Raw genomic sequence first — 70,018 nt, 5'->3', positions numbered from 1 at the left:
GATGCATGGATGATGGGTGGATGGATGGATGGATGGATGATGGGTGATGGATGGATGATGGGTGGATGGAGGATGGATGGATGGATGATGGGTGGATGATGGGTGATGGATGGATGGATGCATGATGGGTGGATGGATGGATGATGGGTGGATGGATGGATGGATGGAGGATGGATGGATGGATGCATGATGGGTGGATGGATGGATGATGGGTGGATGGATGGATGGATGAATGATGGATGGATGGATGGATGGATGATGGGTGGATGGATGCATGGATGGATGGATGGATGGATGGATGCATTGATGAATGATGGGTGGATGGATGGATGATGGGTGGATGGATGGATGCATGGATGGGTGGATGCATGGATGATGGGTGGATGGATGGATGCATGATGGGTGGATGGATGGATGATGGGTGGATGGATGCATGATGGGTGGATGGATGGATGATGGGTGGATGGATGCATGGATGATGGGTGGATGGATGGATGCATGATGGGTGGATGGATGGATGATGGGTGGATGGATGGATGGATGAATGATGGATGGATGGATGCATGGATGGATGGATGATGGGTGGATGGATGCATGGATGGATGGATGGATGGATGGATGCATTGATGAATGATGGGTGGATGGATGGATGATGGGTGGATGGATGGATGCATGGATGGGTGGATGCATGGATGATGGATGTATGAATACCTAATCCATACAAGTAACTGTAATGTAATGGAAGTAACTGTAATCTCTCCTGTATCATGCGGTTTCATGTTTTCTGCTGCAGCAGCAGGATAACGTCTTCTACCTTTCCTACAGAAACCAACACATGTACGTTTAAAATAACTGAATAATGCGAAGTTCCAGATGTTTCCTGGAATTCCCCGTTTGCAGGTTTTCTGCAGATGTGCTAAAATGCAAACGAGAAATAAAAACGACAAACGTTTTTCTACATGAATTGTAAAACCCTGCAGCTCCAAATGGGTCAGTTGGGCAAAAACTGCACATCCTGGGTGTCGCCCCCCCCCCCCCCCCCCCCCCCCCCCCGATTTAAGCTGCTTTAATGCCATTAACTGGCAGGCGGGGGCTTAGCTGAGGGCACGTCCACTGTAGTCAGATTAACATCAAGACGAGCCGCGACAGACAGCTTATCCTGCAGCTATGTCTGTTCATTGTTGACAATCAGGTTGTTTACATAGACTGTATATAAAAAGATGGGCGGAGCCTCCCGTCACCCGTAGGTTTCTGAAGAGCTGAATTGAAGCTCGGTGGGCGGTTCCTACCATCACCATCTTGGCAGGGGCATGTATGTCGTCTCGCCCGGAAAATACAAATATGGGCAAAGAGGTGGAGCTGAGAGGGGGGCTGTGAGCATCATGGTGGATGATTGACATCAAGCAAACTCCGAGCTAAGAGCTAACCGAGCTAACCTGGAGATAACAGGAGCTAACCAGCTAATGGAGGTAAGCAGGCTAAAGCTAAGTCACGTTGTTAACCGGCTAAAAACCGCAGTTGTTCTACGTTCTTCTGACTTGAAGCGGGAGATCGGTACCTGTCAATCAAAAGGACACGCCCCTAAATATGCCGAACTTCATGTTAATTTCTGCTGTAAACATGTTTATTTCTGCTGTGAAGTTGGTCTTTTTAACATGGGAGTCTGTGGGGATTTGCTCTGTTTTGCAGCCCCTAGTGGATGAAGGGGGAACTGCAGTTTTATGCACTTTTGTATAGGCTTTACTTTGAAACGCCAGGGGTTGCTAATTGGTTATTTATTATCTTTCTGCCCCCCAGACTGAATCCTAGGCCTTAATCTTCCTCCCTGCTCCTCCTCTCCTTTTGACGCCTCCTCATTCTCCTCACCGGTTCCCGCCATCGCGTCCAGCTGTGGCCCTCACAGGGTGCGCTCGCTGGCTCTCACCTGATTGGTCCCTGGCCTCAGGACGACAGCCAGCAACAACACCTGCCCTACATGAGGGACAAAGCTACTCAGGTGACCTTGTCAGTCGTTGGTGTTCCCTTCCATCCTGTGACGGAATTTCTCTGGAATGAGGAATATAAATGTGTTTCTGTTCAGACCCCCCGGGCCTGGGCAGATGAGAGGAGGAGGGGCTCTCACAAACGCTCCGCCTCCTGTGGGAGCACGGACCAGCTCAAGGAGGTGAGTTCCTCTCTTTGTGCTGCTGGTTTCAGACTTGTCACCATGGTAACATTTATGTCTTTGAACCTAACCAGATCGCCAAGCTGCGCCAACAGCTGCAGCGGAGCAAACGCAGCAGTCGCCATCGAAGGGACAAAGAGCGCAAGTCGCCATTCAATGGCAGCCACGCCATCATCCAGTCGCAGGTGACCAATGGACCTGTAAGGGGGGGTCTGCAGTGTCTGTGTCCTGTTGATCTGCAGACATTGCAGACAGGATCTGCAGATGGATACAGACATTACAGATGGACGCAGACATTGCAGACGGGATCTGCAGACGGGATCTGCAGACGGACGCAGACGTTGCAGACGGACGCAAACGTTGCAGACGGGATCTGCAGATGGACGCAGACGTTGCAGACGGGATCTGCAGACGGACGCAGACGTTGCAGACGGGATCTGCAGACGGACGCAGACGTTGCAGACGGGATCTGCAGACGGACGCAGACGTTGCAGACGGGATCTGCAGATGGACGCAGACGTTGCAGATGGACGCAGACGTTGCAGACGGGATCTGCAGACGGACGCAGACGTTGCAGACGGGATCTGCAGACGGACGCAGACGTTGCAGACGGGATCTGCAGACGGACGCAGACGTTGCAGACGGGATCTGCAGACGGACGCAGACGTTGCAGACGGACGCAGACGTTGCAGATGGACGCAGACGTTGCAGACGGGATCTGCAGACGGACGCAGACGTTGCAGACGGACGCAGACGTTGCAGATGGACGCAGACGTTGCAGACGGGATCTGCAGACGGACGCAGACGTTGCAGACGGGATTTGCAGACGGACGCAGACGTTGCAGATGGACGCAGACGTTGCAGACGGGATCTGCAGACGGACGCAGACGTTGCAGACGGGATCTGCAGACGGACGCAGACGTTGCAGACGGGATTTGCAGACGGACGCAGACGTTGCAGACGGGATCTGCAGACGTTGCAGACGGGATCTGCAGACGGACGCAGACGTTGCAGACGGGATCTGCAGACGGACGCAGACGTTGCAGACGGGATTTGCAGACGGACGCAGACGTTGCAGACGGGATCTGCAGACGGACGCAGACGTTGCAGACGGGATCTGCAGACGGACGCAGACGTTGCAGACGGGATTTGCAGACGGACGCAGACGTTGCAGACGGGATCTGCAGACGTTGCAGACGGGATCTGCAGACGGACGCAGACGTTGCAGACGGGATCTGCAGACGGACGCAGACGTTGCAGACGGGATTTGCAGACGGACGCAGACGTTGCAGACGGGATCTGCAGACGGACGCAGACGTTGCAGACGGGATCTGCAGACGGACGCAGACGTTGCAGACGGGATTTGCAGACGGACGCAGACGTTGCAGACGGGATCTGCAGACGGACGCAGACGTTGCAGACGGGATCTGCAGACGGACGCAGACGTTGCAGACGGGATTTGCAGACGGACGCAGACGTTGCAGACGGGATCTGCAGACGTTGCAGACGGGATCTGCAGACGGACGCAGACGTTGCAGACGGGATCTGCAGACGGACGCAGACGTTGCAGACGGGATCTGCAGATGTTGCAACCTCCATCCTGCATTCCTGTGATGCGGAAAAATATTTTATTGTCATGTTCTTATTTACATTTTATTTTTATATTTTTGCTCCTTGGTATTTCTAAAATGTTTCTTTTGTTTCATGTATTTGTTCAGTCGCCGATGCCTAAAACCATCCTGATTCCCATCCCGATATCCAAGTCATCAGCGCCTCGTTTCCGGAACAGCGTGGAGGGTCTGAACCAGGAGATTGAGCGCATCATCATCAGGGACACCCCTGAGAAGGACGAGACCATCGTTGTGAGTTTCAGCTGATTCTCACGTCTTCCTCTGCTGCAGCCGTCTCATCCTGACCTCTTTGTGTGTGTGTGTGTGTGTGTGTGTGTGTGTGTTTCCATGCAGCCTCAGGATGTCCCGGATGGGCACCGTGCACCCCCACCCGTCCCTCCCCAGCGCAGCAGCAGCACCCGCAGCATTGACACACAGACTCCATCGGGAGGCGGCCTGACTGGTAACCATAGCAACTGCAGCAGCCGCCCCGACTCCATCTCTCCCTCCTACCTCACCGTCCTCAACGACGCAGCCGGAGGCAGCCCCTACGAGGACAAAGGTGCCCGCCACACACACACACCTCTCTACACCCATCATCGCGTGACGTGTCACTCACCTCCATGTGTCCCCCCCACCCCCCCCCACCGACAGAGCTCAGCCCGTGCTCACCACTGCCGAAATACGCCGCCTCCCCCAGACCCAACAACAGCTACATGTTCAAGAGGGAACCTCCGGAGGGCTGCGAGAAGGTCAAGGTGTCTGAGGAGTCCATGTGAGTGAAGACCAGTTAAACACCAGCATCATCCCTGTAAATAACGTTGGTACCAGTACGTCCCCATCATGTTTCCAGTTTCCTTCTCATGGAGACACCTTCACATCATGTCTTTATTCACATTTTATTTTCATATAAAACAAGTTTTACCTCGGATAAAAACACACATTTATACAAGATTTATTATTACTCATTTCAAAAACATTTTATAACTTTTTCTTTTAGTAAAATTTAAGATTTTTCAAAAATAATTTAGAAATTTCACATATAAGTAAAATAGTAAACAACATAAATTAAAGTACAAATATTCTGGGATGGACTGCGTCTCGCCTGAAGGTTGCTAGGATACGCTCCAGTTTCCCGCCACCCTGAACTGGACTGAAAATGAGTGAATCAACTAAATGAACTCATTTATAAAATAGTCAAATATTGAAATATTTATTTACATATTGTATGATTTTATTTCAGACTTTAATCGTATATATTTCAAATAAAAATGATCAGAATAAATACAGATTTATAAAATACATTTGATTTTACATCTTCCATGCAGTTTTTTCTATTTGTAAAATATGAAATATTTATTTTAATAAAGTTTAAAATGTTATTTTTAGAACTTAGATCATTTTATTGACATGTTCTATAAATAAATGTTGTTTATATATGTACATATTTTATCTACGTTACATATGTGGTTGTTTACCTGCGCTACAAGTTGCAGATCAGAATTTCTGAAATAAAACGTTTTTAATTTTGTTTCTTTTTTTAAACTTCCTGCTTTGGTCCTATAGACCCGACTGGATCCCGTGGGGGCCGTTTTTGGCCCCCGGACCGTATGTTTGACACAGGGCACTAACATGTTGTGTGTCTGCAGGCCCAAGCCTCTGCAGGAGATCCCCCCCTTCCTGTGTCCCGACCGGAACAAGGTCAACTTCATCCCCAACAGCGGCTCCGCCTTCTGCCTGGTCAGCATCCTGAAGCCCCTACTTCCGGCCCCGGACCTCGGCTTCCGCCCCGGGATGGGGCTCCGCAGCCTGTCTCCGTCCCTCGTGCCTCTGTCCACCCAGCCCTGCCTCCTGGAGGAGCCCGAGAGCTTCTGACCGCCCCCCCCCCCCCACGTCAGCCAACAGCAACGGCCGTCAGCATGTCGGCTCACTTCTCTGATGTCCTCCTCTGGTGGGAAGAGCGCCGTTCGCTGCCTCATCGCTTCTTCTTCTACCCTCACCGCTGATTATGTTGCTGTTGCCGTAGGAACGGGACAGACTGCCTTCATCCCATCCCGCCATGGCGCCTTTCCACAGACATTTCTCTTTTTCTATTTGTACTTAATGCTTGATCTGAATTCTGCCTTCCACGACGGACACGGCTGCTGGTCGTCCGCGGAGGATCACGCCGGCGGACGCTTCGTAGCAAAACTTGAAGGGTCCAGATGAGGAGATGGTTAAAATGTGCCTGAAGTCTGAGACGGCCGTTTCCCCGTAGCGACGCGGCGTCCTCCACCTGGCAACCAGATGGTAGCAGCGAACAGCGCCCCCCGCTGGGCGCTGCGTCTCTACGGGGAAACGAGCCGGGGCTTTGATGTTCGCACCGTGTCCAACCTCCATCTGCTTCCTCCTCCTCCTTACCGCCGGAACCGGCCACAGCATCCCTCTCCTCCTCCATCAGCTCCTTTTCTTCCCTCCTCCCGTCCGGACACGGGGAGGCCGGACACGGGGAGGTCGGACACGGGGAGGTCGGACACGGGGAGGCCGGACACGGGGAGGTCGGACACGGGGAGGTCGGACACGGGGAGGCCGGACACGGGGAGGTCGGACACGGGGAGGCCGGACACGGGGAGGTCGGACACGGGGAGGTCGGACACGGGGAGGCCGGACACGGGGAGGCCGGACACGGGGAGGTCGGACACGGGGAGGCCGGACACGGGGAGGCCGGACACGGGGAGGCCGGACACGGGGAGGTCGGACACGGGGAGGCCGGACACGGGGAGGCCGGACACGGGGAGGCCGGACACGGGGAGGCCGGACACGGGGAGGTCGGACACGGGGAGGTCGGACACGGGGAGGCCGGACACGGGGAGGCCGGACACGGGGAGGCCGGACACGGGGAGGTCGGACACGGGGAGGCCGGACACGGGGAGGCCGGACACGGGGAGGTCGGACACGGGGAGGCCGGACACGGGGGATACGGGGAGGTCGGACACGGGGAGGTCGGACACGGGGGATACGGGGAGGCCGGACACGGGGAGGTCGGACACGGGGAGGTCGGACACGGGGAGGTCGGACACGGGGAGGTCGGACACGGGGAGGTCGGACACGGGGAGGTCGGACACGGAGAGGCCGGACACGGGGGATACGGGGAGGTCGGACACGGGGAGGCCGGACACGGGGAGGCCGGACACGGGGAGGACGGACACGGGGAGGTCGGACACGGAGAGGACGGACACGGGGGATACGGGGAGGTCGGACACGGAGAGGACGGACACGGGGGACACGGGGAGGCCGGACACGGGGGACACGGGGAGGTCGGACACGGGGAGGCCGGACACGGGGGATACGGGGAGGCCGGACACGGGGGACACGGGGAGGCCGGACACGGAGAGGACGGACACGGGGGACACGGGGAGGTCGGACACGGAGAGGCCGGACACGGGGGACACGGGGAGGCCGGACACGGAGAGGACGGACACGGGGGATACGGGGAGGTCGGACACGGGGAGGCCGGACACGGGGAGGCCGGACACGGGGGATACGGGGAGGTCGGACACGGAGAGGACGGACACGGGGGACACGGGGAGGCCGGACACGGAGAGGACGGACACGGGGGATACGGGGATGTCGGACACGGAGAGGACGGACACGGGGGATACGGGGAGGTCGGACACGGAGAGGACGGACACGGGGGACACGGGGAGGCCGGACACGGAGAGGACGGACACGGGGGATACGGGGAGGTCGGACACGGGGAGGCCGGACACGGGGAGGCCGGACACGGGGGATACGGGGAGGTCGGACACGGAGAGGACGGACACGGGGGACACGGGGAGGCCGGACACGGAGAGGACGGACACGGGGGATACGGGGAGGTCGGACACGGGGAGGTCGGACACGGGGAGGCCGGACACGGGGAGGCCGGACACGGGGGATACGGGGAGGTCGGACACGGGGAGGCCGGACACGGGGAGGCCGGACACGGGGGATACGGGGAGGTCGGACACGGGGAGGCCGGACACGGGGAGGCCGGACACGGGGAGGCCGGACACGGGGAGGCCGGACACGGGGAGGTCGGACACGGGGAGGTCGGACACGGGGAGGTCGGATACGGGGGACACGGGGAGGTCGGACACGGGGAGGTCGGATACGGGGAGGTCGGATACGGGGGACACGGGGAGGTCGGACACGGGGAGGTCGGATACGGGGAGGTCGGACACGGGGAGGTCGGATACGGGGAGGTCGGATACGGGGAGGTCGGATACGGGGAGGTCGGACACGGGGAGGTCGGATACGGGGGACACGGGGAGGTCGGACACGGGGGACACGGGGAGGTCGGATACGGGGAGGTCGGACACGGGGAGGTCGGATACGGGGGACACGGGGAGGTCGGACACGGGGAGGTCGGATACGGGGTACACGGGGAGGTCGGACACGGGGAGGTCGGACACGGGGAGGTCGGATACGGGGGACACGGGGAGGTCGGACACGGGGAGGTCGGATACGGGGAGGTCGGACACGGGGAGGTCGGACACGGGGAGGTCGGATACGGGGGACACGGGGAGGTCGGACACGGGGAGGTCGGACACGGGGAGGTCGGATACGGGGGACACGGGGAGGTCGGACACGGGGAGGTCGGACACGGGGAGGTCGGACACGGGGAGGTCGGATACGGGGGACACGGGGAGGTCGGACACGGGGAGGTCGGATACGGGGGACACGGGGAGGTCGGACACGGGGAGGTCGGACACGGGGAGGTCGGACACGGGGAGGTCGGATACGGGGAGGTCGGACACGGGGAGGTCGGACACGGGGAGGTCGGATACGGGGAGGTCGGACACGGGGAGGTCGGACACGGGGAGGTCGGATACGGGGAGGTCGGACACGGGGAGGTCGGATACGGGGGACACGGGGAGGTCGGATACGCCAAAACAATCGTCTGTGATCGATTTAAAGTTGGTGAAACGACCCGTATGGACGCCATGCGGCTGAGTCCAGCCTCTTCATGTCCCCCCCCCCGTCTCCCCCGTCCCCCCTGTAGATGTCCTTACAACCCGACTGTGCCTGCTGCAGTGGGATAGGAATGTACTGGATCTGTAAATGCTGAGGTTTGAATTACTGGCTGACTAAGATATGTATCTGAATATGACCCCCCCGTCCCCCCTCATTCGCTGAGTACTGTGAATTACTACGTCTCATTATTGTGGATAACGATGTATTTATGGGAGTGTAGGCGGAGTGAGAATCTAAGCAGAACAGGTGACGTGGTCCATCTCAGGTGTGCAGGATGGAAGACGAGCAGCTGCTGTCCATGTAGCCTCACAGCGTAGCAGAGTAGACGTAGACGTGTGGATGTCATTCGCTCAGCAGCGGTTAGCTACTAACATGGTTTGGTAAGAATAAAAAGTCTTGGAATTATGAAAAACGAGTTTTGTTCTGAAATTCAGCCATCGGACACGGAAAGCGAGACGCTCTGAGGTTTTTCTGTTTTTATCAGAGTGAATGAAAAGTCCCAGTTTAACCCTTTAAAATCTGAAAAGAAAGAAGGGAGAAAATTCACTTTTATAAAACCTAACAAACTGTAAAAACCAGACTGAAGTTCCCAATGTGTCCACCAGGGGCAGAAGAGTACAGCCGGCCTGGTTATTGGCAGGAAGTGATGCTGAAGAGCTCAGAAACTGTCTGTAATGCCACATGTACAGCATGAAAGGGTTAAATCCTAATCTGATCCGGACACAATGCGTCCATTCAGTGCAAAACAAGTCGCAGGTCAGGATCCAGACCAGATCCTGAACCCGCCACAGTCAGGACAAAAACTGACTCAAACATCATCTGCACAAGTTTGATGTTAAAACAATTTAGTTTTTAAATCTAAACAAATTTTATTTTGGAAACATAAAATATTTATTGTTTTTCCACATAAACCTCTTCAGTCTGGATACGATGTTTGGACCATCATGGAACCAACTTGAAGCTCTGGAACTTCACACAAACCCCTTCTGAAAAAAACATCCAATATTTAGTGAAGCAGAAGCTGGATTCAGTGTCCGGAGTTCGACCTGGAAGCTCATATTTCCATTAGTTTTCCAGATCTTTCCTGCAGCGTTGCTAGAGAGGAAGAAAATGTTTTCCAGATCTTTTCCTCTCCAGAGGAGGAAAATGTGGAAATCTGTGACTTTTCACGTTTCTGCATCATCAGCAACGTTTCCAGTAGCCATGTTGGTCCCATCATGGCTCCATCATGGTCCCATTGTGGCTCCATCATGGTCCCATTGTGGCTCCATCATGGCTCCATCATGGTCCCATTGTGGCTCCATCATGGTCCCATTGTGGCTCCATCATGGTCCCATCGTGGCTCCATCGTGGCTCCATCATGGTCCCATCATGGCTCCATCATGGTCCCATCGTGGCTCCATCATGGTCCCATCATGGCTCCATCATGGTCCCATCGTGGCTCCATCATGGTCCCATCATGGCTCCATCATGGCTCCATCATGGTCCCATCGTGGCTCCATCATGGTCCCATCGTGGCTCCATCATGGTCCCATCATGGTCCCATCGTGGCTCCATCGTGGCTCCATCGTGGCTCCATCATGGTCCCATCATGGTCCCATCGTGGCTCCATCGTGGTCCCATCGTGGCTCCATCGTGGCTCCATCATGGCTCCATCATGGTCCCATCGTGGCTCCATCATGGTCCCATCGTGGCTCCATCATGGCTCCATCATGGTCCCATCATGGCTCCATCGTGGCTCCATCATGGTCCCATCGTGGCTCCATCATGGTCCCATCGTGGCTCCATCATGGCTCCATCATGGTCCCATCATGGCTCCATCGTGGCTCCATCATGGTCCCATCGTGGCTCCATCATGGTCCCATCATGGCTCCATCATGGTCCCATCGTGGCTCCATCATGGTCCCATCGTGGCTCCATCATGGCTCCATCATGGTCCCATCATGGCTCCATCGTGGCTCCATCATGGTCCCATCATGGCTCCATCATGGTCCCATCGTGGCTCCATCATGGTCCCATCGTGGCTCCATCATGGTCCCATCATGGTCCCATCGTGGCTCCATCGTGGTCCCATCGTGGCTCCATCGTGGCTCCATCATGGTCCCATCATGGCTCCATCATGGTCCCATCGTGGCTCCATCATGGCTCCATCATGGTCCCATCGTGGCTCCATCATGGTCCCATCGTGGCTCCATCATGGTCCCATCATGGTCCCATCGTGGCTCCATCGTGGCTCCATCATGGCTCCATCATGGTCCCATCGTGGCTCCATCATGGTCCCATCATGGCTCCATCATGGTCCCATCGTGGCTCCATCATGGTCCCATCATGGTCCCATCGTGGCTCCATCATGGTCCCATCATGGCTCCATCATGGTCCCATCATGGCTCCATCGTGGCTCCATCGTGGCTCCATCATGGTCCCATCATGGCTCCATCATGGTCCCATCGTGGCTCCATCATGGCTCCATCATGGTCCCATCGTGGCTCCATCATGGTCCCATCGTGGTCCCATCGTGGCTCCATCATGGTCCCATCGTGGCTCCATCGTGGCTCCATCATGGCTCCATCATGGTCCCATCGTGGCTCCATCATGGTCCCATCATGGTCCCATCGTGGCTCCATCATGGTCCCATCATGGCTCCATCATGGTCCCATCATGGCTCCATCATGGTCCCATCGTGGCTCCATCATGGTCCCATCGTGGCTCCATCATGGTCCCATCGTGGCTCCATCATGGTCCCATCGTGGCTCCATCATGGTCCCATCATGGCTCCATCGTGGCTCCATCATGGTCCCATCGTGGCTCCATCATGGTCCCATCATGGCTCCATCATGGTCCCATCGTGGCTCCATCATGGCTCCATCATGGTCCCACCATGGTTCCATGTTCCCCATCAGGACAACAGTTGTGTTTGATCACATTTCTATTATTTACTAACTAAATAAGGAAAGATTTACTATTATTGAAGTGGGGAAACGTTTCCAGACAGAAAATCTGTTTTAGAGGCTTTTTGTGGAGTAAAACGGGAAGGCAGGTGTCTGATGTCCAGAGTCATCTGACAACAGAAAGCCTTCTTATTGGCTCCCGGTGGGTCGTCCACGCCATTAAATTGATGCGTCTTTTTGGATTTTTTGGAAAGAAGCTTGATTCAAAGAAAACTCAACACGACTTTTTGCTCGTCCAGTTTATTGGAAATCAAACTGCCAAGTTTTCATCTTTTAACCTCTCTGAGTGAAATAAAAGGCATAGTTAAGTCAAATGAAGCATCTTGACAAATACATTCTTTTAGTGTGGAAATGAGGCGTGATGTGACAGAGGAGCTGCCGACCTGTCAGCTGCAACACACGAGGAACAGAAGCTAAACGGAACGTGAAAAAGGTTCATCTGGCTGCACGGAGCAGGTTTTACAGGCACACACACAAACTGAGGACCCACTCACACATCAGCAGCATCTTCTGCTCAGTGGAAAAGGAACCTGCATCAGGGGAGAGGCTGCCCGGTTGCCATGGCAACAGCTCTCCCTGGTTGATGCGGTTTTCAGAAACTAAACAAAAAGCACATTCTCAAAACACACCCAGATAAAAGTCATTAATTTACAGTGTTATGTCGTAGGTTGGATGTTTACAGTAGACTGCACAACCAAAGCAGGGAAAAGGTTTAGTTACAGTGATATTATTAGAAAATTATAACAGTTTTGATGCATCAGATTTATTATTTGGGAGTCGTATAACCACAAAAATCCACAAACTGAAGCCTTCTCATATTCCTTGGCTTTGGACTTGTGATTACAAAGTTAAAAACAGCCAGTTTGATATGTGGAATAAAGATTCATCAGCGTGTAAATGCAACAACAGATTTTAGTGTCTGTAATTCAGGATAGTACTCTCTGTATTGATCAGCTGCTTTACACTAATATCTAAATGCAGAAACTCAGTGAAACACAAGTTTACAGTCGCTGGTATGTGGGTTTTATACGACCTATGCGCATTGAGCTGATGGGTTGCCTGACACTGGCCTGATGTCCATAACTCACATTTAACACAGACTTCATCACAAAGACGGCGTTTTAGCTCCAGATTGCTAAATAAACCATCTGTGCCATGACCACAGTAAGTTTCCGCTCCATGTTAATGAGTTAGCATGCTACCGGTAGCATTCAGGCGATTTCATCATTGTAATTATGTCAATTTCATAAATTCTAATTATTATTACTATTAATCTTGTTTGTCATAAAACCTGTTTAATCCAGATTTTGTGAATAAATAAAAACACATTTCTTCAAGTGGAATTCATTCTTGAGGTAAGTTCCAGCTAACATGCTAACACGGTTCTACGCATACGCAGAAAACGCACGTTAGAACCGACTGATTAGTGTCCGATCTAATGTAAATAATTTACATTTAAGGTCATGACAAGTTATTCCAATTAGAAACTATATTTTATAGATTAATCCAACACAACATTATTCAGATAAATAAATGGTGAACTTTGGTTCAAACTGGTTTAATCTGGTTCTGCCAGCTGTCGCTTTGCTGGTTGGAGTGTGGAAAAGCATTTATTATAATCACACATAATATTTAACATAACGCCACATTTGCAGGACGGGCCAAAAGAAGAACAAAAATAATCCATAAACTAGCAGCAGGAAAGTTAGCATGCTATTGTTAGCGCTGGGATTTCCTGATTGCATTTCTAGAATTGCTTTGCAACGATAAATATTATTGATCTGTTTGTTAGTGTGGTTACGTTCAATCCGTCTGTGTAATAAGATTTATTCTTCCCTGTGCTAAAACATTAATTTACTATCAGATTTATCTGTCGCTTCACAACGGTGTCTGCTAACATCGGGCTGCCGCTTCTGTCTCTGCGTCAGGATTCCAGATGTTTCCAGGACGTTTTGGGACATCTGGATGGTTAGATTATTCCTGATCCTCTACATCTAGAGAAAAGTGTCCCAGCAGGAATGGTGAAAACGTGGCTGTGATTCCAGAAAACCTTTGCTTTGCTTCAGACAGGTGCGCTAGGCGAACTGATCCAGGCTTTAACAGGTTAAACGTCCCGACCCGCCACCAGGCATGACCGGAGCAGCAGGCCAGGGGAGACATTCAGACCAGACAAAACCAACAAGCAATGTCGTGTTGACGAGTTAAAAAACTTTGACTTGGACTCATAACAGGAGAGAACCCAGGCAGTTAGATCAAAGTTTTTATTGATTGATATTCTGATCGCTCAGATTGATCCAGCGGCTAACCTGCCATACAGCAGACTGGCAGCATCTCGCTTCTCTTACTAGAAGCAGTTTCCACGGTAACACAATTTACTGCAGCTGCAAAGCTCAGCCGGTTGGATGTTTAAATCTTTGTCACAGACTTTAGTTTTTAATGATTAAAATCAAATGTTGGACTAAACGATGAGCAGATGCAGAAATCAGATGTTTTTATGGTTAAATGTGGCGATTAAACAAAAAATGTCACAAAGCTTTGATCAAACCTAAACTTCCAGCAGCCGATGGGACCATTCAAAGCTCAGCTTCTTGGAGCCGGTTGCCACGGTAACCTGGCCAGGTAAGAAGCTCGCTGGTCCGTCCAGGTCTCCGCCTGGCGGAGGCTCGTCTGCGTTTCAGCAAACACACAGCGAAGCAACAAGACGGCGAAGCACACGAACCCGGAAGCCAAAACTTTCCCGCACCACCACAACCTGCAGCGCTCAACAGGTTGCACAAGGCGAGTGTGTGTGTGTGTGTGTGTGTGTGTATGCAGCTTAACAGCCTGCAGAGACAGTGAAGACAGTTCAACAATCATGTCAGCTGACAGTGGAAAGTACAAGGTAGTGTGTATACAGCTCCTTCACAAACGTGTGTGTGTGTGTGTGTGTAAAATCAAGCTTGAGAAGAAAAGAAAGAATCCGCTGCACGCACGCACGCACGCACACACAGACAAACACACACACGTTCAGGCATTGTGCAGCTCGTCTGCGGAGCGTCCGATGGCGTCGGGGTTGGAAAGAGGGTCGAGGTCTGCAAACAGGTTGAACCAGGCAGACATGTCCTTATATCCTCCTGAAGGTGCTGCTGCGCACACACACACACACACATTAATTTATTTTAATTAATGTTTCAGTTTAAATGTCTTATTTTACTAATGCGGGTTAATTCAATTATTTAAAGAAAATTCTCAAAAATAAAAATTTCCAATAATGAAACTGATCAGCTAACTGAACACTTAAAGATGAATTATTAGAAGTTTTGTTAGTAGTCAGTAGTAATAGTTAGTAGTAATACTAGTAAGTAGTAATAGTTAGTAGAATAAGTTATTAGTCAGTAGTTAAAAGTGGTAATAGCTAGTAGTCAGTAGTAATAGTAGTCAGTCAATAGTAGTAATCAGCAGTAATGGTAGTAATTGTTAGTATTCGATAGTAATAGTTCGTAGTAATAGTTAGTAGTCACTAGTAATAGTATTCAGTAGTAATAGTAGTTAGTAATAATAGTAGTTAGTAATAGTTAGTAGTCAGTCATAATAGTTATTAGTCAGTCGTAATAGTTATTAGTCAGTCGTAATAGTTAGTAGTCAGTAGTAATAGTTATGTCAGTAGTAATAGTAGTTAGTAGTAATAGTAGTCAGAAGTAATAGTTATTAGTCAGTAGTAATAGTTAGTAGTCAGTAGTAATAGTTATTTGTCAGTAGTAATAGTTATTTGTCAGTAGTAATAGTAGTCAGAAGTAATAGTTATTAGTCAGTAGTAATAGTTAGTAGTCAGTAGTAATAGTAATTTGTCAGTAGTAATAGTAGTCGGAAGTAATAGTTATTAGTCAGTAGTAATAGTTAGTAGTCAGTAGTAATAGTTATTTGTCAGTAGTAATAGTAGTTAGTAGTAATAGTAGTCAGAAGTAATAGTTATTAGTCAGTAGTAATAGTTAGTAGTCTGTAGTAATAGTTATTTGTCAGTAGTAATAGTAGTTAGTAGTAATAGTAGTCAGAAGTAATAGTTATTAGTCAGTAGTAATAGTTATTAGTCAGTAGTAATAGTAATTTGTCAGTAGTAATAGTAGTCAGAAGTAATAGTTATTAGTCAGTAGTAATAGTTATTTGTCAGTAGTAATAGTAGTCAGAAGTAATAGTTATTAGTCAGTAGTAATAGTAGTTAGTAGTAATAGTAGTCAGAAGTAATAGTTATTAGTCAGTAGTAATAGTAGTCAATCATAATAGTTATTAGTCAGTAGCAATAGTTAGTAGTCAGTAGTAATAGTTAGTATTCAGTAGTAATAGTAGTCAGTAGTAATAGTTATTAGCCAGCAGTAATAGTAGTCATTTGTAATAATAGTCAGTAGTAATAGTAGTTAGTAGTAATAGTTAGTAGTCAGTAGTAATAGTTAGCAGCCAGTAGTAATAGTTAGTGGACAGCAGTAATGTTAGTAGTCAGTCGTAATAGTTATTAGTCAGTAGTAATAGTAATTTGTCAGTAGTAATAGTAGTCAGAAGTAATAGTTATTAGTCAGTAGTAATAGTTAGTAGTCAGTAGTAATAGTTATTTGTCAGTAGTAATAGTAGTTAGTAGTAATAGTAGTCAGAAGTAATAGTTATTAGTCAGTAGTAATAGTAGTCAATCATAATAGTTATTAGTCAGTAGCAATAGTTAGTAGTCAGTAGTAATAGTTAGTATTCAGTAGTAATAGTAGTCAGTAGTAATAGTTATTAGCCAGCAGTAATAGTAGTCATTTGTAATAATAGTCAGTAGTAATAGTAGTTAGTAGTAATAGTTAGTAGTCAGTAGTAATAGTTAGCAGCCAGTAGTAATAGTTAGTGGACAGCAGTAATGTTAGTAGTCAGTCGTAATAGTTATTAGTCAGTAGTAATAGTAATTTGTCAGTAGTAATAGTAGTCAGAAGTAATAGTTATTAGTCAGTAGTAATAGTTAGTAGTCAGTAGTAATAGTTATTTGTCAGTAGTAATAGTAGTTAGTAGTAATAGTAGTCAGAAGTAATAGTTATTAGTCAGTAGTAATAGTAGTTAGTAATAGTAGTCAGAAGTAATAGTTATTAGTCAGTAGTAATAGTAGTCAATCATAATAGTTATTAGTCAGTAGCAATAGTTAGTAGTCAGTAGTAATAGTTAGTATTCAGTAGTAATAGTAGTCAGTAGTAATAGTTATTAGCCAGCAGTAATAGTAGTCATTTGTAATAATAGTCAGTAGTAATAGTAGTTAGTAGTAATAGTTAGTAGTCAGTAGTAATAGTTAGCAGCCAGTAGTAATAGTTAGTGGACAGCAGTAATGTTAGTAGTCAGTCGTAATAGTTATTAGTCAGTCGTAAAAGTTAGTAGTTAGCAGTAATAGTTAGTATTCAGTAGTAATAGTTAATAGTCATTAGTAATCGTTATTAGTCAGTCGTAATAGTTATTAGTCAGCAGTAATAGTAGTCATTCGTAATACTAGTCAGTAGTAATATTTAGTAGTCATTCGTAATAGTAGTTAGTAGTAATAGTTAGTGCTCAGCAGTAATGTTAGTAGTCAGTCGTAATAGTTGTTAGTCAGTCGTAACAGTTAGTAGTTAGTAGTAATAGTCAGTATTCAGTAGTAATAGTAGTCAGTCGTAATAGTTAGTAGTTAGTAGTAATAGTTAGTATTCAGTAGTAATAGTTACTAGTCATTAGTAATAGTTTTCAGTAGTAATAGTAGTTAGTAATAGTAGTCAGTAGTAATAGTTAGTCAGTAGTAATAGTAGTTAGTAATAGTTAGTAGTCAGTAGTAATAGTCAGTAGTAATAGTAGTTAGTAATAGTTATTAGTCAGTAGTAATAGTAGTTAGTCAGGAGTAATAGTAGTAATAGATAATAGTCAGTAGTAATAGTTGGTAATAATAGTTATTAATCAGTAGTAATAATTAGTAGTCAGTAGTAATAGTTAGTAGTTAGTGGTTATTATTCATGGTTAACGAGTGTTTCTTATACAACAGTTTTTACCCGTAGATGCTGAACTTGCAGTCCGAGCCGCCGGCTGGTTCTGACCCGGTGGAGGCTGAAGGGGCGGAGCCTGGAACATGGGCGGGGTCACCCAGCCTACGGACCACACAGGAAGCAGATGTGATGTGAAATATCTGGTTACCTGCTGCTGATCAGCTGTCAGCGTACGGCGCCTCCATCCTGACCTGTGGAGTTCAGACTATGGTCCAGTAGCTGGGACGGCAGGAAGCCGGTGGGGCTGGGGGGGTTGGAGGGGCGACGTGCCGCCGTCCCGCCGCTTTCTGCTTCCTTCTCTGGAACGCTGGGAGGCTCGAACATCCCGAAAGCATCCTGCCATTCTCTGCTGAACTCGTCGCTGGCTCCTGGACCCGGACTGAGCAGGTCTTGAAGAAAAGCCATGTCGCCACGGTAACCGTCTTCCTCCTCCAGTCTTGGCCCGGTCTCAGAGGAGGGCGACAGACCCCCACCTAGAGATGAGGGGTCGTCAGGTGATGTGTGACGTGAGAAGAGAAAACATAGCAGGAAAAGCAGCTGAGAGATGAAGGTCAGAACCTGGAGATCCGTCCCAGAAACAAACCCAGCATCCGTCCCACATGATCCAGTCTGAGGGTTTCAGAGCTGGCGGACCCCTCAGTGAGGTGGAAGACCCCTCAGAGAGGTGGAAGACCTCCTCAGAGAGGTGGAAGACCCCTAAGAGATTTGGAAGACCCCTCAGAGAGGTGGAAGACCCCTCAGTGAGGTGGAAGACCCCTAAGAGATTTGGAAGACCCCTCAGAGAGGTGGAAGACCCCTAAGAGATTTGGAAGACCTCCTCAGAGAGGTGGAAGACCTCCTCAGAGATTTGGAAGACCTCCTCAGTGAGGTGGAAGACCTCTCAGAGAGGTGGAAGACCCCTCAGAGAAGTGGAAGACCCCTAAGAGATTTGGAAGACCCCTCAGAGAGGTGGAAGACCCCTAAGAGATTTGGAAGACCCCTCAGAGAGGTGGAAGACCCCTAAGAGAAGTGGAAGACCCCTAAGAGAAGTGGAAGACCCCTCAGAGAGGTGGAAGACCCCTCAGAGAGGTGGAAGACCCCTCAGAGATTTGGAAGACCCCTCAGAGAGGTGGAAGACCTCGTCAGAGAGGTGGAAGACCTCGTCAGAGAGGTGGAAGACCCCTCAGAGAGGTGGAAGACCTCGTCAGAGAGGTGGAAGACCCCTCAGAGAGGTGGAAGACCTCTCAGAGAAGTGGAAGACCCCGAAGACAGGTGGAAGACCCCTAAGAGAAGTGGAAGACCCCTCAGAGAAGTGGAAGACCTCCTCAGAGAGGTGGAAGACCCCTCAGAGAAGTGGAAGACCCCTAAGAGATTTGGAAGACCCCTCAGAGAGGTGGAAGACCCCTCAGAGAAGTGGAAGACCCCTAAGAGATTTGGAAGACCCCTCAGAGAGGTGGAAGACCTCCTCAGAGAGGTGGAAGACCTCGTCAGAGAGGTGGAAGACCCCTAAGACAGGTGGAAGACCCCTAAGAGAAGTGGAAGACCCCTCAGAGAGGTGGAAGACCTCCTCAGAGAGGTGGAAGACCTCGTCAGAGAGGTGGAAGACCCCTAAGACAGGTGGAAGACCCCTAAGAGAAGTGGAAGACCCCTCAGAGAAGTGGAAGACCCCTCAGAGAGGTGGAAGACCTCGTCAGAGAGGTGGAAGACCTCTCAGAGAAGTGGAAGACCCCGAAGACAGGTGGAAGACCCCGAAGACAGGTGGAAGACACCTAAGAGAAGTGGAAGACCCCTCAGAGATTTGGAAGACCCCTCAGAGAGGTGGAAGACCTCTTCAGAGAGGTGGAAGACCCCTCAGAGAGGTGGAAGACCCCGAAGAGAAGTGGAAGACCCCGAAGAGATTTGGAAGACCCCTCAGAGAGGTGGAAGACCTCTCAGAGAAGTGGAAGACCCCTAAGAGATTTGGAAGACCCCTCAGAGAGGTGGAAGACCTCTTCAGAGAGGTGGAAGACCCCTCAGAGAGGTGGAAGACCCCGAAGAGAAGTGGAAGACCCCGAAGAGATTTGGAAGACCCCTCAGAGAGGTGGAAGACCTCTCAGAGAAGTGGAAGACCCCTAAGAGATTTGGAAGACCCCTCAGAGAGGTGGAAGACCCCTCAGAGAGGTGGAAGACCTCTCAGAGAGGTGGAAGACCCCTAAGAGAAGTGGAAGACCCCTAAGAGATTTGGAAGACCCCTGAGAGAGGTGGAAGACCCCTCAGAGAGGTGGAAGACCCCTAAGAGAAGTGGAAGACCCCTAAGAGATTTGGAAGACCCCTCAGAGAGGTGGAAGACCCCTCAGAGAAGTGGAAGACCCCTAAGAGATTTGGAAGACCCCTCAGAGAGGTGGAAGACCCCTAAGAGAGGTGGAAGACCCCTCAGAGAGGTGGAAGACCTCGTCAGAGAGGGAGACTATGTTTCCCGACCATCAGAGAGGAGGCTGAAAGATGGCTGCTTTACCAGTAAGATGCCGGTCAGCCAGGCTGGTCGGCAGGCCACAGAGCTGGTCTCCAGCCAGCATGGGGGGCAGCAGCTGGGGCTGGAGGGGGGGGTCTGCTGGGGGGTCGCACGCCATGAGCAGGGGGTCCTCATTAAAGTCTTTAAACAGGTTGGCGAGGTGTTCCGGGGCCAGAAGGTTGTCTGAGATGACATGATGATGTTAACGGTGTCCGTCCAGTCAGACGCTGCAGCTGGACTAGTTACAGATAAACACCTCCCTTACCTCCATCACCACCATGGACATCACTGCCATGACCACGCCCATCACCGCCATGGACACGCCCATCGCCACCAGTGCTCAGGTCTGGGAGGGGAAACAAAAGGGTTTACAGGTGTAAAGGTGTGTAGAAACAAGCTGTGAACGTGTGAAGCTGCTGATGGAAGGTCGGCCTCAGATCAGGAATATTAAACTATTTATATCAGTAAATTATAATAAAACCATCAAATATATAATTAACTATTTGATTTAAATCAGAAATAATAGTAATAAGAAGATGTTGCTTCGTCATCATTTGTTTTATTTTCCCAATAATTATCAGGATAATAATATTATGATCAGCAGTGATGATGCTGACCACCAGAGGGCGACACGTACCTGCATCACACGCACTTCCTGAAGGCGCCTCGTCGTCCAGGGAGACCAGACTGAGGAGAGACACCAGGATTAGTCTGATCCAGATCGGATACGGGGGGACTCTCTGATCCGGATCGGCTACGGGGGACTCTCTGATCCGGATCGGCTACAGGGGACTCTCTGATCCGGATCGGCTACGGAGGACTCTCAGAACCAGATCGGCTATGGGGGGACTCTCTGACCTGAACCAGTTCCGGTCCCTGACCCGGACTTACTTGTGAGTAAAAAGGCGCGTAACGTGTCCTTCCTGCCTGACGAAGACAAAGCTGAGGTGAAAGCAGGCGGAGGTGAGGACAGGAGGATGAGGAGGAGACAGGAAGTGATGAAGAGTGGACCACCTCACCTGTCGGTGTTGCCCTGCAGAGCAGTCTCCTTCTTCTCCTCCTGGTTCTGCGAGTCGGAGATTTGCTCCAGGGGGTCCCGGAGGTCCTAAAAGACACAGGTGTTACTTTGCCGTCTCCAGTCGGATCCAGTCAGAACCAGAACCATCTGGACTCCAGCCGGGTTTACCTTCAGCGTGGTGAACTGGTACGGTACGTGTCCCAGGAAGGCCTCGTGGATTCCTGACAGGGTGTGGGCCGTTTTCTCCCAGAACTGCAGCAGAGTGGTCTGACGCGGGGAAGACAGACATCTCAGGAACAAGCACGAGAGGAAGACTCGATGCGACTCGACTCGATTCTACTCGATTTGACTTGACTCTACTTGATTCAACTCGACTCGATTCGATTCTATTAGATTTGACTCGATTCGATTCTACTCAATTTGACTCGATTCGATTCTACTCGATTTGACTCGACTACTCGATTCTATTCGATTTGACTCGAATAGACTCGACTCAATTCTATTCAACTCTACTAGATTCTACTCATCTCTACTCAATTCTACTCGACTCGATTCTACTCGACTTGACTCGACTCTACTCAATTCGACTTGAATAGACTCGACTCGATTCTATTCAACTCTACTCAATTCTACTCTACTCGATTCTACTCGACTTGACTACTCGATTCTACTTGACTTGATTCTACTCGACTTGATTCTACTCGACTCTACTCAATTCTACTCGACGCGATTCGACTCCACTTGATTCGATTCTACTAGACTTGATTCTACTCGACTTGATTCGACTCGACTACTCAATTCTACTCGACTCGATTATACTAGACTCGATTCTACTCCACTCAATTCGACTCTACTCTACTACTCGATTCTACTCGACTTGACTACTCAATTCTACTCTACTTAATTCTACTCTACTCGATTCTACTCGACTTGACTCTACTCGACTTGATTCGACTCAATTCTACTCGACTACTCAATTCTACTCGACTCGATTCGATTCTACTACTCGATTCTACTCGACTCGATTCGACTCTACTCGATTCTACTCGACTCGACTCTACTCTACTCGATTCTCCTCGACTCGACTTGACTCGACAGTCATGAAGCAGCAGCTTCGATCCAAAGCGACTAGATGACACCAGCAGGAGATCTGGCAGGAGGAACATCACAGACTGGTGCTGCTGGAGTCCAGTTGGACATCAGACGGACAGACACAGGTCCAACTCTACGTCATGAGGATGAAGGTTCTAGTTCTGGTTCTGACTCTGGTCCGGGTTCTAGTTCTGCTTCTGACCCTGGTTCTGGTTCAGGCACGGTACAGACGTCAGTAAGAAACTGAAAGTAAACGTTGGTATCTGGTACGATGGGATGAGGAGTACTCTGTAGTACTGCGTAGTACCTGGTACGTGCAGAGCCAGTGCAACTACCACTGCTATGCAAACGACACTCAGCTTTTCCTCTCCTTCCCACCAGACGACACAACTTTTCACTGAGAATATCAGCTTGCCTTGCTGATATCGCTGCATGGATGAAGGATCGCCACCTTCAGCTCAATCTGTCCAAGACAGAGCTCATTGTCTGTCCAGCCGATCCTTCCTTACCTCTGCAGATACGTGTGAAGCTCCACTCTATCACACTTGTTCCTACGCCTGCTGCCTGGAATCTTGGGGTCATGGTGGACGACCAGTTGACCTTTTAGGTCCATGTTGCCTCGGTTGCCCGTACCTGTCGATATGCTCTCTACAATATCAAGAGAATCAGACGTACCTGACAGAACACACGACCCAGCTTCTGGTTCAGGTTCTGATCATCTCACGCATAGATTACTGCAGTTCCCTACTGGCAGGTCTGCCTGCATGCTGGTTAAACCTCTGCAGATGATCCAGAACACCACAGCATGTCTGGTCTTCAACCAAACCAAACGAGCTCATGTTACCAATACGTGGGACTAGATCACCAGCAAGACTCTTTTCCTCTGTTGTTCTACGATGGTGGAATGATCTCCCAAACTCTGTCCACTCTACAGAGTCCCTGTCTACTTTAAGAACAAGCTGAAGACTCAGCTCTTCAAGGAGACCTTCAACACTTAGTTTAGCTATATTTGTTGGAAAGTTGGAGAACTTAGCCCAGTTCTTTGTAACAAACTTTATGATATTAATTCATTGTATTATAACATAGATGGTATTATGGGGTGGGAAGGGAGACAAAATAAAAGCCTGGAGCCTCATGGAAGGACCTACGTCCAACTGGACAGTCAACCAGCACCTTCCTAAGATGTCCTCTACTGGTTGATTTCATGCTTGTGTTGTTCTCACTCTCATATGTAAGTCGCTTCGGATAAAAGCATCTAAATGGCTGCAGAATAGAATAGAATAGAATGTTGCAGTGTAGTACTATGTAGTACTGTGTAGTACTATGTAGTACAGTGTAGTACAGTGTAGTACTATGTAGTACTGTGTAGTACAGTGTAGTACTATGTAGTACTGTGTAGTACAATGTAGTACAGTGTAGTGCTATGTAGTACAGTGCAGTACTATGTAGTACAGTGTAGTACTGTGTAGTACAGTGTAGGACTGTGTAGTACTGTGTAGTACTATCTAGTACAGTGTAGTACTGTGTAGTACAGTGTAGTACTATGTAGTACAGTGTAGTACTGTGTAGTACCTGGTAGGTGCAGAGCGAGTGCGACAGCATGTTGCAGTGTAGTACTGTGTAGTACTATGTAGTACTGTGTAGTATTGTGTAGTACCTGGTAGGTGCAGAGCGAGTGCGACAGCATGTTGCAGTGTAGTACTGTGTAGTACTATGTAGTACTGTGTAGTATTGTGTAGTACCTGGTACGTGCAGAGCGAGTGCGACAGCATGTTGCAGTGTAGTACTGTGTAGTACTATGTAGTACTGTGTAGTACTGTGTAGTACCTGCTACGTGCATAGCGAGTGCGACAGCATGTTGCAGTGTAGTACTGTGTAGTACTATGTAGTACTGTGTAGTATCTGGTACGTGCATAGCGAGAGCGACAGCATGTTGCAGTGTAGTACAGTGTAGTACTATGTAGTACAGTGTAGTACTATGTAGTACTGTGTAGTACTGTGAAGTACCTGGTAGGTGCAAAGCGAGTGCGACAGCATGTTGCAGTGTAGTACTGTGTAGTACTATGTAGTACTGTGTAGTACTGTGTAGTACCTGGTACGTGCAGAGCGAGTGCGACAGCATGTTGCAGCGGCTCGCTCCCAGCATGTCCACCTTCTGACACACGTCGTTCTTTAGCCGGTCGAACTGGGTCTTGGTCCCGCGGACCTGGACTTGGACCTGCTCAGAGACAGAAATACTCCGGTTACCGGTCCGACGCGACCCTGAGGAGAGTACTACGCAGTACTACACAGTACTACACCTTGCGGAACTTTTCCAGCTGTTTGTAGGTGTCCGGGTCCAGCTCCTGAGACACGTCTTTCATCCAGAGTAGAGCTCCTCGGTACTCCGTGCGGGCCTTCTCCATGCGGCCGACCGTCAGCAGCGTGTCGGCGATGGCGCGCCGCCGGAATGTCTCCACCTCCTGGTGCATGCGCTGCAGCGGGGGGCACAGGGCCATCCTGTGGACACAAACCTGCGTTTACTCCTGTGCAGCTCAGAGCGCGGCGGTCTGCATCCCCTGCGCTGACCTCTGCTTGGCGGCGGCGCACAGCGCCTTGCTGGTGGCGTCCATCATGTTGCCGGCCTTGGTGCGATCGCGCTCCGCCTGGAAACGCAGGAAGAGGCCCAGCTCGTTCTCCTCCTGGGACAAACCTGAGAAAAACACGCCCCTCAGCTTCTGGTCCCGACAGATCAGGACACGTCTGTCAGGGTGCAAAGCAGCGCGACTCACGTGTGATTCTCTGCTGGTACTTCTCGATCACCTTCAGCAGCTCCGTGCAGGTGGTCTGGACGGAGCGGAAGAACTGCAGAAGAAGAATGCCGCTGTTACTTCACCTGGACACCACGCGCGGAGGGGGGGGGGGGGGGGGGGGGCGGCGGCTTTCACCGTCCGGCAGCAAGAAGCCGCTCACCCCCAACATGACGGTGTTCAGACCGGCAGCGGACCCGTCTACCTGGGGGCGACAGACATGTCCACCTGGGGGGGCGACGGACCAGTCTACCTGGGGGGGGGGGACAGATTCGTCTCCCTACCTGGGGGGCTGTGGTGGAATTATGCGTATAGTGTAGTTTTAATATGTTACTCATTTATTAAGTTTCTTCTAAGTAGTACAAGATATATATTCTGCATAGTTGGAGTAGTTCAGTAAGCTTGCTTTGGTAGATTCATGCATAAAACTAAGTGTTCTGTTCAAGGCCTGTTTCAGCTTTGACTGTTGTTATCTCCAAGCTAGCAGTTGTTTTGACTAGTGCTGCCAGGCAAAGGTTGTTTGTGTATGCTTAAAGAACACTGTAGCACTCTGAGCAGGGGCAGAGCTCTCGAGACCTCTCGCCCGCAACATCTGTACATGGCCAATAAATTGAACAGAAAACAGTTGATTTATAGATTCATTTCTCATCGGATAAATTCCACGACAATTTGGTGTCAGAAGTGGGATCCCATGTGTTTCTGCCGGGACCGGACTGAGGGGCAGGCTGCCGGAATCCAAACAGATTCATCTTCAAACCTCGAATAGGCCTTAAGAGTGACGAGGGCCACAGTCACCGGTTTCGGTCGATCACGAAGGGATCTCAACCCACGTGTGGATTTATCTGGTGAGAAGTATTTTTTTCCAAATTATAATTTCATTGAAAGTGGTTTTTGATATAATTTTATAGACTGAGTGATTCTTAATACTAATAGAACTGAAACAGTTTTGTTTATAAAATTGTCGACTGTTTTCATAATAATGGTGGTTGCGCTCCTTTTCCCCAGGACTGACTTTGACAATAAATAAAAATAAAGCAAAAATAAAACAAAAACAGAGATATAGACTCTACGAGATCAGGTTCCAAAATGAAGCCCTGTGAGTAGAAATACGAGATCAGGTTACTAAACGAAGCCCTGTGAGTACGAGATCAGGTTCCAAAAAGAAGCTCTGTGAGTAGAAATACGAGATCAGGTTCCAAAAAGAAGCCCTGTGAGTAGAAATACGAGATCAGGTTCCAAAAAGAAGCCCTGTGAGTAGTACTACGAGATCATGTTACTAAACGAAGCCCTGTGAGTGCGAGATCAGGTTACTAAACGAAGCCCTGTGAGTAGAAATACGAGATCAGGTTCCAAAACGAAGCCCTGTGAGTAGTACTACGAGATCAGGTTCCAAAACGAAGCCCTGTGAGTAGAAATACGAGATCAGGTTCCAAAAAGAAGCCCTGTGAGTAGTACTACGAGATCATGTTACTAAACGAAGCCCTGTGAGTGCGAGATCAGGTTACTAAACGAAGCCCTGTGAGTAGAAATACGAGATCAGGTTCCAAAACGAAGCCCTGTGAGTAGTACTACGAGATCAGGTTCCAAAACGAAGCCCTGTGAGTAATACTACGAGATCAGGTTCCAAAACGAAGCTCTGTGAGTAGTACTACGAGATCAGGTTCCAAAACGAAGCCCTGTGAGTAGTACTACGAGATCAGGTTACTAAACGAAGCCCTGTGAGTAGAAATACGAGATCAGGTTCCAAAACGAAGTCCTGTGAGTAGAAATACGAGATCAGGTTCCAAAACGAAGCCCTGTGAGTAGAAATACGAGATCACGTTACTAAACGAAGCCCTGTGAGTACGAGATCAGGTTCCAAAAAGAAGCCCTGTGAGTAGAAATACAAGATCAGGTTCCAAAAAGAAGCCCTGTGAGTACGAGATCAGGTTACTAAACTAAGCCCTGTGAGTAGAAATACGAGATCAGGTTCCAAAACGAAGCCCTGTGAGTACGAGATCAGGTTACTAAACGAAGCCCTGTGAGTAGAAATACGAGATCAGGTTACTAAACGAAGCTCTGTGAGTAGAAATACGAGATCAGGTTACTAAACGAAGCCCTGTGAGTAGAAATACGAGATCAGGTTCCAAAACGAAGCCCTGTGAGTAGAAATACGAGATCACGTTACTAAACGAAGCCCTGTGAGTACGAGATCAGGTTCCAAAAAGAAGCCCTGTGAGTAGAAATACGAGATCAGGTTCCAAAAAGAAGCCCTGTGAGTACGAGATCAGGTTACTAAACTAAGCCCTGTGAGTAGAAATACGAGATCAGGTTCCAAAACGAAGCCCTGTGAGTACGAGATCAGGTTACTAAACGAAGCCCTGTGAGTAGAAATACGAGATCAGGTTACTAAACGAAGCTCTGTGAGTAGAAATACGAGATCAGGTTACTAAACGAAGCCCTGTGAGTAGAAATACGAGATCAGGTTCCAAAAAGAAGCCCTGTGAGTAGAAATACGAGATCAGGTTCCAAAAAGAAGCCCTGTGAGTAGAAATACAAGATCAGGTTCCAAAACGAAGCCCTGTGAGTACGAGATCAGGTTACTAAACGAAGTCCTGTGAGTAGACTTTTAGGACTGACATACCAGAAATATAAGACCAGGTGACGATGGGGACTACAGGGGGAAAGGAGGAACAACCTAAACCAAATTCTATGAAGGTGTTTTTAAAGCAGCAATATGGTGAAGATGTAAGTAAACTATTTAACGTTCTGCTGTGAAGAATGTGGGTTTCCAGAAGGAAGCTTTATGAGCATGTATCAGATGAAAAAGTTGGAACAGAAAAAAAAAAAAAAACAAAAGAGAGAAAAAGCAAAAATACATTAAAGTGTGGGCTGGTTCACTCTCTATAAGAGGAATTAAAAATAGAGGTCTGACCTGCTATTCTCTGGAGAGTTGTGTGGAAATATTGTAGGAGATTTTTGTTATTTTTGGTGACTCTTTTCATGGGTGAATTAAAACTGTGATTGGCTGGCTTGGTTGACGTCACAGGGCCATAGCGGCCATTCACACAGAAATCAGTGTGTGTAAGTTTGCTCATATGGTGGCAAGTCCCGTGAAGGATCTGCAAATGGTGAAGAACAAGAATATATATATATATATATATATATATATATATATATATATATATTAAAGATTGAAAATCAGATCACGGGCATTTCTCCAAAAGATGACAGTAAAGCCTGGTTCAGGCAGACTCTGTTAGATGTGACAGAACGTGCCTGGATGGACCAGGAAAGAAAAGAGAGAATATTATCTTCCCTTAACAGTTTAGTGAAGAGGAGGTTAGAGATTAAATGAAAGACAAATATGCATTATTGCAGAGTTTAGCTAATTTTAAGAAATTTAGAAAAAACTGTTGGAAGCAGAGGACGAGTTCAGAGCACATCTAACATGTTTACTTGATTTTACAAACTACTGATCAGTGCAGGTGTAGGAGATAAGGAGAAGCTTGGATAAGGAAGGCAGAGCAAAGGAAAGGAAAACATGAGAGAGGGAAGTGAGGAAGAAGAGTGTGTTCATTCAAGGCCTTATGCTCACAGAAGGGGATGATGTCACAGCATTTTTAGTTGTAACAACACAGTGGATGAAGTAAAGACTAAACCGAAAGATGAGGGACGTGATGTGTGGCGTTGGGAGCTGATTCTGTTGGGTTGATGTGCGTTGCGTGGACTGGATGGGCTTGGGCTTCTGTTTAATCCCTTTCAGACATTAAATTGTGACTTTTGTTTTTTTAGGATTACAGTTATTTTTATGTTTTTTATGACTAAATAAATTGACATTGACTGAAAATAAACGGAGGAAGACTTTGGGCTGTGCTTGTTAAATGCCCAGCTGAGAGAGATCTCAAGCTTTAAAACAGGAATGGCACACCAACATCATCTTCATGTGTTAAAGCTGCGTTATCTTCTTGGCGAGGTCATGTTCAGCTTTCCCAGGGAAACACTGACTTATGGATCCACTGCCACTATAGTCTCACACAGATACAGTTATGATCCAAAGTCCAGGATTTTCACAGCACAGAACACGGTCCACATATGTTTAACAGTATTCAACAGAAGAACATTATAATTATGAGACTATAATCACATGACTAAATGATTCAGATGCAGCCTCAGAGGCTCGTCTGCTGCACGGCGTCGACCACGGCAGCTCGCTGCCCCTTTAACCCTTGTCAGCATGCACCATGGTCTCCACAGGGACCCCAACATGTTAACATGCCCGAGGGGGATTCGGGGGAGTGGACTGGGGAAGGGAAAGTTTTGGTCTGGACTACTGCAGAGTTCTGTTTGTCACACATGCTGTCAGTCAGGACACTGGAGCAGAAACGGTCCCTACAACATGATGCAACACTCCACCTCCCTCCTGTGTCAGCTCTGAGTCCTGGAGCAGGACCTGATATGCAGATGTGACTGCATGGACCCGGCCGCTGCTGATGGGGCCCGGGGATCCCAGAACCAGAGGGTCTGGCAGAGCCCTGCTGGTTGTGACTGTGAACAGTGTGGATATGGATTTTATGGGGGACATGTGGGCTTGGTTTTCACCTTAGACCTCTGGAGGTGATGGATCCTCCTTGTCCTCAGACTGACTGTGGGATTTTCTGGAAGTAAAATACTAACGGATGTGGCCGGCAGGCAGCACGAGTCCCACCCCGACTACAGAGTCAGATGATGTTTTCTGGAATAAGCTGCACCCTGATTCTGTCAGAAAGACTGTTGTGTTCACTCAGTTCTCTGTGGAAAACCTGGATCTGCTTCCTTGAACCTTTGGCCCCTCCCTGATCCTTTACATGTCAGTCTTGATTAATGACACATATGGACCTGATTTATCAACCAGGAAGCTTTAACAGACATGTGTTGGGCACTTCCTGGCATGAATTTCTGCTTGAATGCTGATTGGTGGGCAGGGCGTGGTGACTGTAGTGGATCTGATTCCTGAGCAGACCGAGTGGTCCGAGCTGAATGATTATACACACCTACATATATTCCTGGCCTTGTATCCACATGACCAGGCCACACAATTAGACCAAAGATCAAACATTTTCATTATTTCTGCTTAGCTTCATACTACACTTATGAACATGCATACAAAGTTCTGCAGTCCTGCAAACTTTTGCAACTGAACGAGGTCCCAGTATTTTCTCTGCTCTGCTGCTGTGAAGCAAAACATCAGTTCTTACAGACAAAACAACTTCTGGCACGCTCTACATCTCTAGCTGTGCCTTATCACAAAACATTTATCTTCAGTGTCTCTGACAAAACATGCACCAGGCAGGCCGTTACGGTGGCAAACCTGTTTAAAGACAGCACACAGATAATCTCTGAGTATTCCCGGCTTGTGTACATTTCTAAATTTTCAGCCCAGACAACATAAGGCTGCATTAACTGTATGACAATAAATAAGGTGGTAATTTCCTGGCTTCGGTGTACGCCACTCAGGTGCAATATGACCAATCGAAGAAAAATATTAGGGAGGGTTGGAATCCTCCATGTTTTTATTTGCTGACAGCCCGGTGTGTTAGTCCTGATCTGACTAAGTTAGTCCTATTAATTTCACATCAAGTGCTTTTATTTGACGAAGGGAAGCAACTCTTGTGAAGGCTGTCAGTAGACAGCCCGTTCTCTGGCTCAACATACTCAACAAACAAATATTTGTACCCTGTAGGTCTTCAAAATACCATAAACATGAGGCCGATCATCTGGGATAATATTGATCTTTCCAAGGTTAAGCTAGTTATGTTAGACCATTAGCCTTGGCCTTTTCTGATACACACGTTTGTTAAGTCCAGTGGAGAAGTGTGTGTAACAGTGAAAAAAAACGTTCTCAAGAAGGAGGTGTTGCTGTGTGTGTGGGTGTGCACGTGTGTGTGTGTGTGTGTGTGTGTGTGTGTGTGTGTGAGAGTCTTGTTGTAGTGGATGAAATCATCTTTAACATCAGTGTTGGATGTTTTATTCCCGATTTGACTGTCAATCGACACACAGTCCTACATCCAGCCTCTCTACTCCCCGCTCCTGCCGATGACACGCTCCATGACTGTGTGGCTGGACTGGCCATCCTCTGCACCCCCAGACCTGACCTCTCTGACCGACCTCGAGTTGACCCTGACTTGATGGCTCCGCTCTCAGAACCCAGACCCAGGTGTGGGGTTTGGAGCGCTGTGGAAACACCATGGTTTCCTGACATCTGATGGTGACCCAGTTCGTCACCGTCGCCTTATTGACTCCCTTCTTTCTGCCATTTTGCTCCCTTGACAGGTTGCTGTATGCACACGTGCACTAACTCTTCTGACCCTGTCTCTACAGGTGACTCTCCTGCAGATGAAGGCTGCGTCTCTGACCCATCCTCCTCATGCAGCCTCTCACTTCCTCTTTTCTGTCACGGCCCACAGATGGAGAGATTTCCTCCTTGGTCTCTCTCAGGCCTTTTCAGGCCTCTTGGACCTAAGTACTTCCTCTCGTGCTGTTGTCCATGCGCATGCGTAAAAGGGGAGGTCCAAATTGGTCCCCCCGTAAATTCTTTTTGCAGGTCCACCCGAATGGGCATGGGCCCCTCCGAGGCTCCCCCTCCAGACACGACCCTGTGTGATAGTAATGTTTTAACATACTGTGCTGATCTCATGTGAACCATTTCAGGAATTTGCTCTCAGGTTGCTGCAGACCTTCCTGAACCAGCGTCTAAGCAGCTCCGTTTACTTCAGCCTGGAGACTTTGTACTGATGAGAAGCTTCAAACGTCAGTGCTGGGACCACCCATTTCAGATTCTTCTGGCGACCCAGACAGATGACCGTGCTACTTAGCTGCCCGTAGTATCCAACTACCATATCATTGCTGCAGGAAGCTTCCTGCACTGACCGTGGCTCCCCGGCTTGCTGCTGCTCCTGACGCAGCAGAATAACGCACCACCCGACAGAGGGCAGAATAATCCCTGTGGTAGCGTGGGTAGTGAGACAGTCTACTCTCACACCTGAAGACCAGCCACCGTTCTCAAGCAATCTCAGTGTGGAGTGAAATTAGCGTCCACCTGCAACAGTAGCGTGCCAAGCTCCAACGCAAGTTCCGCCCACACGGCATCATAGAGAGAGATCGACCCTGGCATCCATTTAGAGTTCATGTCTGATCATTAAAGAGCTCAATATGTTGTTTGGTTATTTTAGCTATCATCGTGTTTCCTTTTGTCTTCTTTAATCAATCTGCTTCACCCCCTGTTAACCGCTCTGCCACTCACTACAGTTCCTTCTCTGCCCCGCGGTCGCTGAGTGCCCAGAAGGGTTCTGAGGGCAACCTCCGGCGGTTAAAAGTTATGCCTATGCTGAAGTGCATTCAGCTGCAGTTCCCCCTTCATCTGCTAGGGGCTGGCTCCAAAACAGAGCAAATCCCCATAGACTCCCATGTCCCATGTTCCCATGCGGGTCCTTTTTATTGACAGGTACCAATCTCTGGCTTCAAGGACGAAGGACATATAGCAACCACGGTTTTTAGCCCGTAATCAATGTGACTTAGCTTGAGCCCGCTTACCTCCGTTAGCTGGGTAGCTCCCGTTATCTCGGGGTTAGCTCGGTTAGCTTTTAGCTACAGAAACCTCAGAGTTCACTCGATGTCCGTCAGCCGCCATGACGCTCACAGCCCCCCTCTCAGCTCCACCTCTTTGCCCATATTTGTGTTTTCCAGGCGAGACGTTACCAACATGGTGACGGTAGGAACCGCCCACCGAGCTTCAATTCAGCTCTTCAGGAACCTATGGGTGACGTCACGGAGACCCCGTCCATCTCTTTATACAGTCTAACAGGTAGATGCGCCATCATGTATTTCCCTGCTAGCGCTCTGAGGAGCCCCTGTGCGGTCTACTCTGTCATTATGATACATGCGCCATGTGTGTGCTCTGGTTCTTTGGATGGCATGGTGATCGGTGGACCAGTTACCAGTGGTGTTTTTCTGATTCCACTTCTGCGTCTACTTGGGGGACCGTTTTTTCCTAAACTGGAACTGACTGGTCTTTTTCCTCCTACGTGGATAATAAGAATTGTCGCAGGTGGTCTTGTGTGTTGAAATTAGACCTGACTAAGGCTACTTTGGTGTTCATGTCTAACACTACCTCTGAGCCCCTTTTGCAGTATCCTCCTCCTAGCCGATTTCGGGGTGATACTTTTAATAACTCCTGTTGTCGTATGAGGTTATTTGTGTATGTTCTGTGCCCTCGCCGGGACCCGTTAGTAGATTTTTCTCTTTGCAGTGATGTCGCGTCGTCGCCTCGTAGCTTGACTGAGTCCTATGCTGATTTCCCTGTTGTCGGTCTTTTCCCGGGTCCCAAGTCTGAACTTGAGAAGTAAGTGGATGATTGCTTTGAGATGATGACTGGCATGTCTGCTCAGAGTAATAATTGGATATTGCTGGCTGAGCAGGTAGAAGTGTTTGTTGGAGTTGCCTGTGTGGTCTGCCTGGGGCCCAGACCAGTGCTGCATGTAGTTACCCCTCCACCTGAGTTTGACTCCACCTGTATGATTGATTTGCTCTCTTCTGAAAACCCTAACCCTATCCCTTTCAGATATGTATTTCCTTGGATGTTCCTTTCCTTGTTACCTGCACATAGTCCCCTCCTCTCCGGTTCTCTGGTGTGACGAAGCGAGATTTTACTTGCTTCATGAGCTCCTCTCTGGATTCTGGTTTTGTAGGGGTTTTGGTCCGTGCTTGGTGTGACAGTGTTTATGCTGTTAATTTTCTGTGGCCTGCGCCGGCCTTTGGTGGTGGTACGGTGGTCTGGTTCTTAGGGGCGTGCTGCCATCGAAGTGGGCTGGTATATATGCCCCTGTCACCCTTCTCTTGCCTACAGCTGTCTTCCTGGGTTTCCCATCTGCCCCCTTATCCGGTCACTCGGTCCAGGCACTCTGTTCATCCTGACGACTCAGCTGCTTCTGCCTACATCAACGCTCTTGGGGTTCCATTGCAGTATTTGTTGCCCTTTTTGTTCTGTGTTTGCTGTGTCGTCCCGTGTATCAGAGCCTTGTTGGTTGGGCTGATTGACTCTGCCTTAGGATGTCGCATTCCTCGGCTTGTTTATTACTCTCTTCCTGCTTCGGATCTCCCTCTCTTTGATCCTTTTTCCTTCTTTTTTGATAGTGATGGCTTTTCTGATTCTGACTCTGACACGTGAGTGTCATTCCTTTCAGGATGTTTTATGACGGATTTTCTTCAACCCTGCCGGGAGTGACCATTCTGATGTTTTAGTTTCCTGCATCTCTTTGGGTAGTTAGTTATTTTATGGGTTTGTTTTGTTGCTTTGTTATGTTCGTGAATTGTGTTTCTTTTGTGTTGATCCTGAAAGGATCAAAAGGGGGGAATGTGGTGGAATTATGCGTATAGTGTAGTTTTAATATGTTACTCATTTATTAAGTTTCTTCTAAGTAGTACAAGATATATATTCTGCATAGTTAGAGTAGTTCAGTAAGCTTGCTTTGGTAGATTCATGCATAAAACTAAGTGTTCTGTTCAAGGCCTGTTTCAGCTTTGACTGTTGTTAACTCCAAGCTAGCAGTTGTTTTGACTAGTGCTGCCAGGCAAAGGTTGTTTGTGTATGCCTAAAGAACACTGTAGCACATTGAGCAGGGGCAGAGCTCTCGAGACCTCTCGCCCGCAACATCTGTACATGCCCAATAAATTGAACAGAAAACAGTTGATTTATAGATTAATTTCTCATCTGATAAATTCCACGACAGGGGCGACAGACATGTCTACCTGGGGGCGACAGACATGTCTACCTGGGGGGCGACGGACCAGTCTACCTGGAGGGGGACAGACTCGTCTCCCTACCTGGGGGGCGACAGACATGTCTACCTGGGGGGCGACGGACCAGTCTACCTGGGGGGCGACGGACCAGTCTACCTGGGGGGGGGACAGACTAGTCTCCCGACCTGGGGGGCGACAGACATGTCTACCTGGGGGGCGAAGGACCCGTCTACCTGGGGGGCGACGGACGCGTCTACCTGGGGGCGACAGACAGTAGTACTACACAGTACTACACAGGTTCCTCCTTTGCATCTCCACAGATCCTCACCAGTTCTACCTGGTTGTCATGGCGACTGAATCACATGGCTTTGTCCAACAGTTTACCGACGTCATCCCGTTCAGGTTGCGGCCAGCGCTGTATGATATCGTAGTCTGGTTGCACCGCCACCGTCTGCTGCAGCGGTGCAGAGGACAGGAAGCTCTCTGATTGGACACTTTGATTCGTCGCCGTCCAATCAGATGAAGGCATGAAGGTGTAGCATCTCTGTACAGGATGATTGCAAAACAACACCTTTAGTTCCGCCATGCAGGTCCTTTCTGAACGCGGACTCGCTGGATACTTGGAGCAGATTCTGGTGAACGAATCACGATTCAGAGCTCACCACACATGGAAACATTAATGACCACTTCAATCATAAATAAATATGATTTATTTCGTCTTATTTATCACATCTTCATCGCCACAGTGTTGCCAAGAGACCTGGTTTCCACCTGGACATGATGATGAAGACACTTCCTGTCAGACTTTCCACCAATCAGAGAGCTTCAACTGACGGTAAACTGAGCAAGTCATCTTCCTTCAGGCTGGACCAGGTGATCTGCACATGCTCCGTTACTGATTAACCAGCCGGTAAACATCCGCCAGGTGAGTCTGTCCCACCGGGCGGCGTCCAGACCCTCGGACTCATCCTGCTCAGGTTGTTTCGTTTTGGACACGAAAAGAGTTTAAACCAGGAGGTCAGACTGGTTTTAGTCCAGTCCCACATTTAACCTGGTCTCCAGCAGGGTGACTCTACTGTGGGGCCGTGTGAAACTCCAGCGTGTGAATTTACTCCCTACTGTCCACATGTTTCCGTTACTTCATCTGTTTAACTTTTTATCCAACGTAAACATCAACATAACCATCATGAACATGACAGAAAACAGACTAAATGTCCGGACATGTTGGGAAGCAACCAAGCAGAATTCTACACAACTCCAAGTACTTCTACGTACTCTGAGTACTTCTGCTTCTACTGAACCACCTGGTGAATGAAAACATCCGAGACACTTGACACAACGGAGACGCTTGTTTATCAAATTAAAGGTTAAAAACAACAAAAATAATAAGATTATAAATCGAAATGAAAAGAAACACAAATGTAACAATATTGATTCCTCAAATGAAATTACATTTTAAATGAATTTGAAAAAATTTAATGTAAAACAAAAAATAATAAAAAATTAAAATAAATTTAAATTGAAGAAAAATAAAAGAAAAAATACAAGAAAAATATAGAAATAAAAATAAAAGAAAGGAAAACTGTCAGTTGACCTCAATATATTTTTCCAAAATAATCTTTTTAAAACTTTAAACCATAACCCTACGTTTGCATCCAACTAAGCAGATAAATATGTCAATAACCAGAGGAAAAAATGATTTGTCAGAATATCTAAAAAAATAAATGTAAACTACCACAAATAAGTGGCTGAAATAGATTTTAATAATAAATAAACAAATAAATAAGGGCAAAAAACAATAAAAATCTAAACAGTAAAATATAAATTAAACAGCGAACAAATGAATTTTAAAGTAAATCTGTCCCACCTCCAGCTTGGCATCCAGGTCTGCGTCTGAGGCCACCACGTGCTCGTCCTCCTTCTTCCCCGTGGCTTTGATCAGTACCTGCTTGGTCTTCCAGAACTTCTTCTGCATGCGGGCCATCACCGAGCTGTCCTCCCCCAGCAGAGCCCGCCCCCCGCTCAGCATGTCCCCCGCAAACCTGCAGCAGAACACCCGTCACCCGGCAGCAGGGAGGAGGAGGAGGGCCGCGAGCAGCTCCACTCACCCGTCCATGTCCAAAGATCCGCGCTTCCTGTCCCGGAGACACGCAGCCGCAGGGAGGCTGGGGACATGGGCTGGAACCCGGAGCTGGTTCTCTGGAAGGAAACAGCTGGACTGGTAAATGGTTACCAGTCTGACCTCACTGGGATGCCTGCAGTCCAGGTCATCTCTAACCAGTTTACCCGCCGTTACTGGAGATAATCCGTCCAGGTCATCTCTAACCGAGTTATCCGCCGTTACTGGAGATGATCCGTCCAGGTCATCTCTAACCGAGTTATCCGCCGTTACTGGAGATAATCCGTCCAGGTCATCTCTAACCGAGTTATCCGCCGTTACTGGAGATAATCCGTCCAGGTCATATCTAACCGAGTTACCCGCCGTTACTGGAGATAATCCGTCCAGGTCATCTCTAACCGAGTTACCCGTCGTTACTGGAGGTAATCCGTCCAGGTCATCTCTAACCGAGTTACCTGTTGTTACTGGAGATAATCCATCCAGGTCATCTCTAACCGAGTTATCCGCCGTTACTGGAGATAATCCGTCCAGGTCATCTCTAACCGAGTTACCTGTTGTTACTGGAGATAATCCGTCCAGGTCATCTCTAACCGAGTTAACTGCAGTTACTGGAGATAATCCATCCAGGTCATCTCTAACCGAGTTACCTGTTGTTACTGGAGATGATCCGTCCAGGTCATCTCTAACCGAGTTACCTTTTGTTACTGGAGATAATCCGTCCAGGTCATCTCTAACCGAGTTAACTGCAGTTACTGGAGATAATCCATCCAGGTCATATCTAACCGAGTTACCCACCGTTACTGGAGATAATCCGTCCAGGTCATCTCTAACCGAGTTACCCGCCGTTACTGGAGATAATCTGTCCAGGTCATCTCTAACCGAGTTACCCGCCGTTACTGGAGATGATCCGTCCAGGTCATCTCTAATAGAGTTACCTGTTGTTACTGGAGATAATCCGTCCAGGTCATCTCTAACCGAGTTACCTGTTGTTACTGGAGATAATCCGTCCAGGTCATCTCTAACCGAGTTACCCGCCGTTACTGGAGATAATCCGTCCAGGTCATCTCTAACCGAGTTACCTGTTGTTACTGGAGATAATCCGTCCAGGTCATCTCTAACCGAGTTACCCGCCGTTACTGGAGATAATCCGTCCAGGTCATCTCTAACCGAGTTACCTGTTGTTACTGGAGATGATCCGTCCAGGTCATCTCTAACCGAGTTACCCGCCGTTACTGGAGATAATCCGTCCAGGTCATCTCTAACAGAGTTACCTTTTGTTACTGGAGATGATCCGTCCAGGTCATCTCTAATAGAGTTACCCGCCGTTACTGGAGATAATCCGTCCAGGTCATCTCTAACCGAGTTACCTGTTGTTACTGGAGATAATCCGTCCAGGTCATCTCTAACCGAGTTACCTGTTGTTACTGGAGATAATCCGTCCAGGTCATCTCTAACCGAGTTACCCGCCGTTACTGGAGATAATCCGTCCAGGTCATCTCTAACCGAGTTACCTGTTGTTACTGGAGATAATCCGTCCAGGTCATCTCTAACCGAGTTACCTGTTGTTACTGGAGATAATCCGTCCAGGTCATCTCTAACCGAGTTACCCGCCGTTACTGGAGATAATCCGTCCAGGTCATCTCTAACCGAGTTACCCGCCGTTACTGGAGATGATCCGTCCAGGTCATCTCTAACCGAGTTACCCGCCGTTACTGGAGATAATCCGTCCAGGTCATCTCTAACCAAGTTACTGGAGATAATCCATGGCGGAGTCACGCATGCGCGAAGCGACTGATCCACCTGTCCGGACCGGCAGGTGTTCGGTTTCAGCTAACAGCGCAGCACAACTTAATTGAGCAGTTTTCAGCTGAATTTAGCAGTTTTGGGAATAAAAGACGTTAAAAGTCACCAAACGTTGATCGATGAGGAGTCACAGTAAACGTAAAGCAGGTCGCGCGCTAGCAGCAGTTAAGCTAGCAGCTACCAACACCTTCACGCGGCCAAAACAAGCCTGTTGTGTTTATTTAGTCATTTTAATTCTTCACCCAGAGAGGAAGTAGAAGAGACGTGGCAGAAAGCCACTACCTTGTTAGTCCGGCAGAGACAAGCGGCGGAGGTCGGCTAGCCTCCTCTCCAGCCAGCCATCATCATCATCATGAGAAACAGGATGTTAAAGCAGCTGCAGGGGAGCTTCGCGGACACCAGTGGGCGCTGCGCATCAGCGCAACGAAGATCGTCTACTGAGACGCCGATTCACCCTTACTTTTCTGTGCGATACTACAGAAGAACAACTCCACTCTTATGAAGGAAAATAACTTCATAGTTACAATGAATAATTTCGGAATGAGTTTATGAAATGTAAATATGGGAGTGGAGCATACTTATTATGTTAGCAGCATTACAATTAAAGGTTAATGTTTGTGGAGAATAGTTAAGAGTGATGCATCTTCGTTTTTTTGTAGCTCCATGGTTGGAGCAGGAAAAAAATTATTTATCCAAAATCTACTGCAGAAGAGAAATATGAGGAAGTTTAGAACGTATTTCCAAGAAAACAAGAAGTGCAGAAAATATAAAACCTGTTCCTTGTTACATTTCCACATATCTTTGGTTTGCTTTTGTGTTGAATGACGTGGACTGATGCCAAATCTTTCCGTTTTCCATTTTATTTTCCTGTGAAGCACTTTGTGGTTCCATATCTGTGAAAGTAGCCATATAATCATATTTTTCATGCAATTCTGCTACAAAAGGTCCAAAATTTGGTGAAAGTGAATGAAGGTCAGAGGCGTGGAGCTGCTTTTCTTTCCCACACGGCTGGAATGATTCGTTGCTACAGCTGATCGTGACTTTGATTGATTTATTGATTTACTGGAGAAACAAGCATCATCCTCATATTTAAACCAACATAAACCTTTAGCTGACATGTCCTTGTTTCTTCTGCATGATCCTGTGGATGGCAGCAGATTTCTCATTTCCAGTCCTGTAGGGTGAGAAACAACCCCATACCATAATGTTCCCACCCCCAAACCTCACGGCTCCATGTGTCGAGGGGCTGGTGTGCATGGGGAGCATCATGGCATCCAGAATCATGAATAAAGTGTTTCTGTCGGCAGCATTGTTGCTGGGCAACAAGGCAAACCTTCTGGCATTGTTTCATCCAGCAGCGTGAAGCAGGAAACGCTGACTGGGGGTGTTACAGGACGAGGAGGGTGGGGTGGTGGGGGCGTTACGCCCCAGCATCTGTCTGGCAGGATGAGTATCTGTAGGTGTGCAGCTTGTTGTCTGCTCCTCCGCTCAGCAGCAGCTGGAAGAACCCACACACACACACACACACACCCAAGATGAGAAGCTGAGTTTTACATTCATGTGTGAAAATGTGAAGATTTGCTTCATCGTACTCCGTTCTCCGCCCAGTCCACGCTGAACACCTTGTCCTGATGGGCCGCCAGGTCGTACAGCGGAGCCTTGCAGCTGAAGGGCGACAGGACAGGTTACAGCGGCTCCGCGCGGCTAAACGGCAGCTACACGACCAGTCAGAAGACCGCTGTCCCGCTGGTCGTGATGGGAGCTTCTGACTGGTCGTGTAGCTCCAGACTTCCATCATTTCATGCAAAACGTCCCATTAAAGATCAAATTAATATCAAAGCTAAATACAATAATAAATAAATAATAAATTTCATTATTCATTTATTCCAGAATAAATATATGAGGGTAAAAAGTGAGAATAATAAATAAGATGGAACCTTCTGGTGTCCCAGAGTTTGACCAGGTTGTCGAGGGAACCGGAGACCAGCTGATGCTCGTGTGACGGAGACCACTGGACGGCGGTGACCCACCCCGTGTGGGAGGTCAGAGACAGCAGCACCAGCGCCCCGTCTGGCCGGGAGAGGAGGTGCAGGTGAGAAGGTGCGTTAGCAACGCGGCATGTTTACCTGAGGGGGGGGGCGTACCTTTAGTCCGGGGGTCCCAGAGCCGGACATGTCGGTCGGTGCTGCCCGAGGCCAGCCGTCGGCACAGAGCCGAGAAGGAGATGCAGTTAAACACTTTGCTGCCCGTCTGCGGAGAGAAGACATGATGAGAAGCCGCGGAGACCACCCCGTCGCCATGGCGTCACTCCTTCCTCACCAGGGTGGTCTTGGTTTGTCCGGTCTCGGCGTCCCACACCCGGATGGTGTGATCCCAGGACGCGCTGCAAAGCTCCTCGCCGTCGCACCACAACACGGACGACACGGCCTCGCCGTGGCCGGACAGCGTCATCAACGGCGTCTGCGTGAGGAAGAGGAGAAGATGAAGGTGCTGTTGGGCTGAAGGCTGGACTGAAGACCGAGTCCTGGTCTCACCCTTGTCAGACCCAGCTGCTGCGTCTTCTGCTTCTTCCTGGGTCTGTCTGCAGGCTCCTCCTCCTCGTCGGCGTCCTCTGACAGGGCTGCAGCACAGAGACGGCGTTACCATGGCGTTACCATGGTAACGAGGAAACCCCTCGGCGTGTCTGAACTTACCTGCTGACCAGACCTTCAGCATCTTGTCCCAGGAGCCGCTGCAGAACTGCACACACCACCGAGTCAGACACAACCTAAAACACGGCTTCTCATCTGTTCCAGACACGTTACCTTGGAGCCGGTCGGGTCTGCGGCGACCGAGTCCACGCTTCCCGTGTGTCCACGGCAACAATGTCTGGCCACCACCTTGCCGCGCTCTGAGTTCCACTCCCACAGCAGCAGGGTCTGGTCCATGGAGGCCGTCAGCAGCAGAGAGACCGGACCGTCTGCAGAGACAGGAGCCAGACCGTCACCCCACCGGACCCGACCGGAACGGACCCGACCGGACCGGACCAGACCCAACTGGATCGGACCAGACCGGACCGGACCCAACTGGATCGGACCAGACCGGACCGGACCCAACCGGATCGGACCAGACCCAACTGGATCGGACCAGACCGGACCGGACCGGACCAGACCCGACCGGATCGGACCAGACCGGACCAGACCCGACCGGATCGGACCAGACCCAACTGGATCGGACCAGACCCAACTGGATCGGACCGGACCGGACCGGACCAGACCCGACCGACCATCCCCCAACCGGACCCGACCCGACCCGACCGACCATCCCCCAACCGGACCGGACCGGGGCTTGTCCTCTGCTCACCTCTTTTCACCCAGGCCACGTCTTTCACCACGTCCGAGTGTCCGGCCACCGTCGCCACGGCCTTCCCCTCCACGGACCAGATCCGGGCCGTCTTATCGTAGGACCCGCTCAGGATCCTGCAAGAAAAACACACATTAGGTATTTATCCCAATCCTTCCGTCCAGGATCCGGGTCGGTCCAGCCCTGCCCAGAATTCCATCTCCAGCCACATTCTCCAGTTCGTCCTGGGGATCCCGAGGCGTTCCCAGTCCAGCTGGGAGCTGTAGTCCCTCCAGCGTCTCCTGGACCGTCCTCGGGGTCCTGGTGTCTGGAAAACCTCTAGGGAGAGGTCCAGGAGGCCTCCCCACCAGATATCTGATCCATCTCATCTGGTTCCTGTGGAGATGGAACAGTTCTGCTCTGATCTCCTCCTGGATGTCTGAGTTCCTGCCTCTAAGTCCAGACTCCCCGCGGAGGGACTCATCCAGCTGCTTGGATCCATGATCGGGTCCTTTGGGTCTCTACAGCTGGTGATGACAGCTGAGGGTAGGTAGATGGAACGTAGATCCAGATCATCTCCGTTCTTCAGCAGGACAGAGTCCACATCACTGCAGACCTGCACCCATCCTCCATCTTTCCCTCACTCTAGAGCACGACCCCGACATACAGAAACTCCTTCACATTCCTGACCAGGAGACATTTTCAGCAGAGGACGGTGGTTCTGACTCTCATCCCGGCTGTGAACATCTCCAGTGGGAGGTGGAGATCACGACCCGATGAAGTCAGCAGAACCACCGGATCCTGAAACCGCCGAACCGGATCCCATCACCACCTTGGTTGATCCTCCGACCAGGAAAGTTCAGAACAGAATCTGTGATGAAGTTCCGCCTCGGAGGAGTCCAGCTGATCTGATGCACAATGTGGACCAAGCTCCGGTACCGGACCTGCAGGACTGGACGGCTTGTAGAAACATGCAGGGTTCCATTCCCGACCTTCTGTTGGCATGAAGCGTCAGCGTTGCCGTCATGGTTACCGATGATGCGTCTCTGTGGCGTGAGGCGGTTGTTGGCGGTGAACCAGCACTGGTCCCCCCCCCCCCCTCCCACTGGACACGGACCAGTTATTCCACTTCCAGCTCAGCTGGTCTCCAACACGCCGCGTGAAACTGAGACCGGCCAATCAGAGTCCGGCTTCCCGGTGGAGTCTGGTTATTTATACGGAGGTGGTCACGTTGGCGTGAGATGATTCAGGAGGCGAAACGTCTGGCTGCAAATTCAGACAAAACCACTGAACTGTGGTTATTTTGCATGTTTATGTGTTGAGGGAGAAATAAAAATGGTTAAACAGAAGATACGTCTGCAGCGGCGGAGCTGCATTTGTCTGGAAGGTGGCAGCGTGTTGCCGACAGAGGAGAAGCAGGAAGTGATGGAGATGAAACTCCACCTCCGCTGTTCATCATTGCAGCGACTTCAGGAGGAAAACAGACGAGTAAGAAGCTCGGCGGCCGTCGGCGTGGATGTGACCTCACCATTCAGCGTCGGCGTGGATGGAACTGATCCAGTCGTCGTGCATCATGCACTCCTCGGGTTCTGGAGCCGTGATCTGCTCCACATACTTGATCTCCACCACTTCTTCCTGAAACACAAGCAGACCGGGTCTGAGTAACCCATCACCTCCAGTTGCCATGGTTACGTCGGTGTTGCTTCCGGTACCGTGGAGATTCCTTCCGTCTCCATGTGCGCGGACAGTGTCGTGCGCAGAAACTGACCCCTGACCAGGAAGTCAAACGCCACGGTGGTGTGAGCCGCTGTGGAAACCAAGAGAAAACATCAGGAACAGGAGAGGTGCTTCCAGGTGGACTGAAAGTCAGATCTGTACCATTTCTGGCCTCCAGCAGCTTGTTGATGACGTTGCTGAGGTCTGGGACTTCAGAGGCAGCCGGGATGGAGAACGGGACATCATCTACTACATATCTGCAAGACAAAGACACGTTAGCTGCTGAAGGTCCACAGATCAAACCCTGCAATTATTTATTAGAGATGTATCATTATTTATAATCATTATTATATGATAATGATTATTATCATTCTAGATTGTGCAGTCTGTTGGCAGCAGATTGTAGTAGCTCTGACCTGCTATCTTGATTTTTTAAAGTACCCTTTTCTCACATAGATATTACCTCAAATTAGGTATTTTTTTCTGAGGATTTCATGCCGGTTCGCTGCAAGTAAGATTTTTCTGCATATTTTTACTCTTTCAAGACTTGTTATGATGAGTCTCCATGGCAACGAAAGACTTGTTTACAATTGAGATCAACTGATTAAACTCTCGCAAATCAGAATTATCAGTGAAACAACACATCAAATCCCGATGGAGTTGAAAAGAAAGAGAAGAGGATGCAGAGCGGGAGTGAGACAGAGGAGAAAGCGATGGAGATTTAAACCATTTCTCCCGACCGTCGTCATGGGTAATGTGAGATTGCTAGCTAACAAAACGGACGAGCTGGAGATGCTAACAAGGTCTCAGAAAGAATACAGAGAGTGCAGTATTATGTGCTTCACCGAGACATGGCTGCATGAACACATCCCTGACTGTAATGTGTCTGTACCGGGCTTTAAAACGGTCCGTGCAGACCGCAGTAGACAACACAGCGGAAAGCTAAAGGGTGGTGGAATTGCAGTGCTGGTTAACCAGCGTTGGTGTCATCCTGGACATGTTTCTGTCAAGGAGAAGATATGCACAAGGGACATGGAACTGTTAGCTGTGAGCTTCCATCCATATTATTTACCCAGAGAGTTTACCTGTGTTATTCTGGTAGCGGTTTATATAATACCTGGTACCGCACCAGACACAGCCTGTGACGTCATCAGCGCCGTCGTTGCTCGGCTACAAACACAGCATCCAAACTCATTCATGGCGATCTCCGGAGACTTCAACAATGTCTCCCTCTCTGCAACTCTACCAACATTCCAGCAGTTTGTCAGCTGCTCCACCAGAGAAAATAAGATGTTGGACTTATTTTATGCGAATATGAATAATGGATACAGTTGTTCTGCCCCGCCTCCTTTAGGAAGATCTGACCATAATCTGGTTCTTCTCACCTCCACCTACAAGCCCATCGTTCAGCAGCAACCAGTCATCACAAAGACTATCAAAATCTGGTCTGCTGAAGCTGAAGATGCTCTTAGAGGAGGCTTTGAGGCTACAGACTGGAACGTCCTCTGTGAACCTCATGGAGACGACGTCAACGCCATGACTGAGTGTGTGACAGATTACATAAACTTCTGTGTGGACAGCATCGTCCCAACAAGAACAGTGAGGTGCTTCCCCAGTAACAAACCCTGGATCACCAGTGACCTGAAAAAGCTGCTGAACATCAAAAAGAAAGCCTTCAGGGATGGAGACAGGGAGTTATTGAGGGCAACACAAAAACAACTTAAAACCCAAACTAAGAAGTGCAAGGAGGACTACAGGAAGAAGTTAGAAAGTCAGCTCCAGCAGAATAACCTGAGGGATGTGTGGTCTGGAATGAAGAAGATCACCGGCTTCAAGTTAAAGGGGGACCAGCCTGATGGAGGTCTGGACAGAGCTAATGAGCTGAACATATTCTTCAACAGGTTCAGTTCACCCCCTACCTCCAGCCCAACAGACCACACACCCTCCATAAGCCCACTGCTTTCCTGTCACGCCTCCAATCTGTCACCCTGCAGCTCAGTCATGGACCAGAACACAGCTTCATCTCCCTCCACATCAGGACATCCTGAGGCCTCCACCTTGTTTGTCTCCTGCAATCAGGTTATGAAGCAACTTGAGAAACTGAACCAGAACAAGGCTGCAGGTCCAGATGGTGTCAGTCCCAGAGTTCTCAAGACCTGCTCAAAACAACTATGTCCGATTCTCCAGCACCTTTTCAACACCAGTCTGAGACTAAATAGAGTCCCAGTGCTGTGGAAAACCTCCTGCCTTGTTCCAGTGCCTAAAAAAACACAACCAGCTGAACCAAGTGACTACAGACCAGTTGCCCTGACATCTCACATCATGAAAGTCCTGGAGAGACTCTTACTGGCTCACCTCAACAAGCAAGTAAACACCTTTCAGGACCCATTCCAGTTTGCATATCGTAATGGACTTGGGGTTGAAGATGCCATCATATACCTGCTCCAGAGAGCACACTCTCATCTGGACCATTCAGGCAGCACTCTGAGGGTCATGTTCTTTCATTTCTCAGTGCTTTTAATACCATTCAGCCTGCTTTGTTATGTGAGAAGCTCCATAAATTCCAGGTGGATACCTCCACAACCACCTGGATCTATGACTCCCTCACAAACAGACCCCAGTTTGTGAGACTGAAAGGTTGTGTGTCTGAGTTGGAGGTCAGCAGCACTGGTGCACCACAAGGAACTGTACTCTGGCCATTCCTCTTCACTCTGTACACCTCAGACTTCCAGTACAACTCTGAGTCCTGTCATCTGCAGAAATACTCTGATGACTCTGCAGTTGTGGGGTGTATCAGGGATGGACAAGAAGCAGAGTACAGAGAACTGGTCAGTCAGTTTGTTAAATGGTGCGGTGACAATCATCTCATATTAAATAGCAGCAAAACAAAAGAGATGATTGTTGACTTCAGGAGGAAGAAGAATAAACAAAGCACTGTTTCCATCCTGGGAGAGGAGGTGGAGGTGGTGGAGGAATACAAGTATCTTGGAGTTCAGCTGGACAACAAACTGGACTGGAAATGCAACACTGACTACATCTACAAGAAAGGTCAGAGCAGACTGTACTTCTTAAGGAAGCTGAGATGGTTTAACGTCTGCACCAAGATGTTGCATATCTTCTATAAGTCTGTTGTGGAGAGTGCAGTCAGCTTTGCAGCATCTGCTGGGGTAGTAGCATCAGAACCAGAGACTTGAAGAGAATCAACAAACTGATCCAGAAAGCTGCTTCTGTGCTTGGAGTAACTCTGGAGCCGCTGGAGCTGATTGTCCAAAGAAGAATGCTGCACAAGCTGATGAAGATGATGAGGATTCTTCACACCCTCTCCACAACACAGTGATGAAACAACAAAGTGTGTTCAGTGAGAGGCTTCTTCAGGTCCGATGTAAGACTGAAAGATACAGAAGATCATTCCTGCCAGCAGCCATCAGCCTCCGGAACAAGACCTCCTCTAGTTATTATTATATACTACAATATTTCCCTTTGGGGATTAATGAAGTATTTTTCATTTCATTCCAGATGTATCATTATTTATTCCAGATGTATCATTATTTATTCCAGATGTATCATTATTTATTCCAGATGTGTCATGATGTGCTGATGAACCAGAGGTAACCAGGTTCAGTTCGCACCACTAATTAGGGAAAATAACCAGAACATCGACTAAAACCATCACTACAGCACAGTTAGAGCTGATTCGAGCCACATGGCTGGATGATGGAGTAAAGGTAGTGTTAAAACCCCCTAACCCAGACTAACCCTGGTTAACCTCCTAACCTGGTTAGCTGGTTAACCCACGTGGAGTGAAACTCACCTCTGATTCTCCGTGAAGAACCTCGCCTGTAACTGCGACATTTTCTCTCTGCTTTGTTTTGCTTTTCAGCTACAACTTCAGGAATCAGAGAAGCTTCCCTTCAGAGCCGCCGTGCCACGTGCTCCACCGTCAGGCCGCCCAGCCGAGCGCAGATACCGATCAGTCCGATCGGTGATCGTCTCGTGATGCCTGCTGGGCTGCTGCTGGTTATAATGGTTATAATAAATAATAAATGGTTATAATAAATATAAACCTGCACAAAAAGCATCTAGATAATGTAACAATGCTCAGTTATAAAATTGACTTCCAGCCTCGCAGCAGGATCTGAACTGTGATTCTGTCCACCCGAACACGAATAATAAATGTTATTAAAACAGACTCAAGTCCTTAAAAGAACAAAGAAGACACATAAACTCATAAAAAATCACCAGCTAACATAAAAACATTTCAGCCAGTGGATCCTCAGCCTGGAGGAGGGACTTTAGATGTAATGATGCTGTTTGTAGAGCCGTCCAGATGTTGCATCAGTTTAAACATGAAATCTCTTAAAAGTGTGTTCCCTCCTGTAGAAACACACATCTGACTGGCTCTGCCACCTCTGGGAACTCTTTAGATTATCCTCATAGCATCATTACCTGCAGCTTGTACCTTTAGCATGGCTGATCTTTATCAGAAGAGCACAATGAGCCGGAAGGCATGCAGTGGAATCAGCTTTAAAGCAGCAAACTTTCACTTTAGTCAGACTAAAACCACATTTACATGTGGTTCTGTTGCTTGTGCATCATTTACAACATTTCCCATGGTCTGTCTCTCCTTCTGCCCCCCCCCCCTCCTTGGTGAGAGAGGTTCCACTCTGCATGTGACACAGTCACCGAGTCGTCACGCAGTTTTATTCACTAACAGCAGCTAGTTTTCTCATTTGTTTGTTTCGCATTTATATTTAACGTTTTAGATTCATAGTTTAGTTACTATGATCTAAAGTATGTGTATGTATATGTTAATACTGGCGAGTGCATATGTTTGTACGTATGTGTGTAAATATATATATATATATATATATCTATATATATATATCTCATATATATATATATATATATATATATATATATATATATATACATATATCTCATATATATATATATATATATATATATATATATACACACACACACACACACACACACACACACATCTGTAGGTTGTTTTTTGTTTTGGGTTTGGTTTTTTTATTTTTTCACTATCTTTTTCACTTTTCCTATGAGGTGTTTTCTCTTTCTGCCTTTCTTCTGTCTATAATTCAAACAATAATGCAAAAAAAAATATAGAAATAAAATAAAAGCTCGGACATGCGGGAGGAGATCAGAGTAGAGCCGCTGCTCCTCCGCATGGAGAGGAACCAGTTGAGGTGGCTCGGGCATCTGGTCAGGATGCCTCCTGGACCTCCCTGGTGAGGTGTTCCAGGCACGTCCCTCTGGGAGGAGACCCCGGGGAAGACCCAGGACACGCTGGAGGGATTATATCTCTCGGCTGGCCTGGGAACGCCTCGGGATCCCCCCGCAGAGTTGGCAAATGTGGCTGGGGAGAAGGAAGTCTGGGCTTCCCTGCTTAGGCTGCTGTACCCGCGCCCCGACCCCGGATAAGCGGCAGAAGATGAAGATGAAGAGTTTCAGAGATTTATTCCATCTGTACATTTTCTGGCTCAACACAGAAATAAAAACAGTAAAATGTTGCTTAACGTTACAAAAATATTCTGATTTCTGATGAAACGAGATCTAACCAAGAACATGAAGGAGTCTCTGTAGGGCAGTGCCGCCCTAAAGATAAAAAATATGACAAAAAAACATAAAATATAAACAGTCCCGTCTTTTCACTCGTCTTCTTCTTTCACCTTCTTTTTCTTCTTCTTCTTCTTTTTTTCTGACGTCTGGAAAAGGAAACAAAGCAGTCAAAAATAATAATAATTATATTATCTGAAATTTGTTTTAACTCATCGAACCTCCGTCACTGCAACCTCTTCCTCCTCCTCCTTCGGCTCCTCCACCTGCTCCTCCTCCTCCTTCGGCTCCTCCTCTGCTTTCTTGTCCTTCTTCTTCTTCTTTTTCTTTGGAGTTTCTTCCTCTGCTGCTTCTTCTGCAACACAGACCACCACCCAGCATTACACCCGCCGTCACACACACACACACCGCCGTCACACACACACCGCCGTCAGAAATGCACCCACCTGCTTCTGTTTTGGGTTTCTTGGCTCTGACCGCAGGCGTTGGCGCCTCTTCGCCACCCTCCTCCTCCTCCTCCTCCTGCACCTCCTCGTACTTCCTCTTCTTGGAGGTGGAGGGAATGGTGGAATCTCCGGACGGATCGTAGATCCTCACCTCGCTGAGAAGAAACAAGTTTTATTTAGCTTAAAGGGTTCCTATGATGGTATTTGGAGTTTTCTGAGCTTTCTACAGTGTTACAGTGTTGAATCCTCATCAGACATGTGAACGACACTGTTTTTTATCACCTAAACGCATGTTTGAGTTTGAGTTTGAGTTCCAGCACGCTCTCCGTTCGGTTTCCATGGTGACGGAAAATGTGTCGTTTTAGAGAGTTTTTTCTACGTGGAAATCCTTGTGACGTCCCGGGGGATAAGGTTGGGTGATTGGTTACCTTCTACTGGTTAACAAGGGCATGTACAAATACATCAGGCGGGTGGAAAACGTGGGATAAAGTTATTTCCAACGATGGCTGGTGAGTTTACCAAAGAGAGACATCCTGCTGCATTCGTTGCTGTGGGTTGCTGTTTTCCACTTCGTTTTCAGGCTCTGATTCAGGTTCCAACATGTAGGGCTGTATGCTATGTGTTGACATTGTAGTTGGTTTTTTTATTGTGTTCATATGAGCCTAATCCTTCTGTTTATGAGACGTTACAATGACGGTGAAAGCAGGTGCGGTGCGCGCTCCCGACGTAGTGCAGTGGCGGGAGGCGGGGCTTAATGCGGAAGAGTCTCAATCCACTCGTTTTGCCCGCAGGCTGATCTGACAGCCTACGGAGAGGGTCGGTCTGAAGTAAATAAAGCCATTTGTGACAATAACTCCATCAATCCCAGCCCTTCTGGGCTCAGAAATAAAAATAAATTAGCCTGAAATGTACAGAATAGTTCCACTTTGATGTTTCCATGGAGACGGGGTGCATGGCCGTCCTCACCTCTTGTGCTGGTATTTATCCGCCGCGGCCGACGCCTTCCCCGTCCCGCTGATCCTCCGGATCTGGAATCAAACGTTCGGAGTGAGGCAGGGTGAACGGGGGAACGGACAAACACACCCAGCCGACTTACTCCTTTCTCCTCCAGCTGCCGCAGCCTGGCCTCCAGCTTGGCGCGGTTCTCCACTCCCATCTCAGCGTTGGTGTCCTCCCCCAGAGCGTCGTAGCGGACCGCTAGGGCCGCCTTCGCCGCCAGCATCCTGGAGATCTGCACAGGAAGCCCGCGTCATTCCCAGTTCCCCTCCGAGTGGTCACACCTCCGCCCCGCCACCTCCTCACCTTGCCCTTGTTCTTGGCCGTCGTCTGGCCCACCAGGGAGGCGTGGTAGATCAGGCCGTACTTGGGCGTGTCCTTGCGGGTCTTCAGGGCCCTGAACAGCGCCTTCTCCGCCCCCAGGATCTGCACGGTGGAGGCCGGATGCTTGGCCAGGTTCAGCAGCGAGCCTGCAGGAGACGGGACATGTCCAGCTTAAGTCTTCCTGATCCCTCCAGTTAAACCAGCCGGACATGAAACCAGTTCAGACTGAAGACATTTCCCAGTCCGGATGCTTTTAAACCAGTTAAAACCCAACAACACAACATATGGCACCATTTCATGTGGTGGGAGGCGGCCTGCGCTCCGAGCTGAAACCAGGAGGCCTCTGGCCTCACGCTGGACGGCGGGAATTTTCCGTTTCTTCCAGGAGAAACGGGACCTGGAAGAAGTTTGTTGGAGCAAATCCAGAACAATCCAGTTGGAGCTGCAACAACTTGACAAAAATAATCGACAATGACCTCCACAATCGTCAGACATGTTTTTGTCTGCAGGAGCCTGCAGGAGGAGGAGTCAGAGCCGGCAGGAGGAGGAGTCAGAGCCGGCAGGAGGAGGAGTCAGAGCCGGCAGGAGGAGGAGTCAGAGCCTGCAGCAGGAGGAGTCAGAGCCGGCAGCAGGAGGAGTCAGAGCCTGCAGCAGGAGGAGTCAGAGCCTGCAGCAGGAGGAGTCAGAGCCGGCAGCAGGAGGAGTCAGAGCCGGCAGGAGGAGGAGTCAGAGCCGGCAGGAGGAGGAGTCAGAGCCGGCAGCAGGAGGAGTCAGAGCCGGCAGCAGGAGGAGTCAGAGCCGGCAGGAGGAGGAGTCAGAGCCGGCAGCAGGAGGAGTCAAAGCCTGCAGGAGGAGGAGTCAGAGCCGGCAGGAGGAGGAGTCAGAGCCGGCAGGAGGAGGAGTCAGAGCCGGCAGGAGGAGGAGTCAGAGCCGGCAGGAGGAGGAGTCAGAGCCGGCAGGAGGAGGAGTCAGAGCCTGCAGCAGGAGGAGTCAGAGCCGGCAGGAGGAGGAGTCAGAGCCGGCAGGAGGAGGAGTCAGAGCCGGCAGCAGGAGGAGTCAAAGCCTGCAGGAGGAGGAGTCAGAGCCGGCAGGAGGAGGAGTCAGAGCCGGCAGGAGGAGGAGTCAGAGCCGGCAGGAGGAGGAGTCAGAGCCTGCAGCAGGAGGAGTCAGAGCCGGCAGCAGGAGGAGTCAGAGCCTGCAGCAGGAGGAGTCAGAGCCGGCAGGAGGAGGAGTCAGAGCCGGCAGGAGGAGTCAGAGCCTGCAGCAGGAGGAGTCAGAGCCTGCAGCAGGAGGAGTCAGAGCCTGCAGCAGGAGGAGTCAGAGCCGGCAGCAGGAGGAGTCAGAGCCGGCAGCAGGAGGAGTCAGAGCCGGCAGCAGGAGGAGTCAGAGCCTGCAGCAGGAGGAGTCAGAGCCTGCAGCAGCAGGAGTCAGACGTCTCGATCCTGCTGTTTTATTTACTGATTTACTGCTCGATGTTTACAGTAAAACATTGTTTACTTGGTTTTATTTTTTCTTATAAAAACAACATTTTCCTGTCCGGAGAAAATGGAGAAAGTTTTCCAGCAAAGCTGATTGAGACATTTGTTATTAAAGTACCGTCTTTCTTCTGTTAATCATTTGCTGCATAATTAAAGAAACTTCATGATCAGTAAAAAATAAATGATCCGATCAGTCGACGACTCGTTGCGGATGTAGGGTGATGTCACACACCCGACTGGGACCGGGGTGACCTTAAACGTGGCCCGTTTAGGGTCAGAATGAAGCTTCTATGTGAAGCAGACGGAGCTGCAGGACGGCGAAGTGGGCGGGGCTTACACTCGCTCCACGTTCACCTCAGTCTGACTAAAACTTTCCACGTAAAACCCTCAGCGAGGCCGACGTCGCCACCAGACACCGCTCCAGTCCACGTGTGTAGGGACCGGACCATGGGACCGGACCGGACCATGGGACCAGACCAGACTGGATCAGACTGAACCGGATCGGACCAGACTAGAGCTGAAACAACTAATCGATTTAATCGATTAAAATCGATTATTAAAATAGTTGTCAAATATTTTAATTATCGATTAGTTGCTAATTAACTTGTTTTTACCGCAAGTTTGTAGTTTCTGTCGTGTTTTGAGCCGGTCTGTTGTAACCGCGACCAAAGTGTGGCAGTAATGAGCCATCGGTGGTTAAAGCCCACCCAATTAGTAGAAGATGAAGCGAACAGCCAATAGTTGGCCTTCTTTTGCTTCTCGCATACACACGGCAGGCATACAAGCAAGATGGCGGAGGTAGTTGGCGAAAGTTCCAAGCGAAAAAAGAAGAAACGAGACCTAACTGGAGAAAAAAGTACACGAACAAAGTCATCCAAAGTGTGGGAGCACTTTGTATTAAACCCAGAGAAACACAGAGTGATCTGCAAATATGACCTGGCGCGGAAGCACGACGTCTCTGCGAGAGCACCTCAAGCGAAAGCATGTGTGCGTGGAAGCCGAGGACCAAGAGCCGGCGCGGTGAGTTTACTAACTATCGATAGATTTTTTTTATGTAACTTAAGTTACAAGTTAAATGTATTTGTGCTGTTTTATTACGTACAACCATATTTTGGGTAAAATGTGTTTATTTTAGTTTAAAATATAGGCTTATTCTGTCATTTTTGTGTGTTGTAGGAAAAAACAAACCAGCATGAGTGAACTCGTGCGCAACAAGAAAATGCCCACTCCGCAGAAATGTGCACCATTAACAGACAATATTTTAAACATGCTAGTAAACGACATGAGGCCGCTGTCTATGGTGGAAGAGCGGCTGTTTTCTGCAGCTGGACACATAGCCTCTAAAAAAAGAGCAAGCCTAAGCCCTCAACATGTGGACATGCTGACCTTCCTTCACTGCAATGCAAAGTACTTTCTCAAATGACTGAAAATAACTGTTCTACCTCATATCCCACTGTTAAGTGTTCAGGGATGAACTATTTTGTGGCATGTTGTCAAGTGTTAATACATTTTGAATTGAATACATTTTTTAAAAAGTGAACTGTTTTAAGAGGGGAAACATAGTTAGTAGCAAACAAAGTATTTTGAGAAATCTCAAAGACACTTATTCCTGCAGTACAATGTCTTTTGTAAAGTCAGCTCAGTAGTTTTTAGTGCTACACATGTTCAGGAATGTGGGTGCTTGTTGTTAGTTGAGCAGTTAAGTCCTCTATCAATGTAATTCTCCTGGAGTTCTCCTTGAAATGTAGACAGACAGATCTTGAATTAATTCTTAGTTAACATACATGAATTACCTAAGATTTGCAACATTTGTTATGTGAAAAGCAGAATTTTTTTTTATTGCACTTAATATGCACTTATTTTCTAAATGTTTACTGCTCTTTTTCAGATAGCAGGCTATTTTGTTAACGACCTTTTGATAGGTTTACTTAAACTAGAGGTGCATTCATGCAATGGACACTATTTTTAAAAAATTGTTTGCACTTTTACAATTCTGAAGAAAAGTTGGCTCGGGTATGAGCAGTGTTTACAATAGAACAAATAAAATGCAGTAAACTGCACTTATTTGTGTTTTCTTGTTTTTTTCCAAGAACATAAATTGTGAAAAATATGTACTATGCTTTAGTCATGTGCCAAATCCAGGTATGTAGGAGGGTATTGTCAGAATTTTAATATAGACATGATATAGATGCTTTATCAAAAACTTACTTGGGAGAAATAATGGTAAAACTAAAATGTAAGTTTAAAAAGCGATTAATCGAAAAAATAATCATCCGATTAATCGATTATTAAAATAATCATTAGTTGCAGCCCTAGACCGGACCATACTGGATCAGACTGAACCGGACCGGACCAGACCATCCTGGATCAGACTGAACCGGACCGGACCAGACCATACTGGATCAGACTGAACCGGATCGGACCGGACCAGACCATCCTGGATCAGACTGAACCGGACCGGACCATACTGGATCAGACTGAACCGGATCGGACCGGACCAGACCATCCTGGATCAGACTGAACCGGACCGGACCGGACCAGACTATGGGAGCCTAACCCAGCTCAGATGAGGTAGTGACTTAAAACCATCAGTCATGTTCAGTAAAACGACGCGTGGTCCTCGTCATCACTGCTGGGCGGCGTTCTCCAACACTCCGCAGACTTACCGGCGTGAGAGATGAGTCTGGCGCCGACCAGCTCGCCCACCATGACCGTCAGGTTGGGCGCGATCGCCATCATCCGGTTCTTCAGGTAGTCGTAGAGCTGAGCGCGGTACTCTGAGATCTCCACCACCTGCAGAGAAGCAGCATCAGGACCGCCGCAGAGACAGGCCACGCCCACCGCCAGACATGCGGTAGGGGCGTGGTCATATAGACAGACCACGCCCCTACCACCCACCGCCACGCCCACTGCCAGTCATGTGACAGAAGGTGTTGCCACAGAGACAGGCCCCGCCCACCGCCGGTTAGGTGAGCGTTCAGATGAGGTAGTGACTGAAAACCCACATATTGGCTTTCAGGATGAAGACTGCTGTCATCATCATCATCACGCCACCGAGTCCGTTAGGAAACGCCGCCGCCACACACACCTGGTCACACAGGTGTCTGATGTTCCCAATGTCCTGCTCCGACACCTCCGTTCCCATGGAGATCTCTGCCGCCAGTTTGACCTCCGCCTCGATCTCCTCCGGCAGAATGTCCGACAGGTCGGAGCCGGAGACGTTGGTTCGATCCCCTGCAGAGACACAGCGGACACGTGAGCAGCGCGCAGGCCTGACGCTCCGCTTTGCCGCCGTTGGCGAAAACAAAACAAAGTTCTGGACAGAATCGGAATAAAACTCTTTAAATAAATAAAACAATGAAACAACAATAGTAAATAATAAACTACAGCATGTCTGACCGGAGACGGTCTGACGTTGGGTTAAAGGTCGAGGAGGAGCGGTCCTCACCGATCTTGCGGACGGTCTTGCAGTACGCCAGGTTGTCGGTGACGACCTTGCCGAGCTCGGGGAAGTGCCAGCCGTACCACTCCCTGCAGCGCATGATGTAGTTGTTCAGCTCCTTGTCCAGGTCGTCCAGGAGAGCTGGGACGCCAAGCAGACGCCGTTACACACACGCCAAGCAGACGCCGTTACACACACGCCAAGCAGACGCCGTTACACACACGCCAAGCAGACGCCGTTACACACACGCCAAGCAGACGCCGTTACACACACGCCAAGCAGACGCCGTTACACACACGCCAAGCAGACGCCGTTACACACACGCCAAGCAGACGCCGTTACACACACGCCAAGCAGACGCCGTTACACACACGCCAAGCAGACGCCGTTACACACACGCCGCTCCCCGAGCACGCCATGCTGGATCAAACTTCAGACTGAACATGAACACTCACAGATGGCCTGGACGATCATGGTGTCCACCTTGTCTGGGCTGAACTTCAGCTTGTAGCGAGATAAGCTGCAGAGAGAGAAGCCGTCAGTGAACGCGCACCCAGACGCTTCCTGCTGGGCGGCGCAGCGGGGGCCTCAGCGGTAGTGACGAATGCTGGAGAGATCTCCATGGAGGAGTCAGACAGCTACATGTAATCACAGGCAGGACGCGGCACGGCGCCGCTCGCCTCCATCACCAACCTGTGGGCCAAACCCAGCGACATGGCGCTCAGCTCCCTGGCAGGAAGTCCGGAGATCAGGCTCTCCATCTGGCTGCGGATGCACCTCATCAGCTCGGCCACGGCGGGACTGTGGACGCAGCTCAGCTCCAGCTTGTCCTGCGGAGCAAAGCTCAGTGGAGACGCCGCTGGATGGAAGGAGGAGGAAAACGCCGCCTTGCAGCACGACTTACTTTAATCACGCCGCCCAGCTTGGCGTCGCTGATGGCCAGCTGCTCGTGAGCTTCCTTAGCAACCACTTTCTTCAGGACCTTCTTCAGACTTTTTCCAATTTTCCCCTCTACGAGCGCCGTGGCGGCTGAGAAGGAGACACGTCAGGTTACAGCCATGTTCCGGGCGAGGCCCTGACCGCAGCCTGGCGCCATGCAGGGGTAGTGATGCTGTACGAGCTGAGGTTCAGGTGGACATGAGGAGCTGCTCCTACCTGCCAGCGCCTCTGTGGTGTCCTGGAACTTCTCAAAGTGTTTCAGCTTCACACTGTCAGAGCAAAGGAAAGCATTAAACCTGCAGATGATGTCCTGGTGAGCAGATAAAAGCAGCTGGTTGAGGGAACGACACCTACATGTTGTTGGCTTTTTCTGGAGTTTCAAACTCCTTGTAGAGACTGTCGACCTGCTGCAGTTTGGATTCATCCAGGACCTGGAAATCAACACAACCGTGTCTCCATGTGGGTTAACATCCGAGTCTTTAGCTGTTTAAACCAGAAACTCAGGCTAAAGGATCAGCAGGAGGCAATATGTTGGCAGAGTAAAACAATCTGCACGTGAACACGTGGTTGCAGGCCTCCCGCAATGCTAACAGTGTTAGCTTTAATGCTAAAATGACGCGAGGACGAAGAGAAAACAAGAAAAGATTGAACACAAAAGTTGAACACATCTGGCTCTTTAAGTTACAACAGATTCATTTTTCCACCAGTGGAAGGAAAATCTGAAACAGGAGGAGCGAAGCTAACCAGGCTAACGAGGCTAACACGTGCAGCTAATCTAAGCTAACTCCACGTACAAATCATGATTAAAAACTATTTTTCATTCTTGACAACGCGACACAAGAACAGACCACCTTACTTTGAATATGGCGTATCCAGCCGCCGTCTCAAACAACACAAGCATGTTGAAAAACTTTGTTTTTATGAGATTTTACTGAGACGCTCTCGGTTGAGAGTCTTCACGTCGTCCTCAGTCACCACGCCGCTGCCTGCGTCACCACGTCTCTGCCTGCGTCGCGCCGCGCCGCACCGCATGCGGTGGAGCGACAGGAAGCTCCGGGTTGCCAGGTCCGTTCACAACCACGCATGTCACATCATTCCTGAAAACCTGCTAGTTTAAAGTTTATTTTCTGATTGAATGTCTTTGTTTTTCAATCCAAATGTTGAATAAATACATTTTAATTTCTTATTAGGCTTCTTCATTATTGAGGCTTCTTCAGGTCCGATGTAAGACTGAAAGTTACAGAAGATCATTCCTGCCAGCAGCCATCAGCCTCCGGAACAAGACCTCCTAAAATTCATTATTATTATAGACTACAATATTGAATTTCCCTTTGGGGATTAATAAAGTATTTTTAATTTAATTTATTAATAATCCAATGTCATCACAATACATTTATTATAGATACTAACTTTCACTCTATGTTGCTGCTGCAAGGTAAACAATGATGTTTATACACACACACACACACACACACACACACACGAGCACAAAGCAAACTAGTCCTTTTAAATGACAAGATTTGACCTTCATGTCTAATTTGCTCTAAATAATTTGATCATAAAATTGTTCACAAATGTTGTTTCTTAAATATTTCTCCTGTTTTAATTATTTAAATTATTTTTCTCTATATTTTATCTGTATGGGCATTTTAGATTTGTTTTTGTTGCTTTAAAAAATTTTTTTTTAATGAGTTTATGTGTCTTCTTTGTGTTCTTTTATGGACTTGGGTCTGTTATCATAAAATTTATATATATAACGCCGAGTCGTCCAGGGAAGACCCAGGACACGCTGGAGGGATTATATCTCTCGGCTGGCCTGGGAACGCCTCTGGATCCCCCCCGCAGAGTTGGCAAATGTGGCTGGGGAGAGGGAAGTCTGGGCTTCCCTGCTTAGGCTGCTGCCCCCGCGACCCAACCCCGGATAAGCAGCAGAAGATGGATGGATGGATATAAATGTTATTAAAACAGACTCAAGTCCTTAAAAGAACAAAGAAGACACATAAACTCATAAAAAATCACCAGCTAACATAAAAACATTTCAGCCAGTGGATCCTCAGCCTGGAGGAGGGACTTTAGATGTAATGATGCTGTTTGTAGAGCCGTCCAGATGTTGCATCAGTTTAAACATGTGTGTTCCCTCCTGTAGAAACACACATCTGACTGGCTCTGCCACCTCTGGGAACTCTTTAGATTATCCTCATAGCATCATTACCTGCAGCTTGTACCTTTAGCATGGCTGATCTTTATCAGAAGAGCACAATGAGCCGGAAGGCATGCAGTGGAATCAGCTTTAAAGCAGCAAACTTTCACTTTAGTCAGACTAAAACCACATTTACATGTGGTTCTGTTGCTTGTGCATCATTTACAACATTTCTCATTTCACATGTTTGCATGAAAACCAGATAAAAACTGAACGCTGAACAGTTTTACTTTCATACCAGTAGCGTACTGGTCCCCCAACAAGTGGGAATCCTCACAGTTTTCACTCTTTGTTTTTAAAACAGAAAAAAAGTCCAGAAAAACACAGTTTCAGGAAAACTAAGGTAAGACGACTGTTAGTTTATCCCAGAAAGCCATCAGTATCTTTGCTCATTGTGACACCAGAGTCTATAAGCTTCAGCCTGAAACTGAGCTACAGGCTCGTTCCAACCAGGTCTCATGTTGTGCTTCTTTATGTGTGGAAAAAGGTTTAGCAGTATCAAACAGCGCAGCCACAACTTCACCGTATAGAACCAAGGTCTCTCCTGTCCTCCTCATTCTGACAGTTAACATCCTGACACAGAATGGCTTCTGTAGGCAGATGAACACTCGTTACATATTTGTCTGTATTATTATAATACTCCAAGAGGTCGTCTTTAGAGTTGACCAGTTTATCAGCAGTACTACAGCAGAGCTACTATCATCTGTTACTGCTGGTTCATCAACATTTAGATTAAAACCAAAAAGTAGATGATCTGTCGGTGCAAAGCCATTCTTAATACACATATTTTCTAATGCTGCATGTCCTTCAGCTGTGCTAAAACAATGATTAAACCATGACGTAGTGTGACAAGATTCACTTATATATGTATATCTGTGGGCAACAACACCTTGCTTGACAGAATATAATTATTATATTTACAGAAGTGAGTCAGATGATAAGCAAATAAAGAATTACTATCTGTAACATCAGCGTTCACATCCCCCACAACATACACACTGTGTGTCTATCATGTTGTGTGTGTGTGTGTGTGTGGGAGGGGGTGGGGGGGTCTACATCCACCCTAACTGGCTTTATCACAGCAGCAAGTTTTTTAGCCCAGACTACAGCCACCCCTCCTGGGATTCTGCCTCTGACAATACTCAGATCAGTCGTTGATTCTCCCACACCAAGAAAGTTTTAAATAAGAGAATTCAGCTTTTCTAAATCTTCCTGAGCTAAAATGTCTCTTTCAGACACATGTCACATTCTGCCAGCAGTCTATCCACAACAAAACGTCGAGCTTTATAACCAGCACTCTGTCTCAGACCAAGGCAGTTATAAGATGTTATAAGACTTTTTCATGCTCAGAAATTACCACCAAGTTTATGCCAAATATATATATATATATATATATATATATATATATATATATATATATATATATATATATATATATATATATATATATATATATATATATATATATATAATCTATCCATTGATGTATCTGCACTTTATCTTATTTCAACACACTGTATTTATCATGATTATTATTTTTATTAACATTAATAAAACAAATAAAACCCATTTTAAAGCATTGCTTGTTGTTTTAAAAACGTTTACAGTAGAAAATATATTTGTCACGAGCTCCTGACACTTTACCTACATAAAAAAATAATAGTCAAAACAACAATGAAGGGTCTGTTTGAAGCTTTGCAATAATTTATTTCAGATTATTTGGAGGGTTAGAATTATTAATTTCATCCCAACATGGCAACATGAACGCGTTTCCGACTAAATCTCGCGAGAACTCCCGGAAACCATTTTCCTGATTAATCATAAAATAAAAAATACATTTAATTTAAAAGTAAAACAGAACACGTGCAGTATTAATAGCTATATTAGTAGTAGTTATAATTTAATGTTTAGTAAATAATAAATTCTGTTTTTGGTTATTTACGCACTTCCTGTGATTGCGGAAGTGACGCACTGATTAAGCGCCAAACCAGAAGCAAAAAACCGCGCACGTGAGAGCTGGAAAAACTCACGCTGGATGGGAACCGAGTCCTGACCCGGACCAAAGCTCGAACCGAGTCCTCTTTGGAGGTTCGTGGACCGGGTAGGATGACCGAACCGGAGCGGTACCCTCCGCCGGACTTCAGCGGGCCTCCGCCGCCCTTCCCGCCTCCTGCCCGGACCAGCGGCTTCCATCCCGGCATGTGGAGCTGGACCGACCCGTCCTCCTGGGACCACAGGCCGGCCTGGTCTCACTGGGCCGCGGCGGGACCAGGCTTCCCATCGGAACGTGGACACTACGGACACGGACGTGGGTTCGGTGAGTGGATTGTTACCGGTCGGACACCGAGGTAAAGTTAGTTTGATGTTTGATATTCAACAGATATTCGGACACCCAGTCTCCCGACCCGAAGCCACCTCGTCGTGGGGTTAAGATGCACGATGCAACGGTCTTCTTAACTTCATACCTTCCATCTATATTTGAACACCCAGTCTCCTCGTAATGAATTGTCCACCCTAAGCTGCTTTGTCGTGGGGTTGTGACAGCAAATTTCACCGTAGCGATCTTCACCACCGGCGGATAGTTAGGGACCGTCAACAAATTAAAAATAGCAGAATTTAAACATAACTATCTCCGCAACCACTGGGGCTATGAATGTCAAAACAATTTTAAACAGTTTACGATTTATCTGTGAGTGCTACACTGCCTTTATTTTCTCCATTTTCATCTAGTCCTATTTTAGGAAATTAATGGATGTGCAACATGTGGAAGAACTGGATGACCAATTAGGCAGTGTTTGAAGTGTGTAGGTCACATGACTAAAAAGCTATTGAACTTTAAAATCTTAAAAAATTCATATAAAATAACCCGAGATGAAAATGGAAAAAATAAAGGCAGTGCAACATGGGGCAGGACTGGATGAGCAATTAGGCAGTTTTGAGGTGTTTAGATCATATGAGTAAAAAGCTATTTAACTTTAAAATATTTAAAAATTCATATAAAATCCCACAAGATGAAAATGAGGAAAATAAAGGCTGTGCAATGTGTGGCAGGACTGGACTAGTAATTAGGCAGTGATTTTAGGTGTGTAAGTCATGTGAGTAAAAACCTATTGATGTTTGAATTGATTAAAAATTAATATAAAATAGGACTAGATGAAAATGGAGAAAATAAAGGCAGTGTAGCACTCACAGATAAATCGTAAACTGTTTAAAATTGTTTTGACATTCATAGCCCCAGTGGTTGCGGAGATAGTTATGTTTAAATTCTGCCATGGTTAATTTGTTGACGGTCCCTAACTATCCGCCGGTGGTGAAGATCGCTACGGTGAAATTTGCTGTCACAACCCCACGACAAAGCAGCTTAGGGTGGACAATTCATTACGAGGAGACTGGGTGTTCAAATATAGATGGAAGGTATGAAGTTAAGAAGACCGTTGCATCGTGCATCTTAACCCCACGACGAGGTGGCTTCGGGTCGGGAGACTGGGTGTCCGAATATCTGTTGAATATCAAACATCAAACTAACTTTACCTCGGTCTGTCGGACCCGACCTGCGCGTGCCAGAACAGGTTTTCCAGCTCGCGACCCGTTTTGTGCTTCCGGTTCGGTAAAGCTAGAAAATATTCACAGATTCTGCTTTTCTGAATTAATAACTCAACAACGGAACATTACTTCTACAGTACCGAGACAACACCGGAATCAGAGCGAGATGCAACCCCGTTTCCCTCAGAAAGACCCTCAGACCTACGAGACTAACTGGGACTGAACCGGGACCGAACTGGGTCTACATGCTGACGCTGCTGCTGCTGCTTAGGGACCGTCTGCAAACTGCAAAACTGAAAAATAATAAAAGGAAAAATATTCAGTCACTACATATGACTTGTTATAGTGTCACCAAAGTCACAATACAGATAAAACATCTCATCTGGATCATACTGCAACTCCTACTTTGTGGAAATATTCTTAAATGTATTTCTTACTATTTTTTGTTGATGTAAATAAGCATAAAATGATTATTAACAATAATATATGTTGTATTGTGACCAAACTCGCAGGGTAAATAAAGCATCTGATCTGGATCGTGCTCCTGTTGTCAGTTGTGTAGAAGTAAAGTTCAGTTGATGAGTTATTAACTAGGAAAAGCTGAATCTGTCAACATGTTCCCATCTTTACCTCCATGTCTGCAGCTCCGACCTCCGTGCGTGGAGCTGGCCGTGCACGTGGCAGACAGAGCTGTGGAGCAAAGCAGCAAGGCAGAAAGGTGATGCATGTCACGCGCCTTCATGTCCGCTCCACCATTACACTGTGTGTTGTTATTTACTGTGTGTGTTATTTACTGTGTGTGTTATTTACTGTGTGTGTGTGTGTGTGTGTTATTTACTGTGTGTGTGTGTGTTATTTACTGTGTGTGTGTGTTATTTACTGTGTGTGTGTGTGTGTTATTTACTGTGTGTGTGTGTGTGTGTGTGTGTTATTTACTGTGTGTGTGTGTTATTTACTGTGTGTGTGTGTGTGTGTGTGTGTTTTTTACTGTGTGTGTGTGTGTGTTATTTACTGTGTGTGTGTGTGTGTGTGTGTTATTTACTGTGTGTGTGTGTGTTATTTACTGTGTGTGTGTGTGTTATTTACTGTGTGTGTGTGTGTGTGTTATTTACTGTGTGTGTGTGTGTGTGTTATTTACTGTGTGTGTGTGTTATTTACTGTGTGTGTGTGTGTGTGTTATTTACTGTGTGTGTGTGTTATTTACTGTGTGTGTGTTTTGTCCATGTCAGCAGAAGAAAGAGCCGGACTTCTCTCATTACTGTGACACCTGCGACCAGGGCTTCAGGAACCAGGAGAAGTTTGACGTGCACGTGTCCCAGCACGTGAAGGTGTGTCTCCAGGTGTTCAGAAGGTTCCAGAGTTCTGCAGGTTGTGTGACGTGTGTGTGGCGTGTGCTCCTCAGTGCTCGGTGCAGGACTGCAGCTTCACGGCGCATGAGAAGCTGGTCTCCGTCCACTGGAAGCACGTAGGTCTGCAGCGTGGAGCTCTGCTCGCCGCAGGTCCATGTCCTAACTGCTGCTGTCCCCGCAGAACCACGCGCCCGGCGCCAAGCGGATCAAGCTGGACACGCCGGAGGAGATCGCCAGGTGGAGGGAGGACAGGCGGCGGTACGTTGGCACCATGGGGGGGCGTCGCTGTCCAGCGTCTCCTCACGCCGGGCCTCATGTCTCCACAGAAACTATCCCACGCTGGGAAACATAGAGAGGAAGAAGAAGATGCTGGAGGTGCGGGAGGAGGCGGGGGGTGTTCTGGACACGGCCCAGTTCGGGTAAGTGTCCGTTCTGGAAGGGGGGGGGGGGGGTTCTGACACCTCTAACGACCGCTTGTTTCCAGGAGAATGAGAGGAAGAGGTCGGAATAACCGAGGCTTCCAGCGGTGCCAGGGTCCAGACCCGACCCGCCCAGACCCGGGGTCCAGACCTGCAGACACCTCCACATCCCTCCAGTCCAGGAGCGGGGATCCACTGGGAGCTCTGGCCAGCAGTGACCACGGTGAGTTCTGGGTTCCTCCATCGTTCTCAGCAGCCCCCCCCTCCCGTCTGAACATGGCGGCGAGTGTCCTGGCGGGGGTCTGGTGGAGACCTGCAGAGCCCGATTCAGGAATAACACTTCCTGAATCGTAGCAGTAGAAATAAAAACTGTTCTTCCAGATTCGGACAAGGAGGACCCGGCCGGTGGATCCAGGACTGCAGGTCTGGTTGTGGCCCCTAGACAGATGAGCTCCGCCCTCGGATCCCTGATGTCCAGCTATGGCTCCATGAGCGACACGGAAGACGACGACGACCCGGAAGGTAAAACTGGAACCTTTCCAGACCTCCTCCTCCAGACCTCCCCCCAGGTCCCAGTCCTCCTCTAGACCTCCTCCCCCCAGGTCCTCCAGGGACTGTGGAACTGTGTCCTACCAGGTCTGCAGTCCAGCAAGTTTCCCTGCTCCAACACACTTGGGGGGGGTCTAACGGCCCATCAGGTTCTGCACAGACTCATCAGTTGGAGTCAGCTGCGTTGGAGCAGGGATTCATGGAAAACCTGCTGGACTGCAGACCTGGTAGGACCAGTAGCAGAGTCCTGGTCCAGCTGGAGGTTTTCCAGCATTCCTGTCCTGTCCTGTCCTGGAGCCTCGAAGCATCGCGTCTGCCTGGTGGATCCACTGTGTTTCATCTCCTCCTCCATGTTCTCTTTAAGCCACGCCCACTCGGCGAGCCCAGGAACTGGTCCAGGAAAACCAGACTGCCCTCAGCAGGATACCAGTCCGGTCTCAGGATGCTGGATCCGTCAGAGCCGTGGAAACGTCCACAGAAGTCCTGGAGACCCACGGCGTGGGCCGTCCTGACTCTGGCCTGAACAGATGGAGCAGGAGAGGACGGAGAGGACGGAGACATGGAAGACACGGAGACACAGCGCCGACTCGTCGTCCTACCTTGCTGGAAATGGTAGGAAGTCCTGCCGCCGGGACTCGGTTTGGAGGTTTTCCTGCCGTGTCTCATGGGCTTGTCCATTTTCTTCTCTCCTGTCTGCAGTTACTGGCCCCGGATATTCGCCACGAGAGGAACGTCCTCCTGCAGTGTGTCCGCCACGTCGTCCGCAACCACTTCTTCGGCCTGGAAGACGGACCTCAGGCCCGGGACCACATGGGGGATGAAAGCAAGCCAGATGGCGGGACGGCAGAGGACGAGCAGACGGAGAGCGGGGCGTCCCGGTCGGCTTCTCCCAGCGGCGGGGATGGATGTCCAGCAGGGAGCAGCACTGAGGACAAAAAGATGGAACTTTCAGAGAGACATGAGGCGGTTGTTGTGGGTCAGGGTTCCCCAACGAACGCTGCCGGTCCTGCTGCCGGTCCAGAGTCTACAGGCACCATTGAAGGGACTGGTGAGGATCATGACCCACCGAGGGAGAAACTCCCGTCTGACATGTACGGGGATGAGAGATGGGAATGTGGTGGAGGGACTGGGAATCCCACCACGCCACCAGCAGACATGTGACGGCTCCGTCTGCAGTTAAAAACATTCTGGACGTGTGAACTGGAAGCATCTTTGTTTAGTTTGCTTATTGTAAAATAAATGTGATGAATCAACATTCGGAATGTTTTTATGATCTGAAATTTACAGCTTTATGACTTCCATCCATCTTCTGCCGTCGGGTCGCGGGGGCAGCAGCCTAAGCAGGGAAGCCCAGACTTCCCTCTCCCCAGCCACATTTGCCAACTCTGCGGGGGGATCCCGAGGCGTTCCCAGGCCAGCCGAGAGATATAATCCCTCCAGCGTGTCCTGGGTCTTCCCCGGGGTCTCCTCCCAGAGGGACGTGCCTGGAACACCTCACCAGGGAGGTCCAGGAGGCATCCTGACCAGATGCCCGAGCCACCTCAACTGGTTCCTCTCGATGCGGAGGAGCAGCGGTTCTACTCTGATCTCCTCCCGGATGACCGAGCTCCTCACCCTATCTCTAAGGGAGAGCCCGGCCACCCTGCGGAGGAAACCCATTTCAGCCGCCTGTATACGAGATCTCCTTCTTTCGGTCACGACCCACAGCTCATGACCATTGGTGAGGGTAGGAACGTAGATCGACTGGTAAATCGAGAGCTTCGCCTTCTGGCTCAGCTCCTTCTTCACCACGACAGACCGGCGCAGAGTCCGCATTACTGCAGACGCCGCACCGATCCGTCTGTCGATCTCGCGCTCCATCCTTCCCTCACTCGTGAACAAGACCCCGAGATATTTAAACTCCTCCACTTGAGGCAGGACCTGACTCCCAACCCGGAGAGGGCAATCCACCCTATTCCGGCTGAGGACCATGGTCTCAGATTTGGAGGTGCTGATTCCCATCCCAGCCGCTTCACACTCGGCCGCGAATCCCTGAAGTGAGAGCTGGAGATCACAACCAGATGAAAACAACAGGACCACGTCATCTGCAAAAAGCAGGGACCCAATCCTGAGGCCACCAAGCCGGATCCCCTCAACACCTCGGCTGCACCTAGAAATTCTGTCCATATAAGTTATGAACAGAATCGGTGATAAAGGGCAGCCTTGGTGGAGTCCAACCCTCACCGGAAATGAATCCGACTTACTACCGGCAATGTGGACCAAGCTCTGACACCTGTCGTACAGGGGCCGGACAGCTCGTACAAGGGGGTCCGGTACCCCATACTCCCGGAGTACCCCCCACAGGAGCCCCCGGGGAACACGGTCGAATGCCTTCTCCAGGTCCACAAAGCACATGTAGACTGGTTGGGCAAACTCCCATGCCCCCTCCAGGACCCCAAAGAGGGTATAGAGCTGGTCCACTGTTCCGCGACCAGGACGAAAACCACACTGCTCCTCCTCAATCCAAGATTCGACTATCCGGCGGACCCTCCTCTCCAGGACCCCTGAATAGACCTTACCAGGGAGGCTGAGGAGTGTGATTCCCCTGTAATTGGAACACACCCTCCGGTCCTCCTTCTTAAAAAGGGGGACCACCACCCCAGTCTGCCAATCCAGCGGTACTGCCCCCGATGTCCACGCGATGCTGCAGAGGCATGTCAGCCAGGACAGCCCCACAGCATCCAGAGCCTTAAGGAACTCCGGGCGGATCTCATCCACCCCCGGGGCCTTGCCGCCAAGGAGCTGTTTGACCACCTCAGCGACTTCAGCCCCAGAGATAGGAGAGTTCACCCCTGAGTCCCCCAGCTCTGCTTCCTCATCGGAAGACGTGTTGGTAGGATTGAGGAGGTCTTTGAAGTATACCTTCCACCAACCCACAACGTCCCGAGTTGATGTCAGCAGCCACCCGCCTCCACTGTACACAGTGTTGATGGAGCACTGCTTCCCCCTTCTTCAGCTTGACGGCATCCCTCACTGCTGGTGTCCAACGAGTCCTGGGATTACCGCCATGACAGGCACCAACGACCTTACAGCCACAGCTCCGGCTGGCCGCCTCAGCAATCGAGGCACGGAACACAGCCCATTCAGACTCAATGTCCCCCGCCTCACTCGGGACACGGTCGAAGCTCTGCTGGAGGTGGGAGTTGAAGCTCGCTCTGACGGGGGACTCAGCCAGACGTTCCCAGCAGACCCTCACAACACGTTTGGGTCTGCCAGATCTGACCGGCTTCCTCCCCCACCATCTGAGCCAACTCACCACCAGGTGGTGATCAGTTGAAGCTCCGCCCCCCTCTTCACCCGAGTGTCCAAGGCATGTGGCCGCAGGTCCGACGATACGACTACAAAATCGATCATGGAACTGCGGCCCAGGGAGTCCTGATGCCAGGTGTACATATGGACACTCTTATGTTGGAACATGGTGTTCGTTATGGATAATCTGTGACGAGCACAGAAGTCCAAAAACAAAACACCATTTGGGTTCGGGGGGGGGGGGGGGGGGACCATGCCTCCCAATCACTCCCCTCCAGGTCTCACTGTCATTGCCCACATGTGGACACGTGGAGCTTTATGCAGACCATTTTGATAAGTTCATAAATTTGTTTTGTTTTCTGCTTTTTTTTCATCTTTTATTTCTTATGACTTCAGTCAGATATTTTTGTCTTATAAAAACTTAACCTGGTTTTTACTGACTTATGTAATAATTGACTATTTTAAAATCTCGTACTAGTTTGTGTTTGAAGAGATGAAGTCGGTGTTCCACCTTCCACCTGCTGTGAGTGATCATCAAGAGTCTTCAGCAGACCGTAGCAGACCTCCATGATGCAGGATGCTGCCTCTGATCCGTTTCAGGGTCTTGTGCTCTTATGAACTAGTTCACTTATCGCATCCAGAGACCTTTATCATGTTGACCATGCAGGCAGGTGGGAACACCTTTGAGCATGTACAGGTGTCACTGGGAGGTGTACCCACCTGTGTTTCCAGGTATTTATATAAAAACTGTAATTTCAGAGAACCACTTGAGCTGCTATCAGCTCTGAGTCATATCCAAGTTATGTTTACATGTTGTCCTTTGCAGGAGGTAGAACTCAAAACCTCCTGCTGCGATGTGCCGCGACTGCCCCGCCCCTCCCAACTGCGCAGCTCTACGAATCGAACGTTTCCAAAGGAGCCGTTGCTTAGTAACCACCCGAGCTGTCAATCAGCGTGTGTTTGTTGACCTAACGGAATGCGAGTCAAAAAGGCGGCAGAAAGCAGCGTTAATGTGCTTTAGTGGCATAAATCTGTAAAATAAACCCTCCCGCGGTGTTTGGCGGCTTCTCGTCCGGTTTCACCGCCACCATGGCGGGAAGGTGGGTTCGGGTTGATCCGCCATGTGTTCGGTTCGCGGATGTAACAGTCGGAGAGGTTTATAAGGCAACTGTTTCCGTCACAAATGTTGGAAAAACCTTGAAGAAAATCACTTTTAAGAAGCCATCGTTAAAGGTGATGTAATATGATGTGTTTTAAAAAGAGTTTTACTCGTAGAATGATTAATTTTATCTAATTACAGATTAACCGAATTTTTTCGTCAAGCAAAAAAGTTTGTAACGTTTCCTAATGGCACAATTCGGTTGGTTTAACAGGTTAATATCAACAATTCAAATGGTTTAACAGGTCAATATCAACAATTCAAATGGTTTAACAGGTTAATATCAACAATTCAAATGGTTTAACAGGTTAATATCAACAATTCAGATGGTTTAACAGGTTAATATCAACAATTCAAATGGTTTAACAGGTTAATATCAACAATTCAGATGGTTTAACAGGTTAATATCAACAATTCAGATGGTTTAACAGGTTAATATCAACAATTCAGATGGTTTAACAGGTTAATATCAACAATTCAGATGGTTTAACAGG

At 48.7% G+C, this 70,018-nt stretch overlaps 5 protein-coding genes across 8 annotated transcripts; 1 reads left to right on the top strand and 4 right to left on the bottom strand.

Moving 5' to 3' along the window:
* Positions 1-11,980: 11,980 nt before the first annotated feature.
* Positions 11,981-24,075, bottom strand: LOC306773946 (islet cell autoantigen 1-like protein). Its single transcript, XM_079263895.1, has 9 exons — positions 24,045-24,075; positions 21,379-21,477; positions 21,212-21,297; positions 20,830-20,879; positions 20,458-20,538; positions 20,196-20,375; positions 17,914-18,195; positions 17,729-17,824; positions 11,981-14,842 (listed from the first exon to the last, which is right to left on the bottom strand). Exons 1-9 carry the CDS (start codon positions 24,072-24,074, stop codon positions 14,724-14,726), a joined length of 1,023 nt encoding a protein of 340 aa, XP_079120021.1. The 5' UTR covers position 24,075; the 3' UTR covers positions 11,981-14,723.
* Positions 24,076-24,596: 521 nt separating this feature from the next.
* Positions 24,597-39,123, bottom strand: LOC306773948 (islet cell autoantigen 1-like protein; the record flags this gene model as incomplete). The annotated part of the gene is made up of 6 exons (XM_079263897.1): positions 39,052-39,123; positions 36,956-37,046; positions 36,715-36,889; positions 25,074-25,146; positions 24,871-24,994; positions 24,597-24,801 (listed from the first exon to the last, which is right to left on the bottom strand). The coding sequence occupies exons 2-6, from the start codon at positions 36,961-36,963 to the stop codon at positions 24,597-24,599; spliced, it is 585 nt and encodes a 194-aa protein (XP_079120023.1). The 5' UTR covers positions 36,964-37,046; positions 39,052-39,123.
* Positions 39,124-39,659: 536 nt separating this feature from the next.
* Positions 39,660-47,746, bottom strand: wdr12 (WD repeat domain 12). The gene is made up of 13 exons (XM_079263971.1): positions 47,618-47,746; positions 43,969-44,063; positions 43,803-43,897; positions 43,619-43,725; positions 42,112-42,227; positions 41,574-41,728; positions 41,463-41,508; positions 41,304-41,389; positions 41,089-41,229; positions 40,914-41,019; positions 40,707-40,839; positions 40,362-40,434; positions 39,660-40,267 (listed from the first exon to the last, which is right to left on the bottom strand). Exons 1-13 carry the CDS (start codon positions 47,656-47,658, stop codon positions 40,190-40,192), a joined length of 1,272 nt encoding a protein of 423 aa, XP_079120097.1. The 5' UTR covers positions 47,659-47,746; the 3' UTR covers positions 39,660-40,189.
* A 1,528-nt stretch (positions 47,747-49,274) lies between these two features.
* Positions 49,275-58,008, bottom strand: nop58 (NOP58 ribonucleoprotein homolog (yeast)). The gene is made up of 15 exons (XM_079263904.1): positions 57,874-58,008; positions 57,372-57,448; positions 57,234-57,286; positions 56,983-57,107; positions 56,772-56,908; positions 56,534-56,598; positions 56,085-56,219; positions 55,725-55,870; positions 55,303-55,429; positions 51,141-51,304; positions 50,935-51,069; positions 50,805-50,866; positions 49,839-49,993; positions 49,614-49,747; positions 49,275-49,541 (listed from the first exon to the last, which is right to left on the bottom strand). Exons 1-15 carry the CDS (start codon positions 57,916-57,918, stop codon positions 49,485-49,487), a joined length of 1,617 nt encoding a protein of 538 aa, XP_079120030.1. The 5' UTR covers positions 57,919-58,008; the 3' UTR covers positions 49,275-49,484.
* Positions 58,009-61,217: 3,209 nt separating this feature from the next.
* On the top strand, positions 61,218-66,280 carry nufip1 (nuclear FMR1 interacting protein 1). 4 transcript variants are annotated; one of them, XM_079263936.1, is made up of 10 exons: positions 61,218-61,534; positions 63,405-63,478; positions 63,993-64,088; positions 64,163-64,225; positions 64,291-64,367; positions 64,436-64,528; positions 64,594-64,751; positions 64,910-65,050; positions 65,442-65,689; positions 65,777-66,280. In XM_079263936.1, the coding sequence occupies exons 1-10, from the start codon at positions 61,324-61,326 to the stop codon at positions 66,236-66,238; spliced, it is 1,623 nt and encodes a 540-aa protein (XP_079120062.1). In that variant the 5' UTR covers positions 61,218-61,323; the 3' UTR covers positions 66,239-66,280. The 4 variants fall into 4 exon arrangements, with proteins under 4 accessions (XP_079120062.1, XP_079120061.1, XP_079120064.1 ...); XM_079263935.1 differs by having other exon boundaries at positions 63,990-64,088; XM_079263938.1 differs by lacking the exon at positions 64,163-64,225.
* Positions 66,281-70,018: the final 3,738 nt, after the last annotated feature.

The sequence above is a fragment of the Telmatherina bonti genome (genome assembly GCF_933228915.1).
Source record: "Telmatherina bonti genome assembly, chromosome: 24".
NCBI classification, from domain to species: domain Eukaryota; kingdom Metazoa; phylum Chordata; class Actinopteri; order Atheriniformes; family Telmatherinidae; genus Telmatherina; species Telmatherina bonti.
This window is presented reverse-complemented; position numbering and strand designations above follow the sequence as displayed.

Excerpts from the sequence above, each read along its gene's own strand:
- nop58 (XM_079263904.1), bottom strand. The coding sequence starts at position 57,918 with ATGCTTGTGTTGTTTGAGACGGCGGCTGGATACGCCATATTCAAA. Across the intron at positions 56,599-56,771 it reads TCGCTGGGTTTGGCCCACAG|CTTATCTCGCTACAAGCTGA; the intron begins GTTGGTGATGGA and ends CTCTCTCTGCAG. Across the intron at positions 49,994-50,804 it reads GATAAATACCAGCACAAGAG|CGAGGTGAGGATCTACGATC; the intron begins GTGAGGACGGCC and ends GTTTCTTCTCAG.
- wdr12 (XM_079263971.1), bottom strand. The coding sequence starts at position 47,658 with ATGTCGCAGTTACAGGCGAGGTTCTTCACGGAGAATCAGAG. Across the intron at positions 41,729-42,111 it reads CGTGGCCTGGGTGAAAAGAG|ACGGTCCGGTCTCTCTGCTG; the intron begins GTGAGCAGAGGA and ends CTGTCTCTGCAG. Across the intron at positions 41,020-41,088 it reads GACAAACCAAGACCACCCTG|ACGGGCAGCAAAGTGTTTAA; the intron begins GTGAGGAAGGAG and ends TTCTCTCCGCAG.
- LOC306773946 (XM_079263895.1), bottom strand. The coding sequence starts at position 24,074 with ATGCTGTCGCACTCGCTCTGCACGTACCAG. Across the intron at positions 21,298-21,378 it reads ACCAGTTCACCACGCTGAAG|GACCTCCGGGACCCCCTGGA; the intron begins GTAAACCCGGCT and ends TGTGTCTTTTAG. Across the intron at positions 17,825-17,913 it reads CCATAGTCTGAACTCCACAG|GCTGGGTGACCCCGCCCATG; the intron begins GTCAGGATGGAG and ends TGTGGTCCGTAG.
- nufip1 (XM_079263935.1), top strand. The coding sequence starts at position 61,324 with ATGACCGAACCGGAGCGGTACCCTCCGCCGGACTTCAGCGGGCCTCCG. Across the intron at positions 61,535-63,404 it reads CGGACACGGACGTGGGTTCG|CTCCGACCTCCGTGCGTGGA; the intron begins GTGAGTGGATTG and ends CCATGTCTGCAG. Across the intron at positions 63,479-63,989 it reads CAAAGCAGCAAGGCAGAAAG|CAGAAGAAAGAGCCGGACTT; the intron begins GTGATGCATGTC and ends TGTCCATGTCAG.